Here is a 72,089-nt window from a genome sequence, read left to right on the forward strand (position 1 = left end):
TGAATGCGATGGTCGTACACCCGAGCAGGTGGGAGTCCCCGTGGCTCGTCGAAGAGGGCGCTATGCTGCTGCAGAAGGGGATCCAGCAGAGGGTGCTCAGCCTCGGAGGATGCGGCGGCCAGCTGAAGATGTGGCACGGCTGGCGTAGCGCCCCCAATGCCGTCCCACCGCATTTGGCGTCCCAGCCGCCAGAATGTCATCGTGAGCGCGTCGAAGTCCCACACGATGGGCCCGAGGGTCCGGAGAAAGTCCACACCGAGGATGAAGTCGAAGCAGCCGAGGTCGATGCCGGCACAGGTAATGGAAAAGTGTTCGCCCCCGATGGTGATGGGAACGTTGCGGGTGAGTCCATGACACTGGAGGCGGTCACCGTTGGGCACCGTGATCCGAAGGCGCTCCCCGCCCGTTGTCAGAATAGCTAGACGACGCATGGTTGCCTCGGGCAAGAAGTTATGAGTGGAGCCCGTATCCAGCAGGGCCACTAGTTGCTCGCCATGGAGCGTCACTGGCAGCAACATGGTCCGCTCATGACGGATGTTGGCTAGGGCGTGGAGAGAGACAACGCATGCCGTCGCCGTAGAATCTGCGGTCGTGTCCCCAGTTGCCGCCGGTGGCGGTGGTGCGTCGGTCGTCTCGTCCGCCTCGGTGTAGTCGACCGTCTCCAAGTAGAAGAGGCGGGGGCAGACATGTGTCGGCGTGTAGGGCTCATCGCAATTAAAGCAGAGACCCTGACGTCGACGCTCCTGTTGCTCGGCCGGGGACAACCGGCGGAAGGTCCGTGTGGCGGCCGTGGCTGGCGGAGGCCGGCCCGGTGCTGGTAGGGTCGGCGCGGGTCGACTGAGCTGGCGGCCGCCCCGTCCGGGCGGTTGCTGCAGTGCCTGGGCCCGCTGCTCGAAGGCCCGGGCGTAGTACATGGCGGACTGAAGGTCGGGGGGTTCCCGGAGCTCGACATCCACGCGAATATGGTCCGGTAGACCACCCACAAAGAGCTCAGCACGCTGAGTCGCGGATACGCCTGGCGCGTGGCACGCCAGGGCTTGGAATCGGTCGGCGTAGTCCTGGACCGTGGATGTAAACGGTAAGCGGCCGAGGGCTGCCAGTCGGTTGCCACGGATGGGAGGGCCAAACCGGAGAAGGCAGAGCTCGCGAAATCGATCCCACGGTGGCATGCCGCCCTCGTCCTGCTCGAGGGCGTAGTACCAAGTCTGTGCAGCGCCACGGAGATGATAGGACGCGAGCCAGGTGCGATCCGACGCGAGCGTCCGCTGCCCCCGAAAGAACTGCTCGCACTGGTTGAGCCAGTTGAGGGGGTCGTCCGTGCCCTCGTAAGTGGTGAAGTTCAGCTTAGCGAACCGAGGGGATGTCGGACCGCCATGTCCGGTAGCTGCGGCTGTCGGTGGCATCGCGTACGCTGGGTCGGGAAACTCCGGAGCGTAGGGCGCCGAGCTGGAGGACCGCGCGAACGACAGAGAGGGTGCCGGGTGTTCCGGTGCCGTGGTACAGACCGGGCCCGAAGATGATCCGGCTGCCCACGCGGGAAGCGGCGATGGCGATGGCGGAAACTGCACCTGGTGCAGGGGTCGACCGGTGGGTCGGGGCGCTGGTGGTGCTGCTGTCGATGGCGGCGGCGGCTGGTGGTGCTGGGCCGGAGCCGGCGCTGTGGTGGCCGGTAGAAACTGGTGGGGAGGCCCCCCCAGCGGCACGGTGGTGGCCGGCCACACCGGCCATGGGGTGCCCGCGGCGGGGTAGTGCTGCAGCAGCAGCAGCTGCGGCGGCGGCGCCCCTCCGTAGGGCGGCTGGAAGGCCGGGGTGGCCCACGGCAGCGGCGGCGGCCCGTAGGCAGTGGGGGCGACGCTCGGCGGCGGGGGTTGGGTCCCAGCGAGGTAGAGGCTGATGCCTCGGACCGCTTGGACAAGCTCCAGCAGGGTGCCCGACATCGCCTCGGGCGAGAGGATGGGGGGCGGCTCCGCCGTGGTGATGATCGGCACTGGCGAGGGAGCGGTCCCGGGCGTGATCGGCAGCGGCGGCGGGGCGGTGGTGGTGGTTTGCGGCGGCGGGGCGGTGGTGGTTGTTTGCGGCGGCGGTGGTGGAGGGAGCGACATGATCAACCTGGAATCTCTGGATACCAAATTGGTAGGACTAGGGTTCCTACCGGGCCTCTGGCGTAGATTGTATGGGCAAGGAGGAGGGGAGCAAGGGCTGGAGCGGGCGCGCCGGCGAGAGGGCGCCGTCGCGGCTAGGGCTGGGCGCGGCGGTGGCTAGGGTTCCGGCTCCTTGGGGAGCCGGGCAACAGAAGATAATATCTTTATTGCTTTCCCTCAATTGATGTCTTACAACTAGTATTTATAACTCGAGCCTAAGATAACTTTCCTAAAATAATTTTCCTAAGATAACTTGCGGGCCAAGCCCCTAATATTAACGCCCGGTGGGCCTCTGCCGGCTATAGACCAAGCCGGTCATAACAAAAGTTCTGCCTATATATACCGTAGCCCCTGCTCACTCTCCTCTATTTTTTGGCTGAAGTGTGCCCATGCCATATGCCACCCTTGCCACTCTAGTTCATGCACTTGACGTGTTCGATGAAATGCCCGAGCCACACTAGTTAAGCTTTCTCCTCTCCAAACTCGACCTCTAAACTCCATTTTCCTTAATATTTGTCTACATTTGGCCATGCACCAACTCCACAAGTATTTTAAAAGGTTAGCTACTTCATTCTTTCATGTGTCACTGCTAGTTTAGCTCATTTAAAATGCTCAAATTAACTTCTTAGAGTATGCACATGTGTAGGGTGACGTCCCGTGCTCGTTCTCACCGTTGTCGATCGCCCCGCGCCAATCTCGTCGCGAGCACCACCGTGCTGAGCCTCTTGTTCTTGTCTTCTTTTTTTAAAAAAAAAATCTTACTTGTATGATTTAGATACATACTTGTATAAATTACTTATGTTTATTATTTTTTGTTATTATATAGTACGATGGTTTTGGTATCCGCCTCTGTCGGCCCTCGTCCTGTCTATGATTCGGATGTGGTAAATATTATCTTTTATAACTATTTGTTTTATTTATTGTTTATGACAATTAGGATGACCAACATGACATATATTTTTTAATCTAGGAGGTAAGTGAACCGGAAATTCCAACGCACATAGAAATTCTTCTCGAGAAGTTAAATTTGGTTGAAAAAGAAAACAAATACTTGAAGGAAAAATTAAAAATAATTGAGGACAAGAACATGGAACTAGAGTTGCATGTCGCCGATGTCATTGATGGTCGCAAGATGAAGATCGATGCGATGTTGTTGAAGATGGATGCACAACGCTTGAAGATGGATGCAATGCGCTCGAAGATGGATGAAATGCGCTTGAAGATTAGAAATATTAAAAAATATGCCATTGATAAAGAGGCTTGGTATCATTATGTTGTTGGGTCAATTGTTACCTTAGTTGCGATTTTGATCACATTTGTTGTTGCATTTAAATGTTTTACATAGTTGTGTGTTGTTTTATGAGAGAACTTTATGTATTTATTTTTGCAATAATAACGTTTGATCACTACTGAGCTTTGGTTTTAATGTGATGACGAACTTCTATTAATTTGGTCATTTCTTTATTCATGATGTTCTGTAATGGTTTTTTGATACACTTAATTTCATAATAGAGATGAACCGTTAATGGATGTACGGTGACCAGCGCACTTCGAAGTACATCACGAACCGGGACTAGTTAATGCCCGAGTCACACTAGAGTTCACACGAAATGGTATCCTCGACCGAGGTTAGCAACTTTCTTCATGTGTAATTGATACAAAAATATTGCATGTGTCAATGTATGGTAGTCATTTCACTATGTTGGAATTATGCCCTAGAGGCAATAATAAATAAAGTTATTATTATAATTCCTGTATCAGGATAATCGCTTATTATCCATGCTATAATTGTATTGAATGAAGACTTATATACATGTGCGGATGCATAGACAAAACACTGTCCCTAGCAAGCCTCTAGTTGGCTAGCCAGTTGATCAATGATAGTCATTGTCTTCTGATTATGAACAAGGTGTTGTTGCTTGATAACTGGATCACGTCATTAGGAGAATCACATGATGGGCTAGACCCAAACTAATAGACGTAGCATGTTGATCGTGTCATTTTATTGCTACTGTTTTCTGCGTGTCAAGTATTTATTCTATGACCATGAGATCATATAACTTACTAACACCGGAGGAATACTTTGTGTGTATCAAACGTCGCAACGTAACTGGGTGACTATAAAGATGCTCTACAGGTATTTCCGAAGGTGTTCGTTAAGTTAATATGGATCGAGGCTGGGATTTGTCACTCCGTGTGACGGAGAGGTATCTCGGGGCCCACTCGGTAATACAACATCACACACAAGCCTTGCAAGCAATGTGACTTAGTGTAAGTTGCGGGATCTTGTATTACGAAACGAGTAAAGAGACTTGCCGGTAAACGAGATTGAAATAGGTATACGGATACTGACGATCGAATCTCGGGCAAGTAACATACCGAAGGACAAAGGAAATGACATACGGGATTATATGAATCCTTGGCACTGAGGTTCAAACGATAAGATCTTCGTAGAATATGTAGGATCCAATATGGGCATCCAGGTCCTGCTATTGGATATTGACCGAGGAGTCTCTCGGGTCATGTCTACATAGTTCTCGAACCCGCAGGGTCTGCACACTTAAGGTTCGACGTTGTTTTATGCGTATTTGAGTTATATGGTTGGTTACCGAATGTTGTTCGGAGTCCCGGATGAGATCACGGACGTCACGAGGGTTTCCGGAATGGTCCGGAAATGAAGATTGATATATAGGATGACCTCATTTGATTACCGGAAGGTTTTCGAAGTTACCGGGAATGTACTGGGAATGACGAATGGGTTCCGGGAGTTCACCGGGGGGGCCACCCACCCCGGGAAGCCCATAGGTGTTGGGGGTGCCGCACCAGCCCTTAGTGGGCTGGTGGGACAACCCAAAAGGGGCCTATGCGCATTGGGAAGAAAATCAAAGAGAAAAAGAAAAAAAAAGGAGGAGGTGGGAAAGGGAAGAATGACTCCACCTTCCAAACCAAGTAGGACTCGGTTTGGGGGGGAGACCTTCCCCCCTTGGCTCGGCCGACCCCTTGGGGGTTCTTGGACCCCAAGGCAAGGCTCCCCCCTCTCCCTCTTATATATAGTGGGGTTCTAGGGCTGATTTGAGACAACTTTTGCCACGGCAGCCCGACCACATATCTCCACGGTTTTACCTCTAGATCGCGTTTCTGCGAAGCTCGGGCGGAGCCCTTGCTGAGACGAGATCATCACCAACCTCCGGAGCGCCGTCACGCTGCTGGGGAACTCTTCTACCTCTCCGTCTCTCTTGCTGGATCAAGAAGGTTGAGATCATCGTCGAGCTGTACGTGTGCTGAACGCGGAGGTGTCGTCCGTTCGGCACTAGATCGTGGGACTGATCGCGGGATAGTTCGCGGGGCGGATCGAGGGACGTGAGGACGTTCCACTACATCAACCGCGTTCACTAACGCTTCTGCTGTACGGTCTACAGGGGTACATAGGTCACACATCCCCTCTCGTAGATGGACATCACCATGATAGGTCTTCGTGCGCGTAGGAAATTTTTTGTTTCCCATGCGACGTTCCCCAACACACTATTCATGTATGATGGCAGATCGATGCACGGAAGCGATGGATGTACGGTGAACGACGCGCTTCCGGATTTATTGCAGGCCTGCATAAATTTATCGATGTGGCTGAGGCAAACAAAGTGGATAATTTTATGCCTTGTCCATGTGTTGGCTGTCGAAACGTGAAGGAGTACTCTAGCTCAAAAACCATTCATCGCCACTTGCTTCAGAAAGGTTTCATGCCCTCATATTATTGTTGGACCATGCACGGAGAAAGAGGGGTTACGATGGAAGACAATGAAGAAGAAGATGATGATGACAACTATCCTATATTCACTGAAGAACACAGTGATACTACAATGGAAGACAATAAAGAAGAAGGAGATGAAGAACAACCGGCATCAGATGAGCCCGCTGATAGTCTTGGTCGGGTCATTTCTGATGCAAAGAGGGACTGCGATACAGAAAAGGAGAAGCTGAAGTTGGAGGCCATGCTAAAGGATCATAAAAAGTTGTTGTACCCAAATTGCAAAGATGGCAGCACAAAGCTCGGTACCACACTGGAACTGTTGAAATGAAAGGCAGAAACTGGTTTGTCTCACAAGGGATTTGAGAAGTTACTGAAAATATTGAAGCCGAAGCTTCCAAAGGATAACGAATTGCCCGAGACTACGTACGAAGCAAAGAAGGCTATCTTCCCTCTTGGATTAGATGTGCAGAAGATACATGCATGCATTAATGACTGCATCATGTACCGTGGTGAGAAGTACGAGAATATGGATAAATGCCCGGTATGCACTGCAAGTCAGTACAAGATCAGGCAGGATGACCTTGGTGATATTGAGGGCGATGACGAGCCCCCCAGGAAGAAGGTTCCTACTAAGGTTATGTGGTATGCTACTATAATACCACGGTTGAAACGTCTGTTCAGAAACAATGAGCATGCCAAGTTGATGTGATGGCACAAAGACGAGCGTAAGTAAGACGGGGAAAAGTTGAGACACCTCGCAGATGGGTCGCAGTGGAGGAAAATCGAGAGGGAGTGGCCGGACTTTGCAGATGACCCAAGGAACTTATGGCTTGGTCTAAGTATAGACGACATGAATCCTTTTGGGGAGCAGAGTTGCAGTCACAGCACATGGCCCGTGACTCTATGTATCTACAACCTTCCTCCTTGGTTGTGCATGAAGCGGAAGTTGATTATGGTGCCAGTGCTCATCCAAGGACCGAAGCAACTCGGCAATGACATTGATGTGTACCTAAGGCCATTAGTTGATGAACTTTTGCAGTTGTGGGCCAAACCAGGTGTACGTGTGTGGGATGAGCACAAACAGCAGGAATTTGACCTATGAGCATTGTTGTTCGTAACCATCAATGATTGGCCTGCTCTTAGTAACATTTCAGGACAGTCAAACAAGGGATACAATGCATGAACGCACTATTTAGATAAGACTAAAGGTACATATTTGGAAAATTTTAAAAAGGTTGTCTACCTGGGGTGTCGTCAATTTCTACCGACCAATCATCCCTTAAGAAAGAAAGGCAAGCATTTCAACGGTGAGGCAGATCGCCGGAAGAAGCCTAACCTCCCTACTGGTGATGAGTTATTGGCTATGGTCTAGGATTTGGATCAAATAGTAATCTTTGAAAAGGGTCCTGGTGGTCAATCTGTTCCGAAAGACAACGTTACCGGACACGTGCCCATGTGGAAAAAGAAATCTTTATTTTGGGAGCTACCCTATTGGAAACACCTAGAGGTTCGGTCTTCAATCGACGTGATGCACGTGACGAAGAATCTTTGCGTGAACCTGCTAGGCTTTGTGGGCGTGTATGGGAAGACAAAAGATACAACAGAAGCACGGGAGGAGCAGCAACGTATGAAAGACCCATACGACAAGAAGACTGATAAAGGGCGTCAATACTTAAACAGCTATGCTCTTAGCAAAGCAGAGAGGGAAATATTTTTGAATGTCTGAGCAGTATGAAGGTCCTCGCTCACTTCTCGTCTAATATAAAGGGAATAATAAATATGGCAGAGAAAAAAATTCCAGAACCTGAAGTCTCATGATTGCCATGTGATTATGACGCAGTTGCTTCCGGTTGCATTGAGGAGGCTTCTTGTAATGCCCCAAGAGTGTAACTTGCCCTATTTGGAACCTTCTGTATGTGGGTCCATCATGTCAGTGCCATGAGAGATATATGCATGTGTTATGTCATGTGTCACCTTGTTTTGTTTTCCTTTGCATGCATGCATCCATTCCATTCATCCATTCCATTCACCCATTTTTTGTATTTGTTGTTCTTGTGTTCCATGTTGTGGTGTGTCATGTGGTGATGTGATGTGATAGCATGTGAGATGATGGTGGGTGTTATTTGTAAGTAGGAAGCTATGTTGGTTGCTTATAGGATTCAAAACCTTCTTCCTCTCATTTATCTCAAACCCAATATTCACTTGCTCCATTCCTGATTCAAAAATTCCCATGAGTTAGTATGTTTTGCGGTGGATGTGGAGACATGTATTTGTTGTTTTGAAACTTTGATTGAGAGGTGCAAATATCCACAAAACAGAGGATTATGTTCTGTTTTGTAAATATTTAGTTGCTCCAAATATTCCTTTAATATTTTATTCAAATAGGTCATAATTCCTTATGAAAAGGGGTAGTTTTGCTTTATTTTTAGCATTATCAGATTGGCCTGTGTATTTATTTTTTTGTCTGTGTTGGTGTTAAATAAGAAACCCCAGTGGGATTCTTTTCTCTTACCTGTCGCCAGCGTTGGGCCTCTTTCCCTCCCGAGGCCCATCTCCCTCTGTTTTCCCCGGCGATAGCCCACCGTGCGTTCCTTCGTCCTTCTCCTGACGGCGTCGACCTATGCCTGCTTTCCGTCAGAGACTACAGAGAGAGAGCGAGAGGGTTTGACGACGCCGTCCCATCCGCGGCCCCCATATAGCCTCGGCATGCGTGCCTAGTACCTAGGGTTCTGCGTTTCCCCCTCCTAGCGCCGCCACCTCCCTCCATCTCCTTATTCCTCCCCAGGTAATCTCTTTGTAGATTAGGTAGCAGAGAGAGAAGTAGTGCACCACCGTTGTCCTCCGTGCATCCGTCGCCTACGGCGCCAGCCACCATGTCAGGGAGCTCGGGGAAGGCGCCTGCGTTCCATTCCCGTCATCGGTGAGGCCGGGGAGCGACCACACCGACAGGCAGCCCCTCGTCTCCGGCGTGTTCCCGACGGACTCCTTCCCCTACTTCGGTTCTGCATCAGGCTTCTTCAGATCGGCTCCGGTCCTCTTCAGGCTGCCTCCTCCGATCGGATCCCTCTCCAAGCCTTCCCCTAAGTGATCCTAGCACCTTCCTTCCGTCCCTCTCTGTAGATGCACCTAGATGCTTCGTGGCCGAGTGTCTCTGTTTAGAGAAGAGCATGGCAGTAGTGTGTGTGATGTGTTGTATGGATGTGCTCGGGTTTGTGCAACATAGCAGAGCAGGGGCTTCCAACGCAGTAGAAGAGGTAGCATAGATGTTCCCCTCACTGGCGTAGCAGTAGGAGCAGGAGCCGCTCCGGTGAGCGACGCTGCCGCCATCACTGTGTAGAGCACAGCAGGGCGGCTCATGGTAGATCACCTTGTAGAGTCCCTCTGTTCTGTCGAGTATCCGTTCGTAGCCCAGTGGTTTGCCGTGCGTATGTTGGCGTGAGGGTGTGGGTTTGAGTCCCAGCGGCAGCACCCCCTTTTTGTGTTATTTTCTCTTAGCACAGTAGCTTCAGTAGCACTTTACCACGCAAGCATCCCCTTATCTGTCAAGTGCATGCTCAGTAGCAGAGTGGTGTTGTTGCTGATGGGGAACCAGGAAGTCCTGGGTTCGATCCCCCCCCCATTCCTTTTATTTTGTGCATTTCTTTTACTGTTTTCCTTTTGCCTGCTAGTTTATTGTCGTGGCATGCTAGGTTAGCATCTGTGGTATTTTGCTTGCCTCCAAACAGTAGGTGTGCCTAGTTATTTTTGCTAGTTTGTGTAGTTATGCATGTGTAGGATTGAGTGCATATGTGCTATGTGAACTAGATATCTTGTATGTGTGTGGTATTAGCTTGTGGGTTTTGCACTAGAATAGTTATGCATGTGTGTGCGTGTGTTACTTATGTGCATGATGTAGAGCTGATGCACTATCTTGTGCTAGTGTGTGATCTTTTGTGTGTGTGAGGGTTCACCCCCTCCCCACATACTTTGTGGTGTAGAAATAGTGGCTCTTATGTGTGTGTGTATATGTAGATGCTCATGTGTTGTTGTGTGTGCTTGTGTGTGTGTCTCACACATTCCCAAGGCATGGAGTGTCTTGATGAGCACATGAGCAAGCTTGTATGTGTAGGAAGCATGATGTGAGTAAAAGTAGTGTGTGTTTTCCAATTAGCATGTGTAGGTGCTTGTTTTATGCATGTTCTTGATGTATGTGTGTGTGTGGTGGTGTGCTAAGGTACATTAGCATGAGGTCTACCCCTCATGTGCACCATTGGACTTGTGAGAGTGTGCAAGTGCATGTGTAGATGATGATCTAGTGAGAAGCACATGTGATGATGCACTATTCATCCCTATGTGATTCCATGTGATTTTCTTCTTAGCTTTGTGCTCTTTTGTTCTATGCAAGTGCCTATGTATTATATATGTTTTTGGGATAGAATCATCCGAGGAATCCAATGGTGGGTTCAGATTCCACTGTGGAACACTTTCCGGGAATGTCATATTTCTGTTTGATTCAATGTTTAGAGCTTGGTTCCATGTGATGTGATGAGCCCAAGAGGGTGATTCTTTGTTGTGGCAGTAGAGGGTGACCCCCTCTATAGCATGTTGGTTTTGTTTCATGCTTAGGAGTTCATATGTGCAATTGGTGCTTAGTCAAAGTAGGCATGTGGCTGGAAAATCCATTTTAGTGAAAACCTGTGATTTTCACAAAGTCTGAGAATCTGCTTATATTTTCTTCTCCTCTTGTTGTGCTTGTAGAAGTCCATGTGTTGAGAATCAGCCTTTTTTATCAATTGGAATGTTGTAGCTTTTGTGTTTGTCTAGCAGTTGTCGAACTTTCTGTGTGTAACTCCTTTGTATTATCTTTTTGTTGGGGCTTGTAGAGATTTTGAATAGCTACCGCCACATGTCTTATTTGGCATATTTGGGTGGCTGTAGGTGCTTTGCATGTAGCTCTCAAACTGCTATGATGTTGTTAATGACAGAATGTATAGTTTTGATGTTTTGATGCTTGTGAGTACATAGTTGATATTGTGGTGATATTCCTTGCACCACCCCATCCATTCTTGTTTGTTTTGTGATATGGCAACCTGGGAATACCATAGGTATGCCATTGGAGTGTGTTGTGATGGATTTGATCCGTAGAACTCCATTTCTTGTTTCGTTGTTTCCAGATGATCCGTAGCTCCGTTCGTAACGTTCTTTATATATTTTTGCATCGTTTTCGCGTTATGCATCTGTTCATGTCATCCTCATGCATGTCATGATAGCTTAGAGTGCAGTTCTGTCCAGAAGTTTGTATTATCTCCTTATGCATGTGCTAGTGACTAGAATAGAGATGCATGTTCATTTTCATCTCATGCATCATGTGCTTGTTGCATCTTGTTGTGCTGTTGTTCATTGGATGCTATTCTTATGTTGGGTAGCACCGGGATCGGAGAGCGAGTACGTGGATCCGGGAGAGTACGTGCAGGACGAACAAGAGCAGTTCCAAGCTGAGGACATCACAGGCAAGATGATATGACCTTGATTCCATCTCTAGACTTGTTATGCTAGATTCACGTTTCTTACGTCATATGCTCGCTTCCTACCACTGAAATAATTGCCTCTCGATATTGCCATGAAAACCCAAACACTTATCCCTCCCTAGCAAATCTTGAATGGCTAAGTAGGCTTGCTCAGCTACTAATGTTAGCATTACTTGTTGCAGGTGAATTTGTCCCATGTGATAACATGAGCTTGATATCATTATATTTAATCTGTCATTTAATTAATGCACCTATATACTTGGTAAATAACGGAAGGCCTAGCCTTTTGCCGGGTGTTTTCTTCCGTTATTGCCGCCATAGTTTCCGGCTACCGGTGTTTGTTTTCATAACTCATCGCTCCTAACACGTTCGGGGTTGTTATGGGGACCCCCTTGATAAATCGCATATTGTTAAGACTTGTCCGGCAGGACCCAACATTGGTGTTAATTTGCTAATCACTTAATAATAATCTGCATAGGGAATGGCCACCCCGAGGAATTAATCAACAACCCGGACCAGTGCTCCTCATGAGTGTTGGTCCAACCTGGTCTGCCTGCGGGGCCACCACAAGGAAACTTGAGGTTTGGTTCTCGTAGCTAGTTCCATCCGTCGTGTCCTGAGACTGAGATACGCGGCTCTTATCGGGGTCGTCAACACGACGGGAGGTCCTACTAGTCTTGTCTTACCTTAGCGATATGTCTTGCGTATAGGAATCCAGCTGAAGCTTTGGTTCTCCCCAGAGTTGAGGTTTTCCTCTAAGGAATCCGACGAGATCACGAGATTTGTGATAGAGGATTACTTTGCGGCCCGTGACCGTTTGTGATGGACTAGTTTGAGCAACCCTGAGTTTAATCTTTCGGAAAGCCGTGCCCGCGGTTATGTGGCAACTTGGAATATTTGTTAACATCCGGTTATAGATAACTTGAACATGATCTAGTAAATTTGCCAACTGTGTGTGTAACCGTGACTGTCCCCTTCGAAGACCTCTCTTCGATCGGGAACACGATGGGATAATGATTGACGTAAGTAGGTGTTCAGGTTCACTTATTGATCAGCTAGTCATCGATCGCTAGCATAGACCACCTTCAAACACTTGTTCTACGTAAGCTAGCCACCATAAAGCTTAGGATGCTGCAACCTAAACACTGAAACCTTTCCTACCTAATAACTTGACTAGTTCTAGCACCGAGGTCATAGATTGCTGAGTCCTTGTGGCTCACAGATTACTTCAACACCCCAACAGGTACAGGTACGCCCGACACAGGTCATCCCGATGGCACACAGCTGGTGTCGCAATACGATGAGGAGAACGACCGCCTATACGTGAACTATCCAGAAGACTGAGGCGTGGTCGTGATCGTGGGCAAGCATGCAGGGTAGCATAGCCATTTCTCATGTTATGTAGTCCGTAGCGGAACTACCTTGTCTGAAATTATGTGTGATGTAAACTCTGATATTATTTATGAGATGGCAATGAATCCCTATTTGTCATTCTATATTATTATGTATGTGATATGTTATCGTTCTTGTGGAACGCTTAGATGCGCTTCTTTCCATTTTGGGGCCTCGTTCACTAAAGTCGGAAAGGATCGCATCTTAGCCGTTACAAGTTTGTAATCAGAGCCTTACGACCATAGGAGCCTTTGTGTGATCGTACTTGGCCGGCTCGAGTCTAGTAAGATGTTTTGAGTCTTAGTTATATCGGAGAGTAGGATTCTTTTTCTCCTCTTCCATGCTCTGGTGAGGTTCCCGTCTTAGGAAATCTTAATTCTACTCCTCTTCTCGCTCAAAAAAAATTTAGGATCACGCGGGTATTTTTGAAATCTATATGATATCGATGTGACGGAGTTTTGTCTTGGTGCCTCCTGTCTGCCTTGATTTCTTCCGGGGAGTTGAGCTCCAGGGGATTCTTGTGCACATCGCCATCATTCAGATTTCTGAGTATCTTAGAACGAAGGATGTTCGTAATTGCTTCAATACTAGTAGTGGCGAGATAACCCCGATGTCCCGAGTACTGGTGCAAATTGTTCGGGAGTACGGCCATACTTTGTATCGTTGTGATCACGAGGGTCTGTTGTAGATGAAGGTCCGAGATTGTGGTTATGTGTTGACGGATGTGATAAAGTGGACGGGTTAGTATAGGAGTTGTGTGAATATTACTCCTTGTATCCGTGTACCAGATTGCATGACCAGATATTTCGGGAATTCATAGGTGGGATATCAAGTAGTGACTTATAGGACAATCTTCCTACAAATGCATGATGTGAGGTTGGGATTCGACATTCAGTGGGTATGTTTGTTCACGGTCGTCTTACAGCGGTTCTCGTTGTGTCTTAAAGAGTCCTTGTAGCTCGCTACAACTCGGGGATACTTCGTAAGTCGTGTGCACTACCTTGCACAGGATGGCTACTGTAAATTCGAGCCCGTGCGATCTTATCCACGAAGATATCGGATGAAATCTCGATCATATGTTTGTTCCGAGCAGTTCTAGCTCATACTTGTTTGCAAGTGGTCTTAATCAGAATTTGGTCGACAGTCACTTTGAGGAAGCATTCTTACTATTTTGTTCGAGTTCAATTGCTAATATTCCTGTTCAGATATTCCTGCCATTTTGATTCAGCTATATCGTCAATTTATTCTGTGGGCTAATGTGTTGTTCGTCTTCAGGATGGCTCCACCAACTCGTCAGAATCCAGGGCGTGAGGATGTGCCACCACCACCTCCTCCTCCGGAGAATCCTCCTCTGCCGCCGCCTCCTCCTGCAGAGGCTTGGCACGCGGTGATTTGTGCTACAAATGCAAACACTCAGATGCTGTTACAGTTGTTGCAAGAGAGGGGTAATCAGCAGCAAGGCAATTCCCAGCATGGTGGCAATCAGTTTGCTAATCTGAGTCAGTTCCTATCAAATTAGCTGAAGACTTTCACTTCCTGTGACCAGCCGTTTGATGCTGAGGATTGGATCCGTGACATGAACAAGCACTTTGAATGCAGCAATGTTCGTCCTGAGGATTTCGTCAAGTTTGCAACATTCTAGCTAAAGGGGCAAGCATCTATCTGGTGGCAATAGTTGAAGGATTCCACGGGTGCTAGAGTGATCACTTGGGATGAGTTCTGCCGTGACTTCAGATCCCACTACATCCTGTCCAGCTTCGTGGAGGAAATGTGTGAGAAGTTTAGGCGCTTGAAGCAAGGTGGTAACTCCATGTACAATTACAACGCCGAGTTCCACGAGCTAGCCGATACGCCTTGCAGGATATCCCTAATCAGAAGAGCAAGATTTATCAGTTCAGAGGTGGCTTGAAAGAAGATTTGTAGTTAGCTCTCACTTTGCACGATCCTGAGGAGTTCGATAAGTTCTACAACTTAGCTCTTAGGGCTGAGGCAGCCTTGCTCAGGGTGGAGAATTCTAAGAAGCGCTTCAGAGATTCCAGTTCGTCTTCCTCAACGCAGGTGGTTCAAAAGCAACATAAGTTTGGGTGTCTCCTCCTCCTCCTCGGCACACACATCAGTTCAAGCATTTAGGTGGTCGTGGTTCTTCCCACCCACCCAACCCAGCTTTTCAGTAGAGATTCTAGCAACAGAAGCAAGGGCCTCCTCAGACACAGTACCGTCAGCCAGCAGATGTTACTTGTCACAAGTGTTGGCAGAAGGGTCACTATGCCAACAAGTGCACTTCTCAGCTCCGTCTTCCGCCTCCTCCTCCAGGTAAACCTCCAAGCAATGATCTCACGAAGTTCAACCCCAGGTCTTCTCGAGTCAACATGGTGAATGCGGCTGAGGCAGAAAACTCGTCAGATGTGATCATGGGTAACCCCCTCGTCAATGATATTCCTGCTAAAGTGTTGTTCGGTTCTGGCGCATCGCATTCTTTCATGTCATATCCCTTTGCTTCTGGTAATAATATTGCGACCGAGTTTTTACCCAAGTCATTGCAAGTGGTGTCTCCGGGTATGCGGATGAGCTCTCAGTTGTTCGTTCTGGGTGCTTCTGTCAAGATAGGGAGTTATTCTTTTCTGGCGTCTCCTATTGTCTTGGGAAATTCCGACATTGATTTGATCCTTGGTATGGACTGGTTGTCCAAGAACAAGGCATCGATTGATTGTGAAGCTAAAGAAGTGAAGCTTACTCACTCTTCGGAGGACGTGATTATATTCACAGCGCGCAATGATACAATCTGTCTATTCTATTTGAATGAAAAGGGTGAGATTACTCCTATTTCACAGGTCCCAGTGGTCTGCGAATATGAAGATGTGTTTCCAGAAGAGCTACCAGGAATGCCTCCGCACCGAGAAGTTGAATTTGGTATTGAGCTTGAACCAGGTACTGAGCCTGTGTGCAAGCGGCCATACAAATTGGGACCAGAAGAGTTGAAGGAACTTAAGAGGCAACTCGATGAGCAGGAGCGTTTGGGTTTGATCAGATCGAGCTCGTCTCCGTGGGGCAGTGGAGTTCTGTTTGTCAAGAAGAAGGATGGCACGGACCGGTTGTGTGTCGATTACCGTCCATCGAACAAGAAGACAATCAGGAACAAGTATCCACTTCCGAACATAAATGAGTTGTTCGAACAGTTGAAAGGGGCTAAGATCTTCTCCAAGCTCGATCTCAGAATGGGCTATCATCAAATTCGCATTCGCGAAGAGTATATTCCGAAGACTGCTTTCAGGACTAGTTTTGGCTCGTATGAGTATACGGTCATGTCTTTTGGTGTGGCAAATGCTCCTCCGACATTTTGTCGATTGATGAACTACATATTCTCTCCGTTCAAGAATGAGCTCGTCTTGCTGTATCTCGACGATATTCTGGTCTTTTCAGAGACCGAGGAAGAACATGAAGAACACCTCAGTTTGGTGCTTGATAAGCTGAGAGAGTACAAATTATATGCCAAGTTTTCCAAGTGTGAGTTCTGGTCGAAAGAAGTCATCTATCTTGGGCACATCATCTCTGCCGAGGGCATCAAAGTTGATCCGTCGAAGGTGCAGGCCATTGTTGAATGGGAGCCTCCGCACAATGTGAAGCAGCTTCGAAGCTTTCTCGGGCTTGCAAGCTATTGTAGAAGGTTCGTTGAGAACTTTTCCAAGATTGCTAAGCTTCTCCCAAATCTTCTTCAGAAGGGTGTGAAGTATGCTTGGTCTCCAGAGTGTTAGTTGGCCTTCGACACACTCAAAGAGAAGCTCACCTCTACTCCAGTCTTGGTTCCTCCGGATGATTCCAAACCTTACCAAGTGTTCTGCAACGCCTCTCTTCAAGGTCTTGGTGCAGTTCTGATGCAAGAGAAGAAAGTGGTTGCTTATACTTCTAGGCAGTTGAAGCCAGCGGAGAAGAATTATCCTGTGCATGATCTTGAGCTCGTAGCAGTGGTACATGCTCCGATGACTTGGAGACACCTCTTGTTGGAATGAAAGGTTGAAGTGTTCACCAATCACAAGAGTCTCAAGTACATCTTCACCCAGCCTAACCTGAATCTCCGGCAAACTCGTTGGATGGAAATGCTCCAAGATTTCAATCCGAGTGTTGAGTACACGCCAGGCAAAGCTAATGTCGTGGCAGATGCTTTGAGCAGGAAGGCTTACTACAACAGTCTCATTCTGAAGCCTCTCTAGCCTGACCTTTGTGAATCTTTCAGAAATCTCAACCTTCAGTTAGTACCTCAGGGATTTCTTGCAAATCTTCAGATCTCTCCTACCTTGGAAGATCAGGTCCGAACAGCACAACTTCTTGATGCAATGGTGAAGAAAGTCAAGATTGGCATAGCAAAGGGTCTTCCCAAATACAAGTGCTTCAGTGTTCATGCCAGAGACACGTCGTTCTTTGAGGATCGTCTTGTCATTCCGAAAGGTGATCTCAGTAAGGTAATCATGGAAGAAGCTCATAACTCTCAGCTCTCAATACATCCAGGAAGCTCCAAGATGTATCAGGACTTGAAACATACCTTCTGGTGGACTCGCATGAAGCGTGAGATTGCTCAGTTCGTAAATGAATGTGATGTATGTCGAAGGGTGAAAGCAAAGCATCAATGTACAGCAGGTCTTTTGCATCCGTTGCCCATTCCCGAGTGGAAGTTCGACCATATTGAGATGGATTTCGTCACCGGGTTTCCGAAGTCCAAGAAGGGTAATGATGCCATCTTCGTCGTCATCAACAAGTTGAGTAAAGTGGCTCATTTTCTTCCAGTCAAGGAATCCATCTCCGCAGCTCAGCTTGCAGAGTTGTACACTTCCAGGATAGTGTCTTTGCACGGCGTGCCTATGATGATCTCTTGGATCGCGGAAGTACCTTCACTTCCAAGTTCTGGGATTCTTTTCAGTCTGCGATGGGCACGAAGATACACTTCAGCACAACTTTTCATCCTCAGATGAGTGGTCAAGTGGAGCGAGTCAATCAGGTCCTTGAGGATATGCTGAGAGCCTGTGTTATCTCTTTTAGCATGAAGTGGGAAGACTGCCTGCCTTCTGCTAAGTTCTCGTATAACAACAGTTATCAAGCTAGTTCAGGCAAAGCTCCGTTTGAAATTCTCTATGGCAGGAAGTGTCGTACCCGCTCAACTGGCCGAGACCGACGAGCATCAGATTCTTGGGAATGACTTGATAGAAGAAGCTGAAGAGATGTGTCGGGTCTTCGGGATAACCTCAAAGCAGCGCAGTCCCGTCAGAAGAGCTATTAGGATAGCAAGCATCGTGACATGTCTCATGAGCTCGATGTCTTCGTCTATCTCAAGGTGTCGCCTATGAAGGCTACGCAGCGCTTTGGCATCAAAGGCAAGATTGCGCCTCGTTTCGTGGGTCCTTTCAGAATTGTTGGCAAGAGAGGCGACCTTGCGTATCAGCTTGAGCTCCCTTCAAACTTTGCAAATGTGCATGCTGTGTTCCATGTCTCTCAGCTCCGGAGGTGCTTGTAGACTCCCGAGCACACAGTTCATCTTCAGGACATCGACCTTCAACCCGACGTATCCTATCATGAGCATCCAGTTGCGGTTCTCCAGGCGACAGAGCGCAAGACCCGTGACAAGACTGTTAAATTTCTGAAGGTGCAATGGTCACACCATTTCGATAAAGAGGCTACTTGGGAACGCGAGGATCACCTCCATTCTGAATTCCCAGAGTTCTTTCCGTCTTAGATCTCAGGTCGAGATCTTTTTGTAGTGTGGGAGAATTTGTTGTGCCCCACGAGTGTAACTTGCCCTATTTGGAACCTTCTGTATGTGGGTCCATCATGTCAGTGCCATGAGAGATATATGCATGTGTTATTTCATGTGTCACCTTGTTTTGTTTTCCTTTGCATGCATGCATCCATTCCATTCATCCATGTTTTGTATTTGTTGTTCTTGTGTTCCATGTTGTGGTGTGTCATGTGGTGATGTGATGTGATAGCATGTGAGATAATGCTGGGTGTTATTTGTAAGTAGGAAGCTATGTTGGTTGCTTATAGGATTCAAAACCTTCTTCCTCTCATTTATCTCAAACCCAATATTCACTTGCTCCATTCCTCATTCAAATATTCCCATGATTTAGTATGTTTTGTGGTGGATGTGGAGACATGTATTTGTTGTTTTGAAACTTTGATTGAGAGGTGCAAATATCCACAAAACAGAGGATTATGTTCTGTTTTGTAAATATTTAGTTGCTCCAAATATTCCTTTAATATTTTATTCAAATAGGTCATAATTCCTTATGACCAGGGGTATTTTTGCTTTATTTTCAGCATTATCAGATTAGCCTGTGTATTTATTTTTTTGTCTATGTTGGTGTTAAATAAGAAACCACAGTGGGATTCTTTTCTCTTACATGTTGCCAGCGTTGGGCCTCTTTCCCTCTCGAGGCCCATCTCCCTCTGTTTTCCCCAGCGAGAGCCCACCGTGCGTTCCTTCGTCCTTCTCCTGATGGCGTCGACCTATGCCTGCTTTCCGTCAGAGACTGCAGAGAGAGAGCGAGAGGGTCTGACGGCGTCGTCCCATCCGCGGCCCCCATATAGCCTCGGCATGCGTTCCTAGTACCTAGGGTTCCGCATTTCCCCCTCCTAGCGCCGCCACCTCCCTCCATCTCCTTCTTCCTCCCCAGGTAATCTCTTTGTAGATTAGGTAGCAGAGAGAGCAGTAGTGCGCCGCCGTCGTCCTCCGTGCATCCGTCGCCTCCGACGCCGGCCACCATGTCAGGGAGCTTGGGGAAAGCGCCCGCGTTACATTCCCTTCATCAGTGAGGTCGGGGAGCGACCACACCGACGGGCAGCTCTGAAAGTGTGTTATATCGACTAGAGGGGGGTGAATAGGAGATTTTTATAATTTCATCACTGAGGAAATTCCTTTTGAGGAAATTCCTCACTGATGACTAACTTACAGCGGAAACAATAAAGGATCTGAAGTGCAAAGTTTCACAACAGCAGTTTTTCAGAGTGAAGAATGTGAAAACAGATTGCACTGTGAGCACGCACGCAGAATACAGATGACGATTAACTGACGTGAAGAATTTGGGGTTGAGGAAATTCAGAGAAAGTCTTCAGCAAATTCTTCAAACAGTCGCAGTGAAAGTCATCAACACATAATACGTGGAAATTAAGGAGTTGAGGAATTAGAACCCGTTTCTCAGTGAAGACAGACGTTGATGACCCAGTTCCAACTGCTGTGACAGTCGTACATCTGGTTTGGAGCGGTTTGGTATTGAAATCAAAGGACACACAGTCCCGGGACACACGGTCCCTACCGTATTCTCCTTGAGCTAAGGACACATAGCCCTCGCCCAACACTCGTGGTAAGTCTTTAGGGCAGACTTCCAAACCCTCACAAACTTGGTCACCCGGCGATCCACAATTGACTGCTGGAAAGCTCTAGACAATGACGCCTAACCGTCTAGAGGATGCACAGTCCTCAAAGGTAAAAGGCTTCAGTCCCACACACGAACAACTTCTTCAGTGATGCTCAATCACTAGGTTTGGTTTGTGGTTTCGGTGTATGGGGTATTTCCTCACCGATGAATTACTCTTGAAGACTTTGAGGAATTGGGTTGCTCTTATGACAAGTATCGGTTTCTAACGGAGCAGCCAACCAGCTAGTGGTAGTGGGGGTGGCTATTTATAGCCTGGGAGCATCCCGACATGATTTGACACTAATGCCCTTAAATAATATGACCGTTGGAGTAGATAAGACCAATGACTTGGCGTGGCTATCAAAACAGTCAGAACCCTCAACTGTGGGAGTTCTCATGTCACTCGTATTCCTCACTTGAGGCTTTTGGTAGGATTAGGCTTGGGTTGAGCATCATGAGAAAATTCATTCCATAGTGTAACTTCGACCCCCTTTAACAGTACGGTGTTCCTATTACTCAAATGCGAATAAAATAAAACAGAAAGTGTAAATCTTCACGCTTCAAATTCTTCAGAGTGATTTTCTTCACGACACACCGGACTTCTCAATATCAGTATATTCATGAGGAATATCAATTTCATCGTAGATTCCTCGCGATTCATTTCTTCAGCTTCAGACCAATTTCTTCAACTGAAGACATACATTTTTAGGGGTCGCTATTCTTCAAATATCTCAAACTCCTCAATGACTTATAGATCCTGTGTACACTCATAAACACATTAGATACTTAACCTATAAGTCTTCAAACCACCAAAATCACTAAGGGGCACTAGATGCACTTACAATCTCCCCCTTTTTGGTGGTTGATGACAATTAGGTTAAGTCTTCAACAGGGATAAAAAATATGAAGTGTAAATACTCATTTGAGGAATTTGAAATCAAGATTCAGAGAGACTCCCCCTGAAGATGTGCATATCTTGAGGATTTTGCTTTTCACAGCAAATGCACATTGATGATTTATATCATGGAGATCTCCCCCTGAGTCTTGTAAATCATGCATATATGTAACATATCATATGAAGAAAATGAAAATGCATGATGACAAATGGTATCCGACGAATTCCAGCATGCGTGCATTAAAACTTGAGGAATAAGCATGCGAAGAAAAACGTTCAAAAGCATCAGAGTACCATCGGGCTTAAGTTACAACTCATTACATAAAAACTTCAGAAGAGCCAAGAGTTTGTAACTTAAATATAGTTCATAAGCCCCAAAAATATCCCGCTTGAAGATTAACTCTCAAGTTTCTCCCCCTTTGTCATCAAGTGACAAAAAGGGGCAAACTGAGGACTAACGTCCGTGAAGATTTTCACTTCGTGGCAGTTGAGGAAGAGCCGTGATGCTTCTTCGGAGTAGTCTTCTTCCTTGGACCGGTAGCAGTGTCGAGCTGTTCTTCATCAGTTTCAGCAGTGCGAAATGAAGAAAAGGAACTGTCTTCAAGGTCTGGCACTGGAATAGGTCTGAACTTCTTCTTGGGAGGCCACGACCATTCAAAGTCTCTCTCAAAGTCCATTTCTTCAAGCTCAGTCTGAGTCTTCAGATGTGCAAGTGTAGCCCAGGTGCGATCAAAGACCTCATGCAGATAATGATGGTTGAGCTTCACAGAGTTCTGTGTGTCAGTGAGGGTTTTCACAATGGCGCCAAACTGGCGTTTGACCCACTTGTGATTGCGATCCACCTTCCGATGAAGACTGAGGAGGAGCTCTCTTGTATTCAACACACGAGGAGGAACGGGGCTTGTCGGACGAGTCTCAGTATCATCCCATGAAGAATAAGCTTCTGGCTCTCTGAACTGGCCATCAAGGGGCCTACTTCCTTCTTCAATCACAGATTTTCCTTTTCCTTCAATGGACTCGAAAGTCTTCTTGTTGACCCGGATAGGAGGCATATAACCAACATGGTTTTGGAAATTAGCGTGGAAGTTGATGCCAGTCCTTGTCCTGATGAATGTCATGATCCATGGGGCATATATCTTGTGATCAAAAGGACACGTAGCATTGTTTGCCAAAGTCCTCAAGAAGAAATCATGGATGTTGATAGGAATACCATGGATAATGTTGAAGAGGATATTCTTCATGAGGCCTACAACATCTTCTTCATCATCATGGCCTTTGATCGGCGCGAGCACACTGCAGAGGATCTGTAAATAGATCTGGGTGTGTACTTGAGCTCGTGGACGAGGAAGGTTGTTCTCGGAGGTTTTCCTTCAGCCAAAGGCTTCATGAGGAGTTCCATCATCCCATTTGGCAGTTCACGCTCACCATAAAGCTTCACAACCTCATATGAGGGAATTGGTACAGGCAGTTCTCGGAGGAGTTCAGTAGCAGGAGCCTTGTAGTGAGTGTTTTGTGACATCCAATCAAACACCCAAGTGGTAATGTCTTCAGGGTTGCCAGATATGTGAAGAGTGGCATAGAACTAAAGAATTAGCTCGTTGTTCCAGTCAGAAATGTCGGAGCACATTGGGAGTAAACCAGCATCATGTAGTACACTGAGGACTGGCTCCAGGCACGGTATTGCTTCAAGTTCAACATGAGGAATATGCCTGTGCTGGAATATCTTGTTTCGTCCACATAGCACAGAGGCATAGTAATTCATCTGAGTCCTAGTCCAAAACTTCAGATGCCTCATTTGAGGCTTGTCATAGGGGTTCTCTTCAATAAAGTACATGCGTTCTTCAAAGAAATTTTCCTTTTGAAACTTAGGACGCTTGGAGAATGGCTGACGCTGAACTGGCTTAAGATTTTGTTGAGGAACAGGAGGGGAGACAACAATGGCAGTCTCTGGGTTGAGCACGACGAATGCATTGTCTTGGTCCGGTGCATTTTCTTCAACATTTTCCTCAGAGTGAGGAATTTTAGCAGCTGGTACTTCAGGCTAAGGAGATGGTGTTGGCTGGGCGTCAGGCTGAGGGGCTTGCTCTGGCTGTGCATCAGGCTGAGGAATAGCTTCTTCTTGCTTAGTTGGAGGAGTTGGGTCAGCCTGTTCCTCATCCTGAGGATTCTGCTCAGAGCGTTGAATTTCATCAGCTTGAGGATTTTCAGTTTGTTCTTCCTCAGCTGGCTTAGTGGCAGATGCAGTTTCATCAGCTGGTGCAGCTGATGCTTGAACAATGTCTTTCTGAGGAATGAAAGGCTGATGACTGTCGTCTATATGAATCTCCTCGTCAGTGTGTTCCTCAGAGGCGGCATCCTTCATTTCCTCATCTGCCTTTTTTGCTGGATCATCAATGATGACCATTTCATAGGAAGGAGCGACATTCAGGGGCACAGGGTCCAGAGGAGCAGTTTCTTCAAGTGCTTTGAGGCGTTTGGCCTCTGTTTCTTCTTCTGCTGAGGAGGCCTTTTTCTTTTTGGCTTCCTTCTCAGCAGCCCTGGTTTTCTTCACGTCTGATGCATACGGAGTCATCTTCTTCACCGTTGAAGCTTTTGGTGAAGGGGTTCTCTTGACAGATTCTTCAGCTCGTATTGAGGAACCAGCTGGAACAGAGTCATCAGCTTGCTTTGGCGAAGCAGCCGGGTCAGGGGCAGTCTCATCAGGTGCAACAAATTCATCAGCAGGAGTTTCCATGATGATTTCTTCAATACTGGTTCATCCACACGGTGTTCTTGGTGTACTTCTCAGCTTGAGGAGTTTCCTCATCATGAGGAGATTCATCTGATGGCTCCTCAATCAGGGGCTGAGAAGTTGGTGCTGGGGGTGCAGCCTTCTTATTGTAATCATCAACAACACTAGTGGTCTGCTTGATGAAATTGCTCTTGATACTCTTACGATCTGACAGCTTGGAGTACTTGTCAGTCAATTTCTTCAGCTCTGCCTGTGTTGATACCAGTGCATCAGGAGTCAACTTGAGGAGATTCTGCTTGAGGAATTTCTCCTTTTTAAGTTTTGCAACTTTGGCCTGCTTGGCCTGCTGTTCTTTTCACTTGGCTTCATTGATGAAAGTGGTCACCATGTGGCTGATGCCAGGAGGAAGTTTCAAATCATCAAGCGGAGTGTTTGGGTCCTCATACCAGATGTTGATGTAGTCAAGGAGGACCTTGGGGTCCATTGCCAGAGGAATAGTACTGCCTGATGCTTGAGCTACTCTTTCCTGCTTGTTTCTGATGATTGCTTGCAGGGTTTGATCATCAATTTCATCACTGCCCTCTGATGCAGACGGGACGGTGATGATTTTGCTGGGGCTTGGCAGAGTTGCACGTTCAACAGATACCTGAGTCTTCGCAGGAGGTGTTGAAGACTTTGTCTCCGAGCTGGTTGCAGCTGGGAGTGAGGAGCTGGAGCTGGCGGTCATAGGCTTCATGACTTGCTTCTGTACTGGTTTCTCTTGAGGCTTTGGTGGTGGTGCTGAGGATTTTGGAGCTGAGGAGATTTGTACCGAGGGCTTTGGCGCTGATGGTTTTGGTGTTGAAGGTTTTGGTGCCGAGGGTTTTGTGACTGAAGCCTGAGCAGACTTCTCTTGAGGCTTTGGAGCCCTTGGTTTTGACGGTACAGACTGCATTTGAGGAATTTCTGAGCCAGAAGTCTCAGCGGCAGAGGAAGTAGCAGCAGCTGAGGCAGCAGCTGAGGATTCATTGAATTTCCTCACTGCAGTTTCTGCCTGCTTCTTGAGCTTAGCCATATGCTTTTCCTTCTCATCTGGATAGTCATCAATGGTCATGAGGCTTGAGGGATGTGCTACTTGATGATCCTCAAGTGGGACCCGTCTTCCAGGGGGCTTTAGAGCGAATTTCTTCGTATACTTGGGAGTCACAAACCTGTATTCCTTCCATTCCTTCGTCCATTGGCGTTCTATCTTCTGCAGCCGTATCTTTCTCTTTGCCATTGTCTCATTTTCATCAGGCGTGCAATAGTCCAAGTAGATATCCTCAGGGATATCCACAACTGTGTTTTGCTCAAGTTTCTTTCCTCCCTTCTGTTTTCTGTCATCCTTCATTTTCTTCAGCTGAGGATTTTGCTGATGAGATTGAACTCTTGAGGATTCTGATGAGACTTGAAGATTTTCTTTCAGAAACGCTGCAAATGAGTTAATGTGATGAGAACCGAGAGATTCATCAGCTGACATGTGTGTACCTGTGAACAGAGTATAGTTGCGAGGAATTTGGAGAGGTCATATGCGTTCTCAGATTTGAAGAAAATGAAAAAGCACTACAAGGAAAACACTCATTTATGACAATTTTTTTTGACGGTGGTCAAATTGGTCATAAATCTATGACCAATATTCACAAAATGGTCAGTGAGAGTTCATGAGGGCTCAAACCCTACAATATAATGACCATCTATGTCAAAATGGTGAATATTCTATCATGTGAAAATGGTCATTAAGAGTACCATTGTTTATACACTTACTTGAAGTTCGCATGGCCAATTGATATTATCATATACATGAATGGAGCTAACTGGACAGACATATAAGCATTTCACTTATGTGTCTATGAACTACTTGAATGACGGGACCTACATATTGACTTGATGATACAAGTGGATACGTTAACAAAATTGAAATGTGGGACCGTCTAACCTATTGACCCGCTAACCCACCCTTTATGCGAGACTCGCTAAAATATCTCTCACGCACGGGGCCCATCGACTCAATGATAATTTAGATCTGAACCAGTCATATGACATTGGTTCAATCGAATATTTCATATATCTATAAAGTTTGGTAAATGTATACTAATATATAGGTGGGTAACATTTTCAACAATATATAACAAGGTGAATTACATATTTTAGATTGAAAAACTTTTTGTGAGGGACTTAGTTGAGAAACTTCTTAACAATGTCCAAAATTTCGGTGCAGATTTTTTGAATATGAATGTAGGCGTACCCTATATTAAGCAAAAGAAGTAATAAATAAATAAAAATATGATTTTTTGGCGACAAATATAGCTATCATTATATTCACGTATAAATTTTCAGGATGAAATGACCATGTCGCATTTTTAAGAAAAAAGCACGGCTATAAAACCATGAATAGTCGCGTTTATATAGTATTGATTGTGTTTTTTTTTGCTCGGAATATGGCATAAGTGCTTTTATGTTGCCAAAAAGTTACATATTTGACGAGTTATTTATTTATTCTTTCAATTTGAATGCTGAGATCCATATTCCGTTATTCGCCAAAATTTCATAAAAATAGTTCAAAATTTCCATTGCGCTAACACCCTCCCGCCGGTTTGCGAATATACATCAATTTTTGGCGCTGAGAGAGTTTTGAGCGCGTTGTCTCATTTCTCCTCATCGCACCAAAGGACACCTCTCCACACCGAGGGTATTTTGGTAAAAGAAATCCCCACTGGACAAGCTTGTAATCCTATCCTTTCACGTAGCGCTGCCAATTCTTCCGGTTCAACCCCAAATCGCCCCCAAGCCCACATCCAACACACACCATCTCGTAGAGGAGGATCCACCCGCTAATCGCGCCGTCGGGGAGAAGCCGCCGCCTGCGAAACCGTCGGTGCTCGCGTCGTTAAGGACGACGCCGCCTGCGCCTCCAGAAGATGGTGTTGGTGCTTGCGCCGTTGGGACGAAGCCAGATCCGGCTGGTCTCGCCCCCGACATATTCAACCTATCTTCCTCACCAACATCTGTTACAAGAGCTCCCGATCGATGCAGCATGTCACCGATGTCGTCGTTGCCTTCAGCGCCTCCAAGATCTGGATGTATTCAGTGCCGTCGCGGTCTGCCAGATCTGGCGCTCTCTCCCTACGATTTCTCCCTCCCGTCTCCATTGACGGCCAAGCCAAGATCCGTTCCTGCATGTTAGTAGTGCTAGGCCTGTTAACCGCACCCCGAGTGCTCCGTCTTCCCCACGAAGCTACCTCAACATGCCGGTAATTTCCATGTGCCCTCTCCCTACTCCTCTGTCTCCAGTAGGCCACTTAAATCTCGTTGAATCATTGATTAGTCCTTCCTTTTATATTGACTGTTGCGCAGGCTGAAATGACGTTGTGCATGTATGTATTTTTTTTGTTTTTTGTTAGCCACTATAGAATAATTATATTGTAGTCGTGACTAAAGGGATGTCGTGAGGATGGAATTTCTGAATCAGAACAGCGACATCCATCTCATACCATAGTTCCCTATCATAGAGTAGACTTACTTTTTCCAGCTAATTTAGCTGGTTTTGTAGATATGTGATTAATTATTTGTTGACCGGCAAACTGTACATAATACACATTAGCGCCACAACCCAACCTTGTACCTCATCTTGAGTAGCCTGAAGACTGTACATAATACACAACAACCAAGTTTCTTAACTGTATGTAAAAAAGTGTTCAGTTTTAGCAAAACTGAACCAATGTCTAGAATGTCTAAAAATGTATAAAAATTTGAATTATTATGATCACTAAATAGAAATCTTTACAATCAAAGTCTTCAGCAACTAATTAACATTCTTTCCACCAAAAACATGCAAGAGAGAATAATTAATAATTGAAAGATTGTAGAGATTAGCTAGTTACTCAAGCGTGCAAACATATATAGTGCACACATGAAAACCATGCCTAGACCCTGCCCATTCAGGTCGGGTACCCATTCCCATGGGTAAAATTGCCATCCTTAAATGGAACTCACTTATGTATATGGTATTAGACTTTTCAAACTTTATATGAAATGATCTTCTTTCAGAGGTTTAGTTCTTGAACAGAGAAGTAGTTATTTCTTGTAGTTTTTACGTATTTTATTACATGAAATAGGCCTTGTTCTATTAAAAATGCACGTGTTGTCTCTAATATGTAAATCTCTCCAATTTGTGCATTAAGATGATGCTTTTGCCCCCTAGTAATGTACCGACGCATGAGAGTTACTTTTGGGCTAGGTCTATACCTTCTGGACCTTGTTAGTTTTGTATGGAAACCTTGTTAAATTTTCTTTTATTATGATACCTATTATAACAAGAGTATTTCAATATTAGTGTATGATCTTAACTTCTAATACCTGAATTAACATAATGTTTATTTGTAGAATCAACATTTTGTCATGTGCAACCTGTCTTGTGTAGAACTGGTAGTGAACATGAAGTAAACTTCGATCTCTGTATAAATTTTGATGTTTTCTACTCTTATTGTATCATCTTATAAGCTTATATGGAAGAATTCATGGAGAACCTTTGGAGCAAGTCAAACACAAGTGTTCTAATACAGACGTTGATGGGGCCGGCAAGGTCAGTGCCCACATGGATACCGGAGGTGTTGTGACCAAGTAGACCGAGCTCGCCGTGCTGCTTGTTGTCAATGCCAACACGGGGAGGGCCGACAAGCAGAACATGGTCCCTACACCAACAGGTCAGGTTTCCCTGGCTGCTCGGCAGTTCTCAGATTGTTCCCTAATTTTCCCTGATGTCATAGGAAACTAGCTCAGTCGATGTACCTAGAGAAGTTGGACTGGAAGAAGGACCATGAGGAGAGCAATTAGACTCTGTTGTCGATGAATAGGACGATGGTAAGTACTTCTTGAATATGGCAACATATCATCTATCTTAACCATGTTGACTTTGAATAAATATTGAGTTATCTGAGGTGATTCATACCTTATAAGACATTTGGTGAGTATATCCGAGAAAGCATATATGGCTTCTCTCATGTACACTATGCATTCTATATAGTCATGTGCGCCATATCTTTCCATTGCCCCATACTGGTTTGGAGTAATTGTTGCCTATATGTTCACAATACATGAGTCATATATATATTCACCTTCTATCATGCTTAAGTGGCATGTCGAATTCTTCATGTGATAAGACACATCCTCCTGTTGGCCATATATGTTGCTTATGAACATTTGCTGTTATGCATGGCTTGGTGATTAGTCATCTAGTTCTAGTATTGAGATGTATCTAGGATTTTTGATACCTATGAATTTACTTATGTATTAAAGTCCTAGTGAATGCAAGAGAATTTCGTAAATGATACAATGGTATCAAGTGTTTATCCTTTTTTATTGTTGTTTTGACCCTGTCCAGGACACTTAAATGCAAGGATTAATTGTGAATGGGAGAATAGAATGGCCGTGCTGAGTACTGGTTGAAGAAGGGATGAGTAGGTTTGATTATAAATTACTTCACTTGCATTACTCCGTTACAGTATGATAGTGTTTAGATGCATATAAACCGCGACATATTTATTTACCATGTTTTGCTTGTCATTGGAGTAACTATCTGGATGGTGTGTGTAGGGAGGGAGGATCAGATCTGTGAGCACATTGATTATGATGTTTGCCGATGTGAAGGCAAGTATTTCATGTGTGACTACTCATCCAAGTTTGTAATCTTCCATTTGGTCTCTTGTGATGATTATCCTCAAAATAGGGGATTTTGTTTTGCTTAGTCTCCTATATATACGCTTCGTGCACCTATTGATGCTACAACTACAAGTTCAGTAATCAGAAAAGCCCTGCAAGCACTGCAACTGTTCCTCAAGTTTCATCATTTTCTTCTAATGCAACAGTTAGCTATATGCGGGAAATGGAATCAAAGCACATCAACCTGTTCTATTTCTATTTTAAACCATTGAAGACCATGATATTACGAACTATTTTTTTTTGATTTTTCCATTCAGTAATTGTAATACCTCCTTGGGTCTTTAATATTTGCCTTATCTTGTTGACACATGTATGAACACTTAACTTGTCTTCATTCTCAATTTTTCCGGATCTCAGAAGTACTAGTATTTTCTTAAAGATTGTAGAACTTGTATACTTTTTCTTGAATGCATGTGGGACAGCAATACGACAAAGCATTTGATAATTTTATATAGGCTTGGATTTAATAAAGCTATGTCTATTGTAGTTTAAGCTTTAGCTTGTCACTTGTATGATCTTCTGACATTGTGTCCTCTCCAGGAGGTGGAGAGTTTACACAATAGGAACTTGATATGATATGTATTTGGATTTACTAGTGTTTAATACTTGTGTAACTTTATTTATGGATGAAACCTAAGTTGGGTCGTGCATCCACATAAAGCCCCCTAAGGCCATGTTCGTTTGACAGGGATTTGGAAAGGGTTTGACAGGGATTGAGGTGGATATAATCCCCTACAAGTCAAATTCCACCCCAATCCCCTTCAATCCTCTTGTGAAGGGGTGGAACCGAACGAGGCCTAAAATGATCACTACTTGCATCCATGAATTGCTTATACGTTGTTTGCGTTCTACTCTCAACTTGTTGCATTTTTCATATTTCCTGTTATGCATTATCTGCTTCTCATGTGTTGTCCCTTCTAATGTCAGGATGCTTCTCAGAATTCTAGAAGAGGAAGACAATGGAGCCTCGTTGTTGTATGATGTGTCTGCTTGTTTTATAGTTGAATATACAGTATTATTTTTTGTAGTACCATTTATCTGGGCTGTAATACCATTTGTCTACGGTGTGTAATCTTAGTTTGTGTGTGCTGGGCTATTGGAGAATTATCTTTATAATTTTACATTTGTGTGATGGGCATAAAATATGAACAATACTTCTGTAATACCTAAGAAGATTTCTTGTACTGAACAGAAGATTTCTTGTACTGAACAATACTTTTGTAGTACATATTTCTCATTTAAAAAGATGAAACAATATAAAAAATAGAATACAAAAATACACTAAATAATTTCTTCTTGAGGACGATCTAGTAAATAATGGATTGGATATTGTCTATGGGAATAAAGGATTGGTATAGGTAATGGCCCAAAAAATGTAAAAAGGTTAAATGGGCTAGATTCTTTTGGCTCGGCCCATTGGGCTAGCAAAAATATCTGATGATATTTCATCACTACCAATGCCATGTCATCCCTGATGTGTAGTACACGTCACTTTCTCTCAAGCCACCATGTTTGCTATGTGGATGATGCCACATAAGCTCAGCCATGTCAGATCATATGTGGATGAGGCATATGGATAATGACCAAAATTTGGCTTTGACCTATTTATTTTGGTCAAAAAAACCATGACCAAAATATTAGAAAGGTCAAGTTTGTTCGTTCTTGACGGCCAACTGTTGACCTCCTCGTTTTGATCATAAGAAGGTCATAAATTAAAAATAATGACGATTCAATGACCAAAATTGAGTGTCATTGTTGACCATATTTCTTGTAGTGAAGTTTGACAGTTGAGGAATATAACCAGTGGTTGAGGAATTTGCATAAGCATACTGTTCTTGGATTCCAGAGTTGTAGAGATTCGAAAATTCGCACAATTGAGGAATCTCGTGAAAATCTTAGATGCTTAGCATAGTTCATCAATGACGTGGTGATAGGCAGTGTTTGAGGAATCAAGTGCTTATCGATTCTTGAGGAAAAACAGATTTCACATAGAAGATGTAAAATTTTAGATCTAACTTGCGGTAAAAATGGGATTTATTTACCCTGGAAGGTGCGCATGAAGAACACAGAAAGGTGTGTAGAGAAGCTCTTCGGTCGCGTGTCCAATGCACCCTAACCCGACGACAGAGGACGTCTACGGCGGCGGCAGACGAAGATGGTCCGACTCCGGCGTGGTTCCGGCGACGGAGAAGTCGAGGCAGTGAAGCTCTTCCTCACCGGCGACGAGATTACCAGCGATGACGCTAGGGTTCGGTGGTGTTTGCTGTGGCAGAAGAGCGATGTAGCGAAGAAGAGTATGCCGAGGGGGATAAGGACATATTTATAGCCAAAAGTTACTGTTGGCGCGAAAATTTCGGACCAAACATCCCCTACCTCTACGTCTCCGCAGGACACGTGTAGCTCCCGAACAGTGCGGTGGAGATAGTGGAGATCGTGGTTATCCGATCGGGGTAAGTGGGGTTCAATTACTGTGTATTAAAGAAACAACTTTTGAAGATTTGAGGATTTTCGTTACAAAATCATCAGCTGATAAGGACGCAGTGAGGATTTTGAAGAAAGTTTCAAGTAGAACGCATATGAAGAATTGAATAGACCGGATGAGTATAGTATAGAGGGAAAGTAGGGTCCGATCACATTCACTTAGCAGAAATATCAACTTGAAGAAATAGCAATAAGTGAATGCTGTTGAGGACTTGAAATCACAGTCTATCTAGTCAAATGAAAGTCATCAAGTGTTTTGAAGATTTTGTGATAAATCGTCAATGAAGAACAACTGTTTTGAAGAAAAACACATTTTGAGGAAATAGAACATTTGGAGAAAATCAACTTGAGGAATTTCACATTGGGCGGTGGCGTGACCCACCATATAAGAATGTTGATTACAGACGCCGCGTACAATTGTCGTAGGGCCCTGAGAATCAATTTCTTCGTTGATTTCTTCAAACTCAGAGTGACATTCTTCATCAGTTGAAGAAAATCGATTCATCATGTGTTGCATGTCTAAGTCATCAATTTTGCATAAGTGTTAGGATGTGTGCATGTTTTTACAAAACATTTGAAGATTCTAAGATATTTAGCTCACACCGTAACTTGCAAAACCTTTTCTTGTCCAAGGGCTTAGTGAAGATATCTGCCAGTTGATCATCAGTCTTCACATGGTCGATGAGGATATTGCCCTTGAGGACATGGTCCCGAAGAAAATGATGACGAATCTGGATGTGCTTGGTCTTCGAGTGTTGTACCGGGTTGTATGCAATCTTGATAGCACTCTCATTGTCACAGTAGAGAGGCACATTCTTCATGTTGATGCCGTAGTCCTTGAGGGATTGCTTCATCCATAGTAATTGAGCACAGCAAGAACCCGCAGCAATGTACTCAGCTTCGGCAGTGGAGAGTGATACGCAGTTCTGCTTCTTTGAGGACCAGCAAACTAGTGATCTTCCGAGGAAATGGCATGTGCCAGAAGTTGACTTGCGATCCACACGGTCACCAGCATAGTCAGAATCAGAATACCCTACTAGATGAAGATTTGAGCCCTTGGGATACCATAATCCTAGTGTTGGTGTGTGAGCTAAGTATCGAAGAATATGTTTCACAACCTTATGGTGTGATTCCTTCGGTTTTGCTTGAAAATGTGCACACATGCAAACACTAAGCATTATATCTGGCCTAGATGCACATAGATACAATAAAGAGCCAATCATAGAACGATATACCTGCTGATCGAAATCTTTACCATTTTCATCAGTGCCGAGGTGGCCGTTGGTAGGCATTGGAGTCTTGGCACCTTTGCATTCATGCATGTCGAATTTCCTCAGAACATCCTTGAGGTATTTCTCCTGTGATATGAAGAGTCCATTGCTTTGTTGATGAATTTGAAGACCTAAGAAGAATTTCAGCTCCCCCATCATGGACATCTGATATTCTTCATTCATCATGTAAGCAAATTCATCACTGTATCGTTTGTCAGTACATCCAAATATGATATCATCGACATAGATTTGACACACAAATAGCTCATTATCATAGGATTTAGTGAAACGAGTTGGATCAAGGGAACCAGGTTTGAAGCCTTTCTTCTTGAGGAATTCCTTCAATGTTTCATACCATGCCCGAGGGGCTTGCTTGAGACCATAAAGAGCCTTTTTGAGTCTGAAGACTTTGTCTGGATTCTTTGGATCCTCAACACCTGGGGGCTGAGCAACACATACTTCTTCCTCAAGCTTACCATTGAGGAATGCACTTTTGACATCCATTTGATATAAGATGATGTTATGATGATTAGCATAAGCAAGTAGTATTCGAATAGCTTGAAGTCTAGCAACAGGTGCAAAAGTTTCATCGAAATCTATTCCTTCAACCTAGGTGTAGCCTTGGGCTACAAGTCGTGCCTTGTTCCTCACCACTTGACCGTCCTCATCTTGCTTGTTTCGGAAAATCCACTTGGTGCCGATGATGTTGTGCTTGCGAGGATCTGGTCGTTTGACGAGCTCCCATACATCATTCAGCTTGAATTGAAGAAGTTCGTCTTGCATAGCTTGGATCCACTCCGGTTTCAGAAAAGCCTCAGCAACTTTTGAGGGTTCTGTGATGGATACAAAGGAAAAATGCCCACAAAAGTTAACTAAGTGTGAAGCTTTTGAGCGAGTGAGAGGACCTGGCGCGTTGATGTCGTTGAGGATTTTGTCAAGTTCTACTTCGTTTGCAATCCTTGGATGAGCTGGTTGAGGATTTTGTCTAGGCTGAGGAAGTGGTTCTGGTGCAATTTCCTCAGGAGCATCTTCTTGATTTTCATCAGTGATGGGGATCGTTTCTTCACCAATTTCCTCAGTGGGGACAATGTCTTCAGTAGGCTTGAGCTTTATTGCTTCCTCAGGAGACAACTTATCTGGATCAGAAGGCAATTGCTCTCTTTGCGAGCCATTAGTTTCATCGAACCGCACATCTACAGTCTCAACAACTTTGTTGTGATAGTTGTTGAAGACTCTGTAAGTGTGCGAGTCCTTTCCATAACCGAGCATAAAACCTTCATGTGCCTTAGGTGCAAATTTTGAGCTATGGTGAGGATCTCTAATCCAGCATTTTGCACCGAAGACTTTGAAATAACTTACATTGGGTTTCTTGTCAGTGAGGAGTTCATATGAGGTTTTCTTGAGGAATTTGTGAAGATATACCCTGTTGATGATATGGCATGCAGTGTTGATTGCTTCAGGCCAAAAGCGACGAGGAGTCTGATATTCTTCAAGCATAGTTCTTGCCATTTCAACCAGAGTCCCGTTCTTCCTTTCGACGACACCATTCTGTTGAGGAGTATAAGGAGCAGATAATTCGTGAGTAATACCAAGTTCATCAAGATAATCATCAAGACCAGTGTTTTTGAACTTGGTTCCATTATCACTCCTGATATGTTTGATCTTGATGCCAAAGTTCGCCGAGGCCCTTGAAGAAAATCGTTTGAAGATTCCTGCACTTCAGTTTTATACACTATGATATGCACCCAAGTATATCTGGAATAATCATCAACTATGATGAAGCCATATAAAGATGCTGCATTGGTTAGTGTGGCATAGTGAGTAGGTCCAAATAAATCCATATGAAGCAATTCGAATGGACGTGTAGTGGTCATGATAGTCTTCGAGGGGTGCTTGGATCTGGTCATTTTCCCAGATTCACAAGCACCGCAGAGATGATTCTTGAGGAATTTGACTGATTCAATGCCGATGACATGCTTCTTCTTCGCGAGTGTGTGCCAATTCCTCATGCCTGCATGACCTAGTCTTCGGTGCCACAACCATCCTTCTGAGATTTTTGCTAGTAAGCAAGTGGCTGGTTGAGGACCTGTAGAGAAATCAACAATGTACAAATCCCCTCTTCTTACACCTTCGAAGACTTTGGATCTGTCAGATTCCATGATGACTACACATCTATATCTACCAAAGATAACAATCATATCAAGATCAAAAAGCATCGAGGCTGACATAAGGTTAAAACCAAGGTATTCAACAAGCATCACTTTGTCCATATGCCTATCCTTGGAAATAGCCACTTTGCCAAGTCCCAATACCTTGCTTTTACCTTTGTCAGCATATGTGATTTGCTTCAGAGGTGATGGAGTTAGTGGCATATTCATAAGTACTTTTATCACCAGTCATGTGATGTGTGCAGCCACTATCAAGAACCCACTCAATATTCTTGGGTTTGTCATCCTGCAGATGAATTAGTACAACTTACCATGTCATATGCTTCAGATTTGAAGAATATGATACTAATTTCATCAGATCAGTAATTTCATCATAATAGAAATGTAAGGACGTGTGAAATATTTCTATTTCATCAATCATTAGCTTGCGTCCTATCAAGCATTTGCTCAGGTCTCCAGCAAATTCTTTAGATGATGATTTTCATCTGGAGACCTGACCTGCAGAAGTGATTAGTTCGATTTCTTCACCACCCACATCTGAAGGGGTGGCAAAGCATTCATCATCCTGCGAGCACCATATGAGAATGGTGGCATTGAAGCCAATGCACTTCTCTTAACAGTAGGGGGGTTAAAGTACTCATATGAATATGCAGAGAACTGATTTGAGGATTTATAAACATAATGATTTGAGGAGTAACACTCATATTCATATTCCTTGTAGTTTCCCTGCATGTTAGACGCATTAGCACGGGTACGAGCATAGTTTTGACCAGTTGAGGATTTTGATCCTCTTGAAGACTTTGGTCCTCCTGAGGAATTTGATCTGGGGTTCAGATTCTTCAGTGGTGGTGTCATGAGGACATTTACCTGAAGATTTTCAAGACAGCTTTTGGGAACCCAGATTTTCCTCAGGGGAGGACCATTCCTGCAGTTAGTTCCAACATATCGAGCAAATACTTCACCAGATTGATTTTTGAACAGTTTATAGTTGGAGTCAAATGACTCATCTGAGGAATAGGATAATTCACATGAAAAGCCAGTTAGATTAGATGGATCAAAAGGAGGCCCAGTAGGAGCAACCCATGAGGTTTTGGGATACTGCTCAGGTTTCCAATAATATCCATCAACATTTAATTTCCTCTCAAAGGCAATTCCTTCTTTCCTCGGATTCCTATTCAATATTTGCTTTTTGAGCACATCACAAAGGGTTTGATGTCCTTTGAGGCTTTTGTATATGCCTGCCACATACAATTCCTTCAACCCTGCATTTTCATCAGTAACATTTGTGTTTTCCTCAAGTGAGGAAATAGACACAACAGGTGCAGTTGAAGAATTTGTAGCAATGGTAGCATTTGATGATTCTGGTGAGGAATTAGCAGTTTCGCAATGCATTTAAGACATGGAGGAATGAATTCAACTTGACCAGCACTGATCTGTTGAGTTAGTAATGAATCATTTTCCATACGAAGATCATCATGAGACATCCTCAGCTTCTCAAGATCAAGCTTCCTTTGAAGAAATTCATAGAAAGCTTCTCATGATCAGTGAGGAGTGTATCATAACGATCGTGAAGATTATCAAATATAGACTGAAGACTTTCACATCTTCAGTGAGGATTTGGGTAAGGTTCATTTCATCATTCAACAGATCATCACTTTTATCTAGTAGTTTCTAGAGATTTTCTAGGGAAGTTTGTTGTTTAGTGGCAATGATAGCAAGTTTACTGTAACTGGGTTTCTTATAATCATCAGGTTCACAGTCACTTGAATCAGAGGAGGAGGCATTATTTGGTACCTTGGAACCTTTTGCCATGAAGCAATAGGTTGGAGCGAAGTCATCAGCATAGTCATCAGTGTGGATGGTGCTATCATTTCCTTCAAGGTTGAAGATTGACTTGCTGACAAAAGTGGTTGCCAGTGCAAGACTAGCCTGTCCGGATTCCGAGTCTTCATCTGAACCCTCTTCTTCATCACATTCCTCTGATTCTGCCTCGGAGTCCATTTCCTTGCCAATAAGTGCCCAAGCCTTTCTGAAACTAGTCTTCTTGTGCGATGAGGGCTTTGAAGATGAGGATTTTGAAGATTTCTTCTTCTTCTTCGAGTCATCAGAACTGTCATCCTTGTATTTCTTCTTCTTTGATTCCTTTCCCCAACGGGGACAATCAACAATGTAATGACCTGATTTCTTGCACTTGTGACAGGTTCGTTTCTTGTAGTCCTCAAATGAAGATTCTGATTTCCTCATGTCTCTTCTTGAAGATTTACCGAACTGCCGATGTCGTGTAAATTTCTGGAATTTCCTCACGAGCACTGCAAGCTCCTGTCCAAATTGTTCAGGGTCACCAATGCTGTCATCTGTGTCTTCGTCTTCAGATGAGGAAATTGCTCTAGCCTTCAGTGCACGTGGTCTGGAATAGCTTGGTCCATATAGATCTCTCTTTTCTTGTAGCTGGAATTCATGAGTATTTAGCCTTTCAAGTATATCAGCTGGATCAAGCATCTTGTAGTCTGGTCTTTCTTGAATCATCAGAACTAAAGTATCAAATGAAGAATCCAAAGATCTCAATAGTTTCTTCACAACTTCGTGATCGGTGATGTCTCGAGCTCCAAGTGCTTGCAGTTCATTTGATATGTCAGTGAGGCGATCAAAGGTGTCTTGGCATATTTCATTGTCATGTCTCTTGAAGCGATTGAAGAGATTGCGAAGAATATCAACACGAGAGTCACGCTGGGTTGATACTCCTTCATTTACCTTGCACAATCTCTCCCAGATCAGTGTTGCAGAGCCCAAAGCACTTACTCTTCCAAACTGGCCTGGGCTCAGATTGCCACAGATGATGTTCTTCGCTTGAGAATTGAGTTGCTTGAATTTCTTCACATCAACAGCAGAGACACTGGCAGAGATGATGGCGACGCCATGTTCCACAATATACCAGAGATCATTATCAATAGCTTGTAGATGCATTTGCATTTTGTTCTTCCAGAAGGGAAAGTTCTTTCCTTAATAGGTAGGACATGCTGCAGTCACCTTAAACATGCCTGTAGTCGACATAACTACAACTCCAGGTGGTTAAACCAAAGTCACACAGAACAAGGGAGTACCTTGCTCTGATACCAATTGAAAGTGCGTTATATCGACTAGAGGGGGGTGAATAGGAGATTTTTAGAATTTCATCACTGAGGAAATTCCTTTTGAGGAAATTCCTCACTGATGACTAACTTAGCGGAAACAGTAAAGGATGAGAAGTGCAAAGTTTCACAACAACAGTTTTTCAGAGTGAAGAATGTGAAAACAGATTGCACTGTGAGGAGGCACGCAGAATACAGATGAGGATTAACTGACGTGAAGAATTTGGGGTTGAGGAAATTCAGAGAAAGTCTTCAGCAAATTCTTCAAACAGTCATAGTGAAAGCCATCAACACATAATACATGGAAAGTAAGGAGTTGAGGAATTAAAACCCGTTTCTCAGTGAAGACAGTCGTTGATGACCCAGTTCCAACTGCTGTGACAGTCGTACATCTGGTTTGGAGAGGCTTGGTATTGAAACCAAAGGACACACAGTCCCGGGACACACAGTCCCTACCGTATTCTCCTTGAGCTAAGGACACACAGTCCTCGCCCAACACTCGTGGTAAGTCTTCAGGGCAGACTTCCAAACCCTCACAAACTTGGTCACCCGACGATCCACAATTGACTGCTGGAAAGCTCTAGAGCATGACACCTAATCGTCTGGAGGATGCACAGTCCTCAAAGGTAAAAGGCTTCAGTCCCACACAGGAAAAACTTCTTCAGTGATGCTCAATCACTAGGTTTGGTTTGTGGTTTCGGTGTATGGGGTATTTCCTCACTGATGAATTACTCTTGAAGACTCTGAGGAATTTGGTTGCTCTTATGACAAGTGTTAGTTTCTAACGGAGCATCCAACCAGCTAGTGGTTGTGGGGGATGGCTATTTATAGCCTGGGAGCATCCCGACATGATTTGACACTAATGCCCTTAAATAATATGACCGTTGGAGTAGATAAGACCAATGACTTGGCGTGGCTATCGAAACGGTCGGAATCCTCAACTGTGAGAGTCCTCATGTCACTCGTATTCCTCACTTGAGGCTTTTGGTAGGATTAGGCTTGGGTTGAGCATCATGAGGAAATTCATTCCATATTGTAACTTCGACCCCCTTTAACAGTACGGTGTTCCTATTACTCAAATGCGAAGAAAATAAAACAGAAAGTGTAAATCTTCATGCTTCAAATTCTTTAGAGTGATTTTCTTCAGGACACACCGGACTTCTCAATATCAGTATCTTCATGAGGAATATCAATTTCATCGCAGATTCCTCGCGATTCATTTCTTCAGCTTCAGACCAATTTCTTCAACTGAAGACATACATTTTTAGGGGTCGATATTCTTCAAATATCTCAAAGTCCTCAATGACTTATAGATCCTGTGTGCACTCATAAACACATTAGATACTTAACCTATAAGTATTCAAACCACCGAAATCACTAAGGGGCACTAGATGCACTTACAAGCTCCTCGTCTCGGGTGTGTTCCCGGCGCACTCCTTCCCCTACTTCGGTTCTGCATCAGGCTTCTTCAGTCTTCTTCAGATCGGCTCCGATCCTCTTCAGGCTGCTTCCTCCGATCGGATCTCTCTCCAACCCTTCCTCTCGGTGAGCCTAGCACCTTCCTTCCGCCCCCTCTGTAGATGTGCCTAGATGCTTCGTGGCCCAGTGTCTCTGTTCAGAGAAAAGCACGACAGTAGTGTGTGTGATGTGTTGTATGGATGTGCTCCGGTTTGTGCAACGTAGCAGAGCAGGGGCTTCCAACGTGGTAGAAGAGGTAGCATAGATGTTCCCCTCACTGGCGTAGCAGTAGGAGCAGGAGCCGCTCCGGTGAGCGACGCTGCCGGCATCGCTGTGCAGAGCACAGTAGGGCGGCTCGTCGTAGATCACCTTGTAGAGTCCCTCTGTTCTGTTGAGTATCCGTTCGTAGCCCAGTGGTTTGCCGTGCGTATGTTGGCGTGAGGGTGTGGGTTCGAGTCCCAGCGGCAGCACCCCCTTTTTGTGTTATTTTCTCTTAGCACAGTAGCTTCAGTAGCACTTTACCATGCAAGCATCCCCTGATCTGTGAAGTGCATGCTCAGTAGCAGAGTGGTGTTGTAGCTGATGGGAAACCAGGAAGTCCTGGGTTCGATCCCTCCCCCCATTCCTTTTATTTTGTGCATTTCATTTACTGTTTTCCTTTTGCGTGCTAGTTTATTGCTGTGGCATGCTAGGTTAGCATATGTGGTATTTTTCTTGCCTCCAAACAGTAGGCGTGCCTAGTTATTTTTGCTAGTTTGTGTAGTTATGCATGTGTAGGATTGAGTGCACATGTGCTATATGAACTAGATCTCTTGTATGTGTGTGGTATTAGCTTGTGGGTTTTGCACTAGAATAGTTATGCATGTGTGTGTGTGTTACTTATGTGCATGATGTAGAGCTGATGCACTATCTTGTGCTAGTGTGTGATCTTGTGTGTGTGTGAGGGTTCACCCCCTCCCCACATACTTTGTGGTGTAGGAATAGTGGCTCTTATGTGTGTGTGTGTATATGTAGGTGCTCATGTGTTGTTGTGTGTGATTGTGTGTGTGTGTCTCACATATGCCCAAGGCATGGAGTGTCTTGATGAGCACATGAGCAAGCTTGTATGTGTAGGAAGCATGATGTGAGTGAAAGTAGTGTGTGTGTTCCAATTAGCATGTGTAGGTGCTTGTTTTATGCATGTGCTTGATGTATGTGTGTGTGGTGGTGTGCTAAGGCACATGAGCATGAGGTCTACCCCTCATGTGCACCATTGGACTTGTGAGAGTGTGCAAGTGCATGTGTAGATGATGATCTAGTGAGAAGCACATGTGATGATGCACTATTCATCCCTATGTGATTCCATGTGATTTTCTTCTTAGCTTTGTGCTCTTTTGTTCTATGCAAGTGCCTATGTATTATATATGTTTTTGGGGTAGAATCATCCCAGGAATCCAATGGTGGGTTGAGATTCCACTGTGGAACACTTTGTGGGAATGTCATATTTCTGTTTTGTTCAATGTTTAGAGCTTGGTTCCATGTGATGTGATGAGCCCAAGAGGGTGATTCTTTGTTGTGGCAGTAGAGGGTGACCCCCTCTATAGCATTTTGTTTTTTTTCATGCTTAGGAGTTCATATGTGCAATTGGTGCTTAGTCAAAGTAGGCATGTGGCTGGAAATTTGAGTTTTGTGAAAATCTGTGATTTTCACAAAGTGTGAGAATCTGCGTATATTTTCTTCTCTTGCTGTTGTGCTTGTAGAAGTCCGTGTGTTGAGAATCAGCCTTTACTATCAACTGGAAAGTTGTAGCTTTTGTGTTTGTCTAGCCCTCTGCCAATTTTCATTCCATTTGGTGTCCTGTAGATATATTTTTGGGTGCTGTCAAAATGCTTCAGAGCATAAACAACTAGTGAGAATCTGGAATTTTCACTAAGTCCGTGAAAACTGATATTTTTGGCCAAGTTAGCAGTTGTAGAACTTTCTGTGTGTAACTCCTTTGTATTATCTTATTGTTGGGGCTTGTAGAGATTTTGGATAGCTACTGCCACATATCATATTTGGCATATTTGGGTGGCTGTAGGTGCTTTGCATGTAGCTCTCAAACTGCTATGATGTTGTTAATGGCAGAATGTATAGTTTTGATGTTTTGATGCTTGTGAGTGCATAGTTGATGTTGTGGTGATATTCCTTGCACCACCCCATCCATTCTTGTTTGTTTTGAGATAGGGCAACCTGGGAATACCATAAGTATGCCATTGGAGTGTGTTGTGATGGATTTGATCCGTAGAACTCCATTTCTTGTTTCGTTGTTTCCGGATGATCCGTAGCTCCGTTCGTAACATTCTTTATATGTTTTTGCATCATTTTGGCGTGATGCATCTGTTCATGTCATCCTCATGCATGTCATGATAGGTTAGATTGCAGTTCTGTCCAGAAGTTTGTATTATCTCCTTATGCATGTGCTAGTGACTAGAATAGAGATGCATGTTCATTTTCATCTCATGCATCATGTGCTTGTTGCATCTTGTTGTGCTGTTGTTCATTGGATGCTATTCTTATGTTGGGTAGCACCGGGATCGCAGAGCAAGTAAGTTGATCCGGGAGAGTACGTGCAGGACGAACAAGAGCAGTTCCAAGCTAAGGACATCACAGGCAAGATGATATGACCTTGATTCCATCTCTAGACTTGTTATGCTAGATTCACATTTCTTACGTCATATGCTCGCTTCCTACCACTGAAATAATTGCCTCCTGATATTGCCATGAAAACCCAAACACTTATCCCTTCCTAGCAAATCTTGAATGGCTAAGTAGGCTTGCTCCGCTACTAATGTTAGCATTGCTAGTTGCAGGTGAATTTGTCTCATGTGATAACATGAGCTTGATATCATTATATTTAATCCGTTATTTAATTAATGCACCTATATACTTGGTAAATAATGGAAGGCCTGGCCTTTTGCCGGGTGTTTTCTTCCGTTATTGCCGCCATAGTTTCCGGCTACCGGTGTTTGATTCCATAACTGATCGCTCCTAACACGTTCGGGGTTGTTATGGGGACCCCCTTGATAAATCACGTAGTGTTAAGACTTGTCCGGGAGGACCCAAGATTGGTGTTAATTTGCTAATCACTTAATCATAATCTGCATAGGGAATGGCCACCCCGAGGAATTAATCAACAACCCGGGCCAGTGCTCCTCATGAGTGTTGGTCCAACCTGGTCTGCCTGCGAGGCCACCACAAGGAAACTTGAGGTTTGGTTCTCGTAGCTAGTTCCATTCGTTGTGTCCTGAGACTGAGATACGCGGCTCTTATCGGGGTCGTCGACACGACGGGAGGGCCTGCTAGTCTTGTCTTACCTTTGCGGTATATCTTGCGTATAGGAATCCCGGTGAAGTATTGGTTCTCCCCAGAGTTGAGGTTTTCCTCTAAGGAATCCGACAAGATCACAAGATTCGTGATAGAGGATTACTTTGCGGCCCGTGACCGTTTGTGATGGACTAGTTGCAGCACCCATGCAGGGTTTAATCTTTCGGAAAGCCGTGCCTGTGGTTATGTGGCAACTTGGAATATTTGTTAACATCCGGTTATAGATAACTTGAACATAATCTAATAAAATTGCCAACTATGTGCGTAACCGTGACTGTCCCCTTCGAAGACCTCTCTTCGATCGGGAACATGGTGGGGTTATGATTGACGTAAGTAGGTGTTCAGGTTCACTTATTGATCATCTACTCATCGATCGCTTGCATAGACCACCTTCAAACACTTGTTCTATGTAAGCTAGCCACCATAAAGCTTAGGATGATGCAACCTAAACACTGAAACCTTTCCTACCTAATAACTTGACTAGTTCTGACACCGAGGTCATAGATTGCTGAGTCCGTGTGGCTCACAGATTACTTCAACACCCCAACAGGTACAGGTATGCCCGAAACTGGTGATCCCGATGGCATGCAGATGGCGTGGCAGTACGATGAGGAGAACGACCGCATGTACGTGAACTATCCAGAAGACTGAGGCGTGGTCGTGATCGTGGGCAAGCATGCAGGGTAGCATAACCATTTCTCATGTTATGTAGTCCGTAGCGGAACTACCTTGTCTGAAATTATGTGTGATGTAAACTCTGATATTATTTATGAGATTGCAATGAATCCCTATTTGTCATTCTATATTATTATGTATGTGCTATGTTATCGTTCTTGCGAAACGCTTAGATGCGATTCTTTCCATTTTGGGGCCTCGTTCCCTAAATCGGAAAGGACCGCATCTTAGTCGTTACACTTATACAGGAAAATGTTTGATTACCCATTGTGAAGCTATTTGCATTCCTCAATGCAATATCTCATAAGGTAATCGATCGAGAACGTCTGGAAAGGCTACAGAAGGATGTGGTCCAATGTCTTGTCATTTTTGAGTTGGTGTTCCCCCCGTCCTTCTTCAATATTATGACGCATCTCCTGGTTCACCTAGTCGATGAGATTTCTATTCTCAGTCCTGTATTTATACACAATATGTTCCCCTTCAATAGGTTCATGGGAGTCTTAAAGAAATATGTTCATAACCGTGCTAGGCCAGAAGGAAGCATCTCCAAGGGCTATGGAACAGAGGAGGTCATTGGGTTCTGTGTAGACTTTCTTCCTGACCTTAAGCCGATTGGTATTCCTGAATCGCGACATGAGGGGAGACTGAGTGCGAAAGGCACACTAGGAAAGAAAGCAGTGACATGTAGGGACGGGCATTCTTTCACTCAAGCACACTACACAGTTCTAAAAAGTTCCACCTTCGTGGCTTCGTATATCGAGGAGCACAAGAATTTTGTACGCTCCGAGTTCCCGGGGAAGGCTATCTCCTGGATTGAAGAAAAACACATGTATACTTTCGGCAGTTGGTTGCGAGCACGTCTCATGAATGACAACACTGTTGGAGATCAACTCTACTTGTTGGCCGCGTCACCTTCTTCGACTGTATTACATTTCCAATGGTACGAGATAAACGGGAATACTTTTTACATGACCGCCCAAGATAAAAAGAGCACCAACCAAAACAGTGGTGTCCGCTATGATGCCACGGACGATAATGGAAAAAATGACACATACTATGGTTACATAGAGGATATATGGGAACATGACTACGAACCTACTTTGAAGGTCCCTTTGTTTCGGTGTAGTTGGGTGAACATGAATTGGGAAGGGGTAAAGGTAGACCAGTTGTACGTATTGACAACTGTTGATCTCAAGAATCTTGGTTACATAGACGAGCCATTCATCCTAGCCAATGATGGAGGTTTTCTACGTGAAAGACATGTCCTCCAGACCGAAAAAAAGAAAAATAAGCAAATGAATAAATCAGACGATGAGCCAAAGCGTCACATAGTTCTTTCAGGGAAAAGAAACACCATGGGGATCGAGGACAAGACAGACATGTCAGTAGATTATAATAAGTTTGATGAAATTCCGCCCTTTATAGTGAGAATTGACCCAAGCATCCCGTTAAATAATGAAGATGCTCCATGGTTACGGCCAAAGCGATCATAGGCAAGGGATCGAAATATAAATCTTATGTACTACTGTATTAAACTTAATGTGATGTGTACTACTGTATTAAACTTTATGTGATGTGTACTAATGTATGAAACTTAGAGAGAGATTGTCTGTTTTGTACACGAAGTGCATCCAGTTTTTGTCGTAACCCTCTCAACCTTTTATCACATACTATGTTGATGAAATGGTGATACCATGCCAACTTTCAACATTTTCAGAGTTCATTTGTAGTGCTTTTCAATTTCACGGTCAACTAGCTCAAAAAAATAAGTAAATGCATGAAAAATATCTAATGAAGTCAGAAATTGTTGAAAATTTGTGATGTGCCGTTGAATGGTGCATTTTGAACACACAAAAAGTATGGTGTTCAAATAAGTTCAAAAGAATAAAATCCCTTTGTAACAGATAAGTTATAGTTCGAAACCTTGATACTTCGAGAGAGATTGTCCGTTTTGTACACGAAGTGCATCCAATTTTTGTCATAACCGTCTCAACTTTTTATCACATGCTATGTGGGTGAAATGATGATACCATGCCAACTTTCAACATTTTCAGAGTTCATTTGTAGTGCTTTTTAATTTCAGGGTCAACTAGCTAAAAAAAAGTAAATGCATGAAAAATATCAAATGAAGTCAGAAATTGTTGAAAATTTGTGATGTGCCGTTGAATGGTGCATTTTGAACACACAAAAAGTATGGTGTTCAAATAAGTTCAAAAGAATAAAATTCCTTTGTAATAGATGAGTTATAGTTCGAAACCTTGATACTTCAAGAAAGATTGTCTGTTTTGTACACGAAGTGCATCCAGTTTTTGTCATAACCCTCTCAACTTTTTATCACATGCTATGTGGGTGAAATGATGATACCATGCCAACTTTCAACATTTTCAGAGTTCATTTGTAGTGCTTTTTAATTTCAGGGTCAACTAGCTAAAAAAATAAGTAAATGCACGAAAAATTTCAAATGAAGTCAGAAATTGTTGAAAATTTGTGATGTGCCTTTGAATGGTGCATTTTGAACACACAAAAAGTATGGAGTTCAAATAAGTTCATAAGAATGAAATCCCCTTGTACCAAATGAGTTATCGTTCGAAACCGTGATACTTTGAGAAAGAGTGTCCGTTTTATACACGAAGTGCATCCAGTTTTTGTCGTAACCCTCTCAACTTTTTATCACATGCTATGTGGGTGAAATTATGATACCATGAAAACTTTCAACATTTTCAGAGTTCATTTGTAGTGCTTTTCAATTTAGGGTCAACTAGCTAAAAAAATAAGTAAATGCAAGAAAAATATCAAATGAAGTCAGAAATTGTTGAAAATTTGTGATGTGCCTTTGAATAGTGCATTTTGAACACAAAAAAGTATGGAGTTCAAATAAGTTCAAAAGAATGAAATCCCTTTGTAACACATGAGTTATCGTTCGAAACCTTGATACTTCGAGAGAGATTGTCCGTTTTGTACACGAAGTGCATCCAGTTTTTATCGTAACCCTCTCAACTTTTTATCACATGCTATGTGGGTGAAATGATGATACCATGCCAACTTTCAACATTTTCAGAGTTCATTTGTAGTGCTTTTCAATTTCAGGGTCAACTAGCTAACAAAAATATGTAAATGCACGAGAAATATCAAATGAAGTCAGAAATTGTTGATAATTTGTGATGTGCCTTTTAATGGTGCATTTTGTACACACAAAAAGTATGGAGTTCAAATAAGTTCAAAAGAATGAAATCCCTTTGTAACAGATGAGTTAGCGTTCGAAACCCTGATACTTCGAGAGAGGTTGTCCGTTTTGTACGAAGTGCATCCAGTTTTTGTCGTAACCCTCTGAACTTTTTATCACATGCTATGTGGGTGAAATGATGATACCATGCCGAATTTCAACATTTTCAGAGTTCATTTGTAGTGCTTTTCAATTTCAGGGTCAACTAGCTAAAAAAATAAGTAAATGCACGAAAAATATCAAATCAAGTCAGAAATTGTTGAAATTTTGTGACGTGCCGTTGAATGGTGCATTTTGAACACACAAAAATTATGGAGTTCAAATAAGTTCCAAAGAATGAAATCCCTTTGTAACAGATGAGTTATCGTTCGAAACCCTGATACTTCGAGAGAGATTGTCCGTTTTGTACGAAGTGCATCCAATTTTTGTCGTAACCCTCTCAACTTTTTATCACATGCTATGTGGGTGAAATGATGATACCATGCCAACTTTCAATATTTTAAGAGTTCATTTGTAGTGCTTTTCAATTTCAGGGTCAACTAGCTAAAAAAATTAAGTAAATGCACGAAAAATATCAAATGAAGTTAGAAATTCTTGAAAATTTGTGATGTGCCTTTGAATGGTGAATTTTGAACACACAAAAAGTATGGAGTTCAAATAAGTTCAAAAGAATGAAATCCCTTTGTTAAAATCTTAACGAAAAAAAAATAAAAGAGAAAAATTGTTAAAGTAAAAAAAATGTCGCCTATTGGGCCATCACGGCGTGCGTACGACTAAAAACCCTACCCGACAGGTGGGCCAGGATGCAGGCCCACGAGCCCAATATAGGCCCAACAGGCAACAAGAGGACAGATAGGCATGAAGGCCTTCTTTAGAGAGGAGCTCGATGGAGATGCTGCGGCGGGGCTTATAAACTAGTGCCAGCGCCCCTCGCTCGGTGAGGTGGGACTAAACATATCGTGCAGCGAGCCGAGGGGCTTTAGCCCCGGGTCGTGGCTAGAACCGGGACTAAAGACCCCCTTTAGTCCCGGGTCTAGCCCTGACCCGTGGCTAAAGCCCCTCGCCTTCCCGCCTCCTCGCTTGTCGAAAACTACCTTTAGCCCCGGGTCGTGGGAAGAACCGAGACTAAAGGGTGGTCTTTAGTCCCGGTTCTTCCCATGTCCCGGGGCTAAATCCCGTCCTATATAAGCGGGACTTAAATTTTTCCAACCCCCACCATCACCAGTTTCGTTTTCTTCTTCCTCGCGCACCGCACACGACGACGAGCTCGACGCCGCCAGGCTGCCCCGACGTCTGCCTCGCTGTCGCCATCGCCAACGCCCGTCGTACTCCTCGCCGGCATCAGATCTCCGTGCGGGCCTCTTCTCCCACGAGGTGAGCGACCGGCCCTCTTCTCCCTCTCCTCGTGAGGCGCCGTGGCCGACGAGCTCAACCACGCGCCAGCCATTGCCGCCATGGCCGCCCCTCCCTGAGCCCATCCCCCACCTAGCCACCACCGGAGATGCACGATCCATCTCAGACGTAGGAGCCCTGCCGCGCCCCGTCCATCTCCAAGGTTCGAGCCGCCGGTGCCGTACGTACACACACGTACACACACACACGTACACATACACACACACTCTCTAAAACACTAGCTCTGAAAAATTTAGGGTTAAGAAATAAAATTAGTTAATTAGATAGTAAAACAGAAAATTAGGATTATTGTTTTAGGTAATTTAGTTGTTTAGTTTTTTTTTTTGCAAAAGTTTGATGAGAATGTTGACATTTGCAAAAGTTTGTTATGTATATTCTATTAATTACTCCCTGTGTTCCTAAATATAAGTCTTTTTAGAAAGGTTCCATTAGTGGACTACATATACGGATGTATATATATAGACATACTTTAGAGTATATGTTCACTCATTTTGCTCCGTATGTAGTTTTCTGATGAAATCTTTAAAAGGTCTTATATTTTGGAACAGAATGAGAGTACAAATTTAGAAAATTTAATTAAACAGTAGGAATTTAAATAGTAGGACATACGATGTCCGGCCAGCATCCTCGTCGTCGACTCGGTGGCGGCCACCTGCTTAATATGCACCAGCGTGTGCGAGACTAGGCTCCGCCGGGCTAACACTGGGAGGAGTTACCTTCCGGGGCGCGCAGCTTGCTGAGGAACCAGGCTCCCATCATCGACGTGGAGCTTCTTTGGTGGCGGTTGAGGGGGCCATAGAGGGTGCAGAGAGTGCCGGCCCCCGAGGAGGAGGTACGTCGCCGTGTCAGGGAGGAGGACGAGCACGTCCGTCGCTACATGGAGGCATTGGATGCCAGGTTCGACAGGACCTGGCAGGTTCTTTGGGGATCTCACCGGAGCTATGATCCGGTGATGGTCCCTGCTCTTTGGGTGTCCACCGCCCGCGCCTCAGTAGTACGACGGCTCTTTGTTGACTGATCAGTCGTTATTATTCGATGTATTACTGTATTCGAGAGATGTATTATTTATGTATTCCAGATTATATATTCGATAATATTAAGTGGATTATTCCATGATGCCTTAATTAAGTGGATTATTTGATGTATATATATAGTTTTAGTTGTTAGTTAATTTAGTTTTTTTATGTTTAATTAATTTGTAGATACTATGGATCCACACGGTAGAGACGAATATTAGGAAGATGTGAAGCATGGTGTCATCCGCGGGGATGATATTTTAGTTGGCGATGTCGATGTCACCAATCAGTTTCTGAACGAGTCCGGCGAGGGAGATGAGTCTCTCAACACACAAGGTAGAAGCTCGAGTGAGGTAGACGCCCACGCCTCGGGCGACGGAGGAATCGGCGGTTCCAATGAGGAAGAAGCCGAAGAGGGAGAAGCCGACCGCACCGTCGAGGTGCATATATATATATTAATAAATTAATCCTCTGCTATATGTATACATATATTAACTCTTTTTCTTTTAGCCCTCCGGATCGATCAAAACTTCAGTACGTACGAAACGAGGTCCAACCAAGAAGCTGGATGACGGTCAGAGGTACAAGATCGAAATAGCCTCACATGCCAGGGAACCAATTGCTCCCGCAGATGTAAAGCAGAAGTTTGCGAAGGCATGCGGAGTTTTTGTTAGGGACCACATCCCTATCGCCATTCAAGAATTGATTAAGCCAAGGGATCAGGAAGGAGTCTCATATGTCGGCACAACAGCCAAAGAAAACCTTTGGAGAAAGCTCATGCTTAATTTCACCCTACCGGCACCAGAGGTGGATCCAGATGATAAGGAGCCAAATGAGGAGGAATTGAATAGGCGAAAAGAGGCCCTAGAGAAAAAAGTCAAGGAGTGGGATCTTAAGAAGATGGCCGATCTATTCAGGGGCTGGAAAAAAAGATTGCACAACAAATTTATCTTGAAAGAGAAGACTCCAGGTTTCGATCACGGCTATGAGAAGATAAAAGACTACTGGGCTGAATTTGTGACGTACAAGAAATCGGAGGACGCCTTGAAAAAGTATGAAAAAATTATGCGAATGCAGGTAAGAAGAAGTACCACCACATTATGGGGCCTGGTGGCTACATCGCTAAGATGGCTAAGTGGGAAGCACTTGGGGCATCATATCTAGAAAAAGATCACTCCACAACCCTTTAGATGGCACCCACAAGGAAGAAACTGGTTTTATGGGCATGGGGGCAAGTTGGAGGAAGAAGGAAAGGCAATATAACCAAAGACACTCAGATAACCCCCTACCCATCGAGGAGATTAGACGTGGAGTACAGGATGTTGAAGAGGGAGTGTTCATTCCCGATAGAGAGAACGACGAGCTCACCCGCGCCCTTGGGAATAAGGAACACAAAGGGCAAGCACGAGGCTTACCAGGCTCCCCGCCGTGGACGCTTAGGTTTTCTGAGGAAAGAAAGAGATTTCCCGATAGAAGCCATCAGAGGAGAAAGGAAAAGGAGGCAACTGAGAAAGCAGCAGCTGCAGACCGGTTGTGTAATGTAGAAGAAGCAGTAAAGCGGTTGCAGCAGGATCAAATCGAGAGACAACAAGGTAGCGACCAATCTCAGCGGCTCATGATAGAAGCGGCATCGAATCGGAAAAGCAGTGTCGCTTCCACGCATCTCCAGGATGATGGTGATGATGCACCGATGACAAGTCCTCCTCGTCACTACCCAGTGGATGATATCACTGAGAGCACACATTGTGAGCTAAAGGTGAAAGTTGCTAACTTAAGGTTGATGGTGGCGGTCGGCATGGCCTTACCAATTGGACCACATCCAACTTGGCATTGCTCTCCGGTTCCACAAGGGTACGCTGTCATCGCGATGGATGAAGTGATGAAAGATTATGAGGAGGTGAAGCTCGACCACCCTGCAGGTGAAGATATGGATTTGACTCAACTTGGAGAAGTAAAATCCCAAACCGTTGTATGGACAAAGGAGGACATCTTCCTTCCAAATTGGATGCCAAGGCCACCGACTCCTCATAGAAGCAATCCTTCTTCGCCTCCACCTCACCAGTCTCCAGCGCAACCGTCGTCTTCGCCGCCTCACCAATCTCCAGCGCAGCCGTCGTCTTTGCCGCCTCACCAGTCTCCAGCGCAGCCGTCTCCACCGCCGCATCAGCCGTCTCCACCACCTCGCCAGTCGTCTCCACCGCCCCGTTAGCCGTCTTCACCGCCCCGTCAGCCGTCTCCATCCACTCAGGATCAGAACAAAAAGGGGAAACATACCACCGCTAGTAGTGGCGGCAGAAAGAGGATCCGATCTCCAAAATGTAAGTTGTCGCCCCTCCCGACAGTACCTCATAAGAATATGGTGAAGAGACCTTGGGACTATACTGGAGAGGACAATAGTAAGAGGGCAGACGCCCATCATGAACAGTGGAAGGCTAAAGTGGGTACCAAGAATAAATCGAAAGATCCAGAGTATCCGGCCACCCCAGGAGAGCACGCCGCGGTAGTGAAAATGCTGAAAAACCTTGAAGATCCCCTGCCACCATTGCGACCAGACTATGAACGCTCTATTATCAAGTCGGCACAAGCAAAAAAGCAACGGTTGAAGAGTAGTACGTCCAGCGGGAAATCAGTTACCCATCTCGGACAACAGAAAAACCAATCGTGCCCCCCGCTTAAAGTGTATTCTCATAGAAATGTGTGCTCGAGCGGAGCTGCGGTCTAGGAGAAGAAAGATGAAACAGCTGGCCTCGATCCGGAATTTGTTGCAACCTTTGGAGAAGCGGCCAAGGCTCAAGGCATGTCTATTGATAAGTACTTAACCCATTTGGAGGTATTCACTGACTGAGAATACACATACCAGTACGGGCATCCTCTGGTCAAACCTGAGTTAGTCAAAGATCTACCAACAAAAATGCGAAGAGTGCATGGCTGGTACATGCAAGCATGTCATGAATCGGAAAACTGGCTCTACTTAGCATATGAAGACGAGCATTTCGGGACTGGACGAGGCGTGATTATGATTGAATTCGAAGAATTATATCATTTATACAAACAAGACGCCCTCGACAAAGCTATCATCAGTGCCTATTGTATGTAAGTATTATTAATTTATGTCATTAAGTCTTACTCAGCTCGTTCTTGCATGTATAATCTTACTCATCACTATATTAATTTTGCAGAATGTAGATTCTCGAAGGCAAAAGAGGACAAATCTATGACATTGGGTTCATTCACCCATATTTAAATCATCACCAAAGTGTCGAAACGAATCCCCATGATACAGCGAATAACTTGATAAAAGCGTTAAGATTTTGCAGTACCAAAAGGGAAATACTATTTCCTTACAACTTCAAGTAAGTGTTATACTATACACACATTCTATTTTCGCTTACTCGATGTTATTATAAGTGTACGTATAATTGACTCGTTATGCGCACGCGGGTTCCACTTTATTTTGTTAATCATTGTACCTCACAAAGGAGAAGTAATAGTCATGGACCCGAAACACACATCCCTCACTGCACGCACGGACATGCAGGAATGCCTCCAGAAGTAATTTCAATCATTATGACACTACATCGGCAACTTCTCGTTCATTTCCTCATAGCAACAGGAATTAATATAGAACTTCTTTATTCATTTCCTTTTCTTGGCAGGGCTTGGAAATGGTTCACCGCAAAGACTCGAGGTGATTGGAAGCCACAGCTTACATTTAAACTAACAAATGTAAGTAACTACTAGCTAGATCCACGCATCTCTTCATTCTAGTTTCAATACCATTATAATTCTTGATTATGTTTTTGATTGAACCCTGTTCTCATAAAGTGCTTGAGGCAGGAACACGGGAACAATTTATGTGAATACTATGTTTGCGAGTTCATTCGCCAGACGACCCATGAGAAGGGCAAAACCAGGGACATAAAAAAATTCGAAGTACGATAAACAATACTCACAGCTTTATTTTATTACCGTGAATTGTGTTCGATTTCATTGATATATATATTGACCTATTTTTTAAATTAAATCGAACGGTTGCGGGACGGTCTTCTACCACAGGAACGTATACGAGAAATTCAAGAGGAAATTGCCGGATTCTTTGATGCAGAGGTCCTAGATCCCAAGGGAAAATACTATTGCCGTTCGATGACAAAGATATGAAATGATATAGTGTAAAAAAGATGCATATATGTGCATGTAACTCGTGTCTACATTTTGTAAGTACGTTCGACAAAGCACGATGGATGAGATGGTGTAATATATTCGTTACAATGTGCAAGTTGTTCCTTTATTGGTGTGTATGTGCAATCCAATTTAGTGCAAAACAAAAATTTAAAAACTTCCCAAAACAAATAAATGGGAAAATAGGGGGCAGAAAAATAGCCCCATCCAATTTAGTGCAAAACCCTAAACCCAAAAATTGCTCAAAAAACAATGAAGAAATAGCCCCGGTTCGTAATACGAACCAGGACTAATACCCCTCCCCCTCGCTCCCAGCCCCGCCATGTGGAAGGCCATTAGCCCCGGTTTGGGGCCGAACCGGGGCTAGCATTAGTCCCGGTTTGAGAACCGGGACTAATGACCCAACCGAACCGGGGCTAAATGCCCTTTTTCTACTAGTGTTACATACCCCAAGAGTTTTTGCATCTTTGCTGATCTGTTCGGTGATAAAGCGAATGTTCTCGCAAACATATTATCAACATGTATTAGTCACATGTTCCTCCCGCATGCACCACTTTACGAGAATAGAATTCAGTGAGATAATAATCAAGCATTATAATGGTATTGAAACTAGAATGAAAGAGACGCACAAACGTAGGACGTTGACCATTCCAGCTTTGTTTTCCATTCACCGCTAAACTTGTTGACGAACCATGTCAAAATCCTGTCCGACAAACAAAAAGAATAACAGAGTCATTGATTACTTGATATCAGGGTATGAACTAAGGTCGACATAGCGCGATAATGATTGAAATTACCTATCGAGCATCAACCGAAGGTCCATGTACTTTATAGGGTCATTTCTTAGTGAGTCCAGTACTTGAACTTTTCCCTCATCAACTGTAATGATTAGCAGGATAGAGTGGAAACTGCATTGTATAAGCCGACATGCATAACTCATCAAGTACTATACGTACACTTAACATCGAGTAAGCAAAATAAATTTTATAGTACAGGGTAGTGACACTCACCTGAAGTTGTAAGGAAATAATAATTTTGGTTGGGTATTTAGTATCTCCAAAAATTGGAACAAGTTCTCCTCTATTTCATATCTTTGTGCTTCATTAACGTCTGATCACAAACGCTATTTGATTCAATGAAGCCAGTGCCAAAGACTCCATCTTTTTTCATTTCAAACATGTTCATTCTGTATAACACCACACGAAACAATATAGTAAGGATAATTAGAGGCAAATGAACGAGCTGATGAGTTAGAGAATTAAATTAAAGAAAGAAATTACTTACACACAATAGCAACAGACGAGAGATTTGTCGAGTGCATCTTGATTGAATAACTGCCACAATTCTGGATTATCAATCCACAAATCTTTTTCATTGAAGAAATGCTCTGCCTTGACTTCGACCATGAGGCTCTCTCACCCGAGTTTTGCTTCCCTCATGTACCAGGTATATAATTTGTACATTTGCGTTGATAGCTCCTCGACAAGCTCAGGCCTGACAAGAGGTCGCCCGGGGGCAAATGTCCATGTTAGTTTATCCCCTTCCACCGTCGGCATTTCCTTGTCGCCTAGGAGTTGTTCAATAGTGTCACCGGCCTGTCTAGCCATCTCTTTAGCAGCAACATGATCGATTACGACCTTGGTACCCACCTTGAGCGGCGGGATCGATTGAACTGACTGTTCTCCCAGTTAGGGAATGGTTTTCCTACTTTTTTTACTACGGACCGATTCCATTGTTATTATTAGCCCTTTTTGATATGACTTGCTAACAGAGCGTTCATAATCTGATTTACTTTTCTTCGGAAGTGGTTTAGCAAGATTGGCCAGAATGCGGTGTACGGTTTCTAGAGGTACGATCTCCTTTGGCGGCGAGGGCGGTTTCGGTCCAAAATGGCATTAAATTTTTCAGCCACTCTGGCGTCTTTTTCCTCCGTGCTCTTCTCGTAATCCTACTTATTTTTGGCAGGAGGGGAGGGTTTCTTCCTTGGTGATCTCTTCTGCTTCGGACTTTGGTTCCTAATTAGAAAATGAAATAACCACGTACTCTACCTGGGCTCCGTCTCAGGGTGGCGGGGTGGAGTCGGGTGACGCAGTGGTGGACTCGCGCTGGGCTCCATGTCGGGGTGGGATGGAGTCGGCTGACGTGGTGGTGGACTAGCTCTGCGCTCTATGTCGGGGTGCCGGGGTGGAGTCGTCTGACGCGGCGGACTTGGAGGAGCAGTCGGTGGCTTTGGAAATACGATGAGTCCTTTCTCCATAAGGATAGACCAAGTAAGACTTCTTATTGTGTCTGCTGCCCTTCAACTCCAGGAATGTCGAGCTCTAGTGGCTCATATCCTGGCATCACTTCATCCACCCCGACACGAGCATAGCCAGGTGGAATCGGAGTGCAATGGAAGGTTGCATAAGGGGGATTTGTTAAAGCATAGACGACCGCTACCTTCATGGATATGTTCTTGAGGTTCATGTGTACCTCACAACTTTTCGTCTCTATGATTTCGTCCACAGGGTAGCGAGCCAACAATGCATCATCGGCAAGGACCCCGTGGAACCCACGCTGCTTTTCAGCATCGATGGGATGGTACTATCGGTTGCTGGATCTGGTTGCTTGAGTCACTGAGACGTCCTTTGCTGGCTAAGTGTGTCGATCTGCTCCTGCTGCTGCAAGAATTTGCGTTCCAAATCCTCAATCATGTCAGCATCCTGCTTCTTATTGGCTGCCTCCTAATTCTTCATTCTCGATCGGCTTTTGTAAGAATCGTTCCAGTCCTTAAATCCCTCAACCTACAGAACAACGCCTTTGCCTCGTGTTCGTCCCAGGTGTTCAGGATTCTTGAGGGCACGTGTAAGGTCGTCGTTCTCTCTCTCGGGTTGGAACACCCCTATTGGAGCATCTTCTATTGCAGCAAGTATAGTTTCAGAGGCATTTTTAAGACTTGCCTGCTCCAGAATCACCCCTCTCTTTCGGGCCAAGACATTTTTGTGGAGTGACCCCTGCATCAATCATATTTTTCTCGTATTCATCACACTTAGGTATGCCACTCTTGTAGCCACCTAGCCCCAAAGAATGGTGATGCTCTTTTTTTTGAGCATTTTGCTTGTTTATCCTTGCCCGCTCCTTAGCTGTTTCTGATTGCTTGAAATCCACAAATAAGTCCAAGTGATCTTTTAACTTCTCGTAATTTCAAGTGAATTATGGAGTCTTATCTTGTTTGCCGCAGTCGGCCCATAACCTTTTCTTCTAGTTATAGAATTGTGTGGCCATCTTCTTAAGAGCAAACTTCTTGACTTTCTCCCGTTGTGCATCTGAGAAATGCTCCGGTAGGGTGAAATGTGTCATGAGCGTATCCCAAAGCAGATTTTTTGATCTTTCTTCCACAAAACTAACTTCTCGATCTTGCTTTGGCCTATGCCATTCTTGAATGGAGATCGGGATTTGGTCCCGGACAAAAAAATCTGCATTGACGTATAAATTTGTCCGCATTCTTTTTGGGAGCATTTCGTTCGCCTCCTAATGTTATCTCGTCGATGTTGTACCTTGTGCCCTCGAGCAACTTTTTGGCCAGGCCTCGTACTACCCTGCTTGTAGAAGATTTGCTCGATCCAGAGGGCTAAAAGAAGAGATTTGTTTACACACACACACACACACACAAGTCAAATCAATTAATAAATCTAATCATGAGCACATGCCAAATATATACATCGCTTGACTTTGTTAATTTGAGAAACAATGTTCGTCATCATTGTCTGGTTCACCTTCGTCTCTTGGATGTTCTTCCTCAATTTCCTCATCAGATGGGTTAAGGTATTGTGAGCCATCATCTCCTTCTTCATTCTCTTCATTTTCTGGAGCATATCATGTCGAACAAGACGTACTATTGATCATTGTATCTCTCTCTACCGTCCATAGCTTAACTAATCAAGAAAAAGATAAAACAATTTAGTGTTCACTTAAGCTAGCAAGATCATCATATATATAATATCACTAATACATCAAATAATCCACTTAATTAATGCATCATCGAGTTAATATTATTGAATATAGTCTCGAATACATCTTGAGTATTATCACTAACATCTCTCTCGAATATTATCAATAATACATCTCTCGAATATTATCAAACTAATCAACCAACAAAGAGTTGCCGCTGTACCGAGGCGCAGACGATGGACACCCAAAGATAAGGAACCATCACAATATCATAGGTCTGGTGAGATACGTGAAGAACCTACCAGGTATCGGAGAACCTGACGTCCAATGCCTCCATGTAGCAACAAACATGCTCGTTCTCCTCCCTGACACGGTAACGTACCTCCTCCTTTTTTACATGACTTGCTAATAGAGCGTTCATAATCTGATTTACTTTTCTTCGGAAGCGGTATAGCAAGATTGGGCAGAATGCGATGTACGGTTTCTAGAGGTACTATCTCCTTTGGCGGCGGGGGCGGTTTCGGTCCAAAATGGGACTTCAATTCTTCAGCCACTTTGGCGTCTCTTTCCTGTGTGCTCTTCTCGTAAGCCAACTTATTTTTGGCAGGAGGGGAGGGTTTCGTCCTTGGTGATCTCTTCCGCTTTGGACTTTGGTTCATAATTAGAAAATGAAATAACCACGTACTCTCCCTGGGCTCCGTCTCGGGGTGGTGGGGTGGAGTCGGGTGACGCAGTGGCGGACTCGCGCTGGGCTCCATGTCGGGGTGGGATGGAGTCGGCTGACGTGGTGGCGGACTAGCGTTCTGCACTGTGTCGGGGTGGCGGGGTGGAGTTGTCTGACGCGGCGAACTTGGAGAAGTAGTCGGTGGCTTTGGAAACACGATGTAGTCCTTTCTCCATAAGCAGAGACCAAGTAAGACTTCTTGTTTTGTCTGCTGCCCTTCAACTCCAGGAATGTCGAGCTCTAGTGACTCATATCCCGGCATCACTTCATCCATCCCGACACGAGCATAGCCAGGTGGAATCGGAGTGGGATGGAAGGTTGCATAAGGGGGATTTGTTAAAGCATAGACGACCGCTACCTTCATGGATATGTTCTTGAGGTTCATGTGTACCTCACAACTTTTCGTCTCTATGATTTTATCCACGGGGTAGCGAGCCAGCAGTGCAGCATCAGCAAGGAGCCCCGTGGAAACCATGCCGCTTTTCAGCATCGATGGGATGGTACTATCCATTGCTACATCTGGTTGCTCGAGTCACTGTGACGTCCTTTGCTGGCTAAGTATGTCGGTCTGCCACTGCTGCCGCAAGAATTTGTGTTCCAAATCCTCAATCATGTGAGCATCCTGCTTCTTATTGGTTGCCTCCTGATTCTTCATTCTCGATCGGCTTTTGTAAGAGTCGTTCCAGTCCTTAAACCCCTCAACCTACGGAACAACGCCTTTTGCCTCGTGTTCGTCCCGGTTGTTCAGGATTCTTGAGGGCACGTGTAAGCTCGTCGTTCTCTCTCTCGGGCTGGAACACCCCCATTCAAGCATCTTCTATTGCAGCAAGTACAACATCAGAGGCATTTTTAAGACTTGCCTGCTCCAAAATCACCCCTCTCTTTGGGTCCAACTTTCCCTCATGCCCATAAAATCAATTCCAGCACCTTTCGGGCCAAGTCATTTTTGTGGAGTGACCCTGCATCAATCATATTTTTCTCGTATTCATCCCACTTAGGTATGCCACTCTTGTAGCCACCTAGCCCCAAAGAATGATGATGCTCTTTTTTTTGAGCATTTTGCTTGTTTATCCATGCCCTCTCCTTAGCTGTTTCTGATTGCTTGAAATCCACAAATAAGTCCAAGTGATCTTTTAACTTCTCGTAATTTCAAGTGAATTCTGGAGTCTTATCTTGTTTATCGAAGTAAGCCCATAACCTTTTCTTCAAGTTACAGAATTGTGCGGCCATCTTCTTAAGAGCAAACTTCTTGACTTTCTCCCGTTGTGCATCTCAGAAATGCTTCGGTAGCGTGAAATGTGTCATGAGCGTATCCCAAAGCAGATTTTTTGTTCATTCTTCAACAAAACTAACTTCTCGATCTTGCTTTGGCCTATGCCATTCTTGAATGGAGATCGGGATTTGGTCCCTGACAAAAACTCCGCATTGACGTATAAATTTGTCCGCATTCTTTTTGGGAGCATTTCGTTCGCGTCCTAATGTTATCTCGTCGATGTTGTACCTTGTGCCCTCGAGCAACTTTTTGGCCAGGCCTCGTACTGCCTTGCTTGTAGAAGATTTGCTCGATCCGGAGGGCTAAAAGAAGAGATTCGTATATATATATATATATATATATATATATATATATATATATATATATATATATATATATATATATATATATATATAGACACACACACAACTCAAATCAATTAATACATCTAATGATCACCAGAGGCCACATATATACCTCGCTGGACTTTGTTAATTTGAGAAAAAATGTTCGTCATGATTGTCTGGTTCCCCTTCGTCTCTTGGATGTTCTTCCTCAATTTCCTCATCAGATGGGTTAAGGTATTGTGAGCCATCCATTCTGTTCGTTTTCCGGAGCGTATCATGTCGAACAAGACATACTATTGATCATGGTCTCTCTCTACCGTCTATAGTTTAACTAATCGAGAAAAAGATAAAACAATTTAGTGTTCACTTACGCTAGCAAGGTCATCATATATATAATATCACTAATACATAGAATAATCCACTTAATTAATGCATCATCGAGTTAATATTATCGAATATAGTCTCGAATACATCTTGAGTATTATCACTAATACATCTCTCGAATATTATCAATAATACATCTCTCGAATATTATCAAACTAATCAACCAACAAAGAGTTGCCGCTGTACTAAGGCGCGGACGATGGACACCCAAAGATAAGGAACCATCACAATATCATAGGTCTGGTGAGATCCCGGAAGAACCTGCCAGGTATCGGAGAACCTGACGTCCAACGCCTCCATGTAGCAACAAACATGCTCATTCTCCTCCCTGACATGGCAACATGCCTCCTCCTCGAGGGCCGGCTGCCTCCGCACCGAAAGTGGCTAACGCGACTGTCACGAAGGAAGCTTCGGGTCTACGACGGGAGCCCGGTTCCTCACCAAGTTGCGCGCCCCGGAAGGTAGCACCTACTAGTGCCAGCCCGACGGAGCCCAGTCCCGAACATGGCGCCTCTTAAGCAGGTTGTCGCCACCGAGTCGACGACGAGAATGCGGGCCGGGCATCATCGGCGTCGAGAACAAATTCTACAACTATTTAAATTCCTACTATTTAATAAACTTTTACAACTATTTAAGTGCAAAAATTGTAGTGTCAAATAGGTACCGTACATGTCATAAGAGTGAAATTATTATGAACAGATCCGAAGTGTAGGAAATGTCATTGGCTCAGAGTGATAGGATTTGGCGACGGTTGATATTACTGAATTTTAAACTAGGATGGTAATAATCTCCATGGATAAACAAGCATTAGTGCCTTATTTTACCTCACTTTTTCTTGATTCTATACTACAATGAATGCTAGAGGAAATATGTTGGACATGTACTAATATTTTTCGATTTGTTTTTTTCATGGACTTTGATTGATCTAGGATATGGAGTAGTTTTATTTGAACATAACTCGTACACTAGATCCAGATAATGCAATAATGTTACAAGCACATCCAGGCCATCTGTTAGACATAGGAAGTGACCATCTGTTAGACATAAATGAAACACCAAATAAAATCCAACATACTTTTGCGCCCGAGCAGTGACCAACAGTTCACCCGGACATTTAAGATGGATATGAGACATCTTATTGTATATGATCTAAGAGCATCTACGAGTGCAACTAGCTAATCTGGACGGTAGTGACCACTAGAATATGTTAGGCACCAGGACACGTGAGAGAAAATTTCATGTTTTCTTGAGGAATAGAGTTGTAACATGAAAAGCATCACCCCTCTTGAGAGAAAAAACATCAAAATCGATTCATGAGCAAACCTTCACTCCTAAAAGTGTTACTAACTGATTCAAGATTCTTCCAACCGAGTCACAATTACAATACAAATTCACTCTATGGAGGAAGGAGGCGGCCGCGCTTGGGCAGTCCGGCGGCAATGGCTCAACCGTGCTCGGGCGGGCCGGCGGTCATGGTTCCACCGGGCTCGGGCATGCTGTTGGCCGTGGCGCCGCAGCGCTCGGGCACAATGAGGGGCCGGGGCACAGCAGGGGCTCGTTGGCGAGCAGGAGGGGCTCGTGGAGGAGGCACGGGCGGCCATGGAACATATAAAGTTCGGGAAGCTAACGGCAAGCCAAGAAAAAACAAGAAGAAACGCTGCCACCATAATGGTGATGCCAGCGACATGACAGCAAATGCTGGATTCCGCAGTATAAAGCCCGGACAGCAGAAGAAACCTATCAAATGGAACAGGGATGGACCAACTCCATGGGATAAAATCATCGAGAAGCCATGCCAGATTGATGGCACCCAAGACAAGCCCGCCACCCACACCAACCGTAATTGCTGGGTGTTGAAACAAGTTGGCAAGCTAGCCACTGATGAAGAAAATAGGGGCCCACGAAGTGAAGACGACGAGGAGCCCCGTGGCCCGAACAATGGGGGACAAATGCAATTCCCTCCTGAGGTCAAAACCGTGAACATGATCTATGTCACCCATATACCCAAAAATGAGAGGAAACGGGCCCTTCGGGAGGTATACGCCGTAGATCCCGTAGCACAGATCCGTTCCACCTGATCGAGTCCACATGGACGGAGGAAGTACCCTTAATCTGATCTATTCGGATACGGTGAGAAATATGGGTGTAGATCTGTCACAAATAGAACCAAGTCATACTACCTTTAACGGAGTGATTCGAGGCGTCAAAGCCCGCTGCTCGGGTACGATAACACTAGAGGTTGTGATTTGTTCGCCCGAGAACTTTTGCAGCGAGGACTTGATCTTCGACATCATCCCCTTCCGCAAAGGATACCACGCCCTACTCGGCCGCACAGATTTCTCCCGCTTCAACGTTGTACCCCAATATGCCTACATGAAGCTCAAAATGCCCGAACAAAGGAAGTCATCACTGTAAACGGCAATACAGAGCATTCTCTCCGGACTGAGGAGCCTATGGCTACACTAGCAGTCAACACGACAACAAAACTTCAAGCCGCACGCTGGCAATAAAGGTGCAGAGGGAAGGCAAGCGAGCCCGAGCTCAATTAGACCAGCCCGATACTTCTTCGGCTCAGAGTACATAATGATACGGCTCCCACGGCATGGCCCGAACACCTTCAAGGTATGTCCCTTGTAAACACAATTTCATTCTTAAAATTCCATGGACAGTTGTAGGAGCATGCAAGCCGCCGCGGATTATGTGATTGGGTCAACCGAGCTACGGTCCAACACACCCCTACGGACCAAACACAGGGCATCATGAAGAGCCTCAAGCGTCAAGCTCGTGTGTTTTATCAGCTGCTTCTCAAGGCCCTCTACTCAAGGTCCACATGCTGACAGCAACTTCCTGTAAATGATACTACTTCCACCTCCAGCAATAGATATAGCACGTCTGAAAAGAGGGCGGATGTCAAGTCACCCATGGAAGGTCACTGGGAAAAGTTTCTTTTAAAAACTTGCATCGATAGTTACCTGTAGCAGATGCCTTGGTGCCACGAGTTATAAAAATTCATCGCGCACATTATTCCAAGTACTTTTGTATACACATATTTCATGCTTATCGGCACTGACAGGTCAACATTAATTTTTACACACGATAAAGTGCTATTGATAATAGACGAGGGGCTTGGATGGTAACACCACCCCGATTACTATGCCGTCACTACTTCAAGTGTCCAGTCTCTCGGGGCTTGCGTTATATGCATCGGTTTCGAATTATGTTTGGGTCTACAGTTGGGTTGCCCTTCTCCTGTGCTTAGCTCCTTACGTTTCCACTAGTTCGGCTAAGGGGTAAAGGGAGAACCACTACGATTGTATTGTCAGCTAGTCTGGCTAAAAATACCTCAATGGAGAAAGATGAAAATTGACAATCATAATAAGCGAAAACTGGTGTGCAACCCGAGCTCAACAAAAAAAGACGTTGGAGGCTATTCCGTGTTACACTCAGGGTTTACACCTTTACGAACCGTATGGTAGCTATTTCGAAATTTGGCTTACCTGACTACCATCAATAAACATGGGGGATTCCGATCAACCCCTAATTTCAACTCCTAAGGCTAAATTAAAGCGATAAAACCACATGTCTGATTGCCTTGTTTCTGTTGCACACTACCAGCTTCGGGCACTGACTCATCAACTAAAGGTATTAGTACAGATGATGAAACACCCCAAGTAGTATCTACGTGGGGGCTGAAGCCGACGACTAGTAACTTTTAGATTAAATTGGCCAACTGATAGGAGTGAAAATAATACACAAAGCAAAAATACTAAACATTATAAATATAAGTTGTTCGGAGGCACACCACAATGAAATTACTCGAAGAGTACATCTTTCGAGCACTATGCCTCTATAACCCGAGCACCCTCCGTCGTGGAGGGAAAATACAGGTCGGGGAGTGTGTGCTCCTTCTCGGATGGTGGAGGTGCGGTCGCCATCGTCAGTGGCTTAACCCCGGATAGTGCACCAAGGTCCTCACAAAGGCCATCCGAGCTCCTTCCATGCAGACGGAACACTTCAGGACCTCAATCCGGGGCACGACATCAACCAACTTCTGCACTAAGCCGAAGTAACTGCTCAACAAAGGCTCGATAGGGCATAGCTGGATACAGAGATCCTTCATGGCTGGCTCCACCATCCTATGAAGCTCCATGAGTGATGTTTGCTGTGTATCCCTTGCAATGGCGCCAGAAATAGTTGTGTCGACGGCACCAGGAATCCTTCAGCTACGGCTACGCCTTAAGGGACTTCCTAGGCAAGTATGCAAAGGATTTCCCCCGTGGCCTTGGAGCCTTGCGTTGGTGTTCCCTCGAAGCGGAAAGGGTGATGTAGCACAGCGACGGTAAGTATTTCCCTCAGTTTGAGAACCAAGGTATCAATCCGGCGGAAGAGTATCTCAAGATCCTGCACAAACACAAAAGCTTGCACCCAACGCTATGAAGGGGTTGTCAATCCCTTATAGATTGTTTGCCAAGTGAGAACTGAAAGCAACAAAGTAAGAAAGCAAAGTAAAAGCGGAGATGTAAACGATGGATGTGAATAGACCCGGGGGCCGTAGTGTTTACTAGTGGCTTCTCTCATAAAAGCAAGTAGACGGTGGGTGAACAAATTACTGTCGAGCAATTGATAGAACCGCACAAAGTCGTGACGATATCTATGCGATGATTATTTCTATAGGCATCACGTCCGAAACAAGTAGACCGATACTTTATGCATCTACTACTATTACTCCACACGTCGACCGCTATCCAGCATGCATCTAGTGTATTAAGTCCATAAGAACAGAGTAACGCCTTAAGCAAGATGACATGATGTAGAGGGATAATCTCAAACCAATGATAAAAACCCCATCTTTTTACCCTTGATGGAAACTACTTGATGTGTGCCTTGCTGCCCCTACTGTCATTGGGAAAGGTCACCACATGGCAGAACCCAAAACCAAGCACTTCTCCCATTGCAAGAATCATAGATCTTGTTGGCCAAACAAAACCCAAGACTCGGAGAGACTTACAAGGATATCAAATCATGCATATAAGAAATCAGCAAAGACTCAAATATATATCATAGATAATCTGATCAAAAATCCACAATTCATCGGATCTCGACAAACACACCGCCAAAGAAGATTACATCGGATAGATCTCCATGAAGATCATGGAGAACTTTGTATTGAAGACGCAAGAGAGAGAAGAAGCCATCTAGCTACTAACTACGGACCCGTAGGTTTGAAGTGAGCTACTCACGAGTCACTGGAGGGGCGATGATGATGATGAAGAAGCCCTCCAACTCCAAAGTCCCCTCCGGCAGGGCGCCGGGAAGGATCTCCAGATGAGATCTCGCGGAAACGGAAGCTTGCAGCGGCGGAAAAGTAGTTTCGAGGCTCCCCTGGTTTTTTGCGGAATATTAGGGAATTTATAGGCCAAAGACCTAGGTTAGGGGGCGGCCAGGGAGGCCCCAAGCCTGCCCACCGCCGCCTCCCCTGGTGGCGGAGTGGAGGCTTGTGGGCTCCCTGGAGCCCACCTGGCTTGGCCCAAATGCCCCGTGGACTTCTTCCGTTCGGGAAAAAATCATTTCGAGGTTTTTCTTCCGTTTGGACTCCGTTCCAAAATCAGATCTGAAAAGAGTCAAAAACACGGAAAAAACAGGAATTGGCACTGAATTAATAAGTTAGTCCCAAAAAGATATAAAAAGGTACATAAAACATACAAAGAAGGCAAGATAACAGCGTGAAACCATAAAAAAATATAGATACGTTTGAGACGTATCAAGCATCCCCAAGCTTAAATCCTGCTCGTCCTCGAGTAGGGAAGTGATACGAATGAATTTTTGATGCTTTCATGCTACCTAGCATATGTGTCCTTTGTAATTCCTCTGATGTGACGTGAATGTTCAGATCCATTAGATTCAAAACAATAGTTTGCTATTGACGTGGAAACAATAATAATTCAAGCAAACTAGAAAAGTAATCATGAACTTTCAAAATAACAAGGCCAAAAGAAAGTTATCCCTAAAAAAGCATATAGTCTGGTTATGCTCTATCATCATTGCACAACGAATTTCAATCATGCACAACCCCGGTATTGGCCAAGTAATTGTTTCACACCTTTACTTTCTCAAACATTTTCAACTCTCACGCAATACATGAGCGTGAGCCATGGTTATAGCACTATAGATGGTGTGGAATGTGGTGGAGGTTGCAAGACAAAAAAGGAGAAGATAGTCACATTAACTAGGCATATCAATGAGCTGTGGAGATGCTCATCAATATATATCAATGTGAATGAGTAGGGATTGCCATACAAATGATGCACTAGAGCTACAAGTATGTGAAAGCTCTTAAAGAAAACTAGTGGGTGTGCATCCAACTTGCTTGCTCACGAAGACCTAAGGCAATTTTCAGGAAGCCTATCATTGGAATATACAAGCCAAGTTATATAATGAAAATTTCCCACTAGCTATATGGTGGTGACAAAACGAGAGACTTTCAATCATGAAGATCATGGTGCTCAAAATGCACAAGTGTGGAAAAAGTGGTAGCATTGTCCCTTCTCTCTTTTTCTCTCATTTTTTTTATTTTGGTGGCTCTTTGGCCTCTTTTTTTATGGGCTTATTTGGCCTCTTTTATTTCCTAACATGGGACAATGCTCCAATAATGATGATCATCACACTTTCAACTCAAAACTTAGAGCAACTATGACTCTATATGGAATGCCTTCGGTAGTGTAAAGGCAATGTAGACGTGGTGGCACATATCATGGTGGTAGTTGCATGGCAATATATCTCGGAATGACTTTGAAAAAGCCATAGTAGGTAGGTATGGTGGCTGTTCTGAGGGAGGCTAATGGTGGGTTTTGTGCACCGGCGAAAGTTGCGCGGCACTAAGAAGATAATGATGGTGGAAGGTGAAAGTGCATCTAAACCATGGACTCAACATTAGTCATGAAGAACTCATATACTTGTTGCAAAAGTTTTATTAGTAATCGAAACAAAGCATTCAGCGCATACTCCTAGGGGAAGGGTTGGTAGGTATAAACCATCACGCGATCCCGACCGCCACGCAAAGGATGACAATCAATACACTAATCATGCTCAGATTTCATCACATAGCGGTTCACCATACGTGCATGCTATGGGAATCACTAACTTCAACACAATTATTTCTATATCCACAACACCTTACTAGCATGACTTCAATATTACCATAACCACAACTCAAAACTAATTGAGATGAATCAAACTTCTCTAACTATTCAATGCACATGAAGGTGGAAGTTTTCGTACCCCTTTGGATAACTACCCCTTTTGAGACTACTTTCAAAGCATAGATCAACTACCAAGCCACGCACCGCTGTGCTCTAAAAGGTATAAGTGAAGCACATAGAGCAAAAGTATCTAGCTTAAAAGATATAAGTGAAGCCAATGTGAGCTCAATTGTCTACCAAAAGATATAAGTGAAGCTCGACAAAATCATGGTGAGTGCATGTCTCTCTCTCTAGGTGTGCAGTAAGGATGATTGTGACACAACAAAAAAATAAAAGACTCCTACGATACAATACGCTCCAAGCAAAAACACATAACATGTGGTGAATAAAAATATAGCCCCAAGTAACGTTACCGATGGATTGAAGACGAGAGAGGGGATGCCTTCCCGGGGCATCCCCAAGCTTAGGCTTTTACGACATCCTTGAATATCTTGGGGTGCCTTGGGCATCCCCAAGCTTGAGCTCTTTCCACTCTTTATCTCTTTGTCCATAAGAACTTCACCCAAAACTTGAAAACTTCACAACACGAAACTTAAACAGAAACTCGTGATAACATTAGTACAAGAAAGCAAACCACCACTTCCTTAGGTACTGTAGCAAACTTAAATTCTACTTGTGCTGATGTTAGTTTACTGTACTTTCAATCTTTCATGGCTAATAACCCCCCGATACTATCCATAGTTTCATCAAAATAAGCAACCAACACAACAAAAACAGAATCTGTTAACAGCAGACCAGTCTGTAGCAATCTGTATGTTACGTATACCTCTGGTACTTAAAAAATTCTGAAAACTTACGACAGTCTGAAGAATTTGTGTATAAATCAGAAGCAAAAAGAATCAACTAATAATATCTTACAGAAAAGCAATGAAAATTCTTTTCGTGAGCAGAAAGTTTCTGTCTTTTCCAGCGTGACCAAACGATCAACCTCAAGACTAATCATAACGGTTTTTCTTGGCACAAATGCAAAAAGAAACACAAAAAACACAATCATAACAGAATTATGAAAGTGTGGAAAACACAAAACATAAAGAAAAAGGATAGATTCGTTGGGTTGCCTCCCAACAAGCGCTTTTGTTTAACGCGCTTAGCTAGGCGAAAGTGATGGAATGACGTATAGTCATCTTTGGTGCTCAATCCATAAGTAGCCCTTATCATAGATTCATAAGGCAATATTTTTTTCTTTCTAGGAAAGTGCTCCATGCCCTTCTTTAAATGAAATTGAAATCTAATATTCCCTTCCTTCATATCGATGATAGCACCAATAGTCCTTAGGAAAGGTCTACCAAGAATAATGGGACATGAAGGATTGCAATCTATGTCAAGTACAATGAAATCCACGGGTACATAGTTCTTATTTGCAACAATAAGAACATCATCGATCCTCCCCATGGGTTTCTTGACAGTAGAATCCGCAAGATGCAAATTAAGAGAACACTCTTCAATCTCATGAAAACCAAGAATATCACATAAAGACTTTGGAATCGCGGAAACACTAGCACCCAAATCACACAAAGCATTGCACTCATAGTTTTTGATCTTGATTTTGATAGTAGGTTCCCACTCATCATGAAGTTTTCTAGGTATCGAGACTTCTAGTTCGAGCTTCTCTTCAAGAGATTTCATCACAGCATCTATGATATGCGCGGTAAAGGCTTTGCTTTGGCTATAAGCATGTGGAAAGTTTGCAATGGATTGCATCAAAGAAATGCATTCAAACAAGGAGAAATTATCATAATTGAATTCCTTGAAATCCAAAGTGGGATTTCATTACTACCCAAAATTTTGACTTCTTCTACTCCACTCTCCACACCTTTATCATCAAGATAGGTGGACTCCGAATCATTGGGGCGTTTTTCAACCAAAGTGGATTCATATCCAGCCCCTCCATAAGTATGTTTGGCATGCGAAAACAAAGATTCAAGAGGAGACACACCAAGCACTTTAAGATCTTCGTGATTTGCATCACTAGAACGCACCCTTTTAAACCATTCATGTCTAGCGCGAATTTGGGCGGTTCTTTCGTTGCTCTCATTCATGGAGATATGCATAGCTTTCAAGGTTTCATCCAAGTTGATCTTGGGAGGAGCGCACCTAACTTTCAAAACATCAATATCACAAGACATCCTATCAACACTTTTAGCCAAATCGTCTATTTTGAGTAGTTTTTCCTCTATGGACGCATTGAAAATCTTTTGAGAGTTGATGAACTCTTTGATATTACTCTCTAGATCAGAGGGTAATTTGTTATGATTTCCATAAGTGTTGCCATAGGAATTTCCATAATTGTTAGAGGAGTTACTAGGGAAAGGCCTAGGAACATAGTTTCCTCTAAAAGCATTGTTGTTGCCAAAATTGTTCCTACCAACAAAATTCACGTCCAAACTAGCGTTGCTACTCTCAATCAAAGAAGATAGTGGCATGTCATTAGGATCTACGGTAGCGTTTCTACTAGCAACCAAATTCATCAACTCGTCCATCTTAGCACTAAGCGAGTTAATCTCTTCTATAACATGCACCTTTTTGCTAGCAGGCGACCTTTCAGTGTGTCACTGAGAGTAGTTGGTCATGATATTGTCTAGGAGTTTTGTAGCGTCTCCTAACGTGATTTCCATGAACGTTCCACCTGAGCCGTAGTCCAAGATATTGCGAGAAGCGAAATTCAAGCCAGCCTAAAAGATTTGTATAATCATCCACAAACTCAAGCCATGAGCAGGACAATTTCTAATCATAAGCTTCATCCTCTCCCAAGATTGTGCAACGTGTTCATGATCAAGTTGCTTGAAATTCATGATATCGTTACGTAAGGAGATGATCTTAGCCGGCGGAAAATACTTGGATATGTAAGCATCTTTGCATCTATCCCAAGAATCGATACTATTCTCAGGCAAAGAAGAAAACCAAGTTTTTGCGCGATCTCGCAACGAGAAAGGAAAAGGTTTCAACTTAATCACGTCATTATCCACATCTCTTTTCTTTTGCATATCACAAAGCTCAATGAAGGCATTGAGATGGGATGCGGCATCTTCACTAGGAAGGCTAGAGAATTGCTCTTTCATAACAATATTCAGCAGAGCTGCGTTGATTTCATACGATTCCGCACTAGTGGCGGGAGCAATCGGAGTACTAATAAAATCATTATTATTAGTGCTCGAGAAGTTGCAAAGTTTGGTGTTTTCAGGCATGATGTCTTCAACAAACAAACAAGCACACAAGCAAGCAAGAAACCGGCAAAGGAAAACGGCAAGGGCAAAAGAAAACGGCGAAGGGGAAAAGCGAATGAAAACGACAAATGTGAAGTGGGGGAGAGGAAAATGAGAGGCAACTGGCAACAAAAGTAAATGCAAGAGAAGAGTTTGTGAGACCTACTTCGATAGACCTTGATTTCTCCTCCCCGGCAATGGCGCCAGAAATAGGCACGTTGTCGGGAAATTATCTTGATGTGCTCCTCCCCGACAACGGCGCCAGAAATACTTCTGATGTTTGCTGTGTATCCCTTGCAATGGCGCCAGAAATAGTTGTGTCGATGGCACCAGGAATCCTTCAGCTACGGCTACGCCTTAAGGGACTTCCTAGGCAAGTATGCAAATGATTTCCCCCCGTGGCCTTGGAGGCTTGCGTTGGTGTTCCCTCGAAGCGGAAAGGGTGATGTAGCACAGCGACGACAAGTATTTCCCTCAGTTTGAGAACCAAGGTATCAATCCGGCGGAAGAATATCTCAAGATCCTGCACAAACACAAAATCTTGCACCCAACGCTATGAAGGGGTTGTCAATCCCTTATAGATTGTTTGCCAAGTGAGAACTGAAAGCAACAAAGTAACAAAGCAAAGTAAAAGCGGAGATGTAAATGATGGATGTGAATAGACCCGGGGGCCGTAGTGTTTACTAGTGGCTTCTCTCATAAAAGCAAGTAGACGGTGGGTGAACAAATTACTGTCGAGCAATTGATAGAACCACGCAAAGTCGTGACGATATCTATGCGATGATTATTTCTATAGGCACCACGTCCGAAACAAGTAGACTGATACTTTCTGCATCTACTACTATTACTCCACACGTCGACCGCTATCCAGCATGCATCTAGTGTATTAAGTCCATAAGAACAGGGTAACGCCTTAAGCAAGATGACATGATGTAGAGGGATAATCTCAAACCAATGATAAAAACCCCACCTTTTTACCCTTGATGGAAACTACTTGATGTGTGCCTTGCTACCCCTACTGTCACTTGGAAAGGGCACCACATGGCAGAACCCAAAACCAAGCACTTCTCCTGGTGCAAG

The 72,089-nt window shown here is 44.2% G+C and overlaps 1 long non-coding RNA gene across 2 annotated transcripts; it reads left to right on the forward strand.

The window, feature by feature from the left end:
- Positions 1-28,455: 28,455 nt before the first annotated feature.
- Positions 28,456-29,482, forward strand: LOC123406172. 2 transcript variants are annotated; one of them, XR_006612018.1, is made up of 3 exons: positions 28,456-28,695; positions 29,216-29,295; positions 29,428-29,482. It is a non-coding gene; the product is annotated as an uncharacterized LOC123406172 (long non-coding RNA). The 2 variants fall into 2 exon arrangements; XR_006612019.1 differs by having other exon boundaries at positions 29,216-29,291.
- The last annotated feature ends 42,607 nt before the right edge of the window (positions 29,483-72,089 follow it).

Source organism: Hordeum vulgare, chromosome 6H, assembly GCF_904849725.1.
Source record: "Hordeum vulgare subsp. vulgare chromosome 6H, MorexV3_pseudomolecules_assembly, whole genome shotgun sequence".
Classification (NCBI taxonomy): Eukaryota; Viridiplantae; Streptophyta; class Magnoliopsida; order Poales; family Poaceae; genus Hordeum; species Hordeum vulgare.